The 72,089-nt window shown below is 39.0% G+C and overlaps 1 long non-coding RNA gene across 1 annotated transcript; it reads left to right on the forward strand.

Annotated features, from left to right (window-relative positions):
* The first annotated feature begins 10,647 nt into the window (after positions 1–10,647).
* On the forward strand, positions 10,648–28,111 carry LOC118623358. The gene is made up of 3 exons (XR_004958269.1): positions 10,648–10,713; positions 10,880–11,055; positions 28,039–28,111. It is a non-coding gene; the product is annotated as an uncharacterized LOC118623358 (long non-coding RNA).
* The last annotated feature ends 43,978 nt before the right edge of the window (positions 28,112–72,089 follow it).

The raw sequence follows: 72,089 nt of genomic DNA on the forward strand, positions 1-72,089 counted from the left end.
ATGGACCCAAGGCAATAAACTCAATTAACATTTGACAAAGGTGGCAAGAGCATACAGTGGAGTAAAGACAGCCTCTTTAATAAATGGTGTTGGGAAAATTGGACAGCTACATGGAAAAAAATGAAACTAGACCATCAACTTACACCATACACAAAAATAAACTCAAAATGGATAAAAGACTTAAATGTGACCCGTGAAACCATAAAAATTCTAGAAGAAAATGTAGGCAACAAAATTTCGGACATCATACGGAGCAGAATTTTCACTGATACATCACCTTAGGCAACAGAAACAAAGGAGAAAATGAACACATGGGACTACATCAAACTAAAAAGCTTCTGCACAGCTAAAGAAACAATCATCAAAATGGAAAGGCAACCCACTGTATGGGAGAACATCATTGCCAATGATGTATCAGATAAGGGGTTAATTTCCAATATATATAGAGCGCTCATACAACTCAACAAAAGGAAGACAAAGAACCCAATTAGAAAATGGTCAGAGGAGCTGAATAGACACCTCTCCAAACAAGACATACAAATGGCCAAAAGACATATGAAGAAATGCGCGACATCACTAATCATCAGAGAGATGCAAATTAAAACAACAATGAGGTATCACCTCACACCTGTCAGAATGGCCGCCATCAACAAATCATCAAACAACAAGTGTTGGCGAGGGTGTGGAGAAAAGGGGACTCTAATACACTGCTGGTGGGAATGCAGACTGGTGCAGCCACTATGGAAAACAATATGGTGCTACCTCAAAAAATTAAAAATTGAACTTCCATTTGACCCAGTGATCCCACTTCTAGGAATATACCCTAAGAAGCCTGAAACTCCAATCAGGAAGAATATATGTACCCCTATGTTCATAGCAGCACTATTTACAATAGCTAAGATCTGGAAACAGCCCAAGTGTCCACCAGTAGACGAATGGATAAAAAAGCTGTGGTACATATACACAATGGAGTACGATGCAGCGGTAAGAAAGAAAGATCTCTTATCCTTTGAGACGCCATGGAGGGACCTGGAAAGTATTATCCTAAGTGAAAGAAGCCAAGCAGAAAAAAACAAATACCACATGATCTCACTTATATACGGAATATAATGAACATAACAGTCTGAGGAATACAGTAGAGCCAGAAACATGGAAGTAGGGCACAGACTGACAACCCTCAGAAGAGGGGGTGGGGGCGTGGGGGTGTAGGAAGAGATAAACCACAGAACTTATATGCACGTATGCATGACCAATGGACATGGACAACTAAGCCGGGGACAGGGCAAAGGTGGGGTGGGGTGGGGGGTGCCAATGGGGTAAAAAGATAAAATATCTGTAACAAAAAAATAAATAAATAATTCATAAAAATAATTAAAAAAAAAAAAAACAGAAAAAGATACTACAAAGAAAGAAAACTTAACAAAATACTAGCAAATCTGATCCAGCAATACATCAAAATATTTATTCACCATGACCAAATGGGATTCATCCCAGGGATGCAAGGCTGGTACAATATATTTGCAAATCAATAATTGTGATACACCACATAAACAAAATGAAAGATAAAAATCATATAATCATATCAATAGATGCTGAAAATGCAGTTGACAAAATCCAGCACCCATTTCTGATAAAAATGCTCATAAATTTGGGAATAGGTGGATCATATCTCAACATAATAAAGGCCATATGTGAAAGACCTAGAGCCAACATCATACTGAATGGGCAAAAACTAAGAGCATTTTCCTTAATAACAGGAATAAAATAAGGATGCCCACTTTCACCACTCTTATTTAACATAGTACTGAAAGTGTTAGCCACAGCATTCAGACAGAAAGAAAAAATAAAAGTGATCTAAATTTAAAAGAAGAAAGTGAATCTGTCATTTTTCACAGATGACATGATATTATACATAGAAAACCCTAAAGACTCCATCAAAAATCTACTAGACTTAATAAATAAATTTGGCAAAGTATCAGGACACAAAATTAATGTTAAAAAATTGATGGCATTTTTCTACCCCAATGATGAACTCACAGAAAGAGAAACTAAAAAAAAAAAAATCCCATTTACCATCGTGGCTAAAAAATTAAGATACCTAGGAATAAACTTAACCAAAGAAATAAAGGATCTATTTACAGAAAACTACAGGTCATTCAAAAAAGAAATAGAGGAAGATATAAAAAAGTGGAAGCACATACCTTGTTTATAAATTGGAAGAATTAACATCATTAAAATATCCATACTACCCGAAGCAATCTATAGATTCAATGCAATCCCCATCAAAATACCAATGTCATACTCCACAGAACTAGAACAAATACTTCAAAAGTTCATATGAAACAAAAAACACTTCAAATAGCCACAACAATCTTGAAAAAGAAGAACAAAGTTGGAGGGATCACTTTAACAGATTTCAGGTTATACTACAGAGCCCCTGTAATCAAAACAGCATGGTACTGGCACAAGAATAGACAGACAGATCAATGGAACAGAACAGAGAACCAGAAATCGACCCAAGGCAATATGCTCAATTAATATTTGATAAAGGTGGCAAGAGCATACAGTGGAGTAAAGACAGCCTCTTTAATAAATGGTGTGGGGAAAATTGGACAGCTACATGCAAAAAAATGAAAGTAGATTATCAACTTACACCCTACATGAGAATAAACTCAAAATGGATAAAAGACTTAAATGTGACTCATGAATCCATAAAAATCCTAGAAGAAAATGTAGGAAACAAAATCAGACATCATATGCAGAAGAATTTTCACTGATGCATCACCTAAGGCAACAAAAACAAAGGAGAAAATGAACACATGTGACTACATCAAACTCAAAAGCATCTGCACAGCAAAGATACAATCATCAAAATGGAAAGGCAACTCACTGTATGGGAGAGCATAATTGCCAATGATACATCACAGAAGGGGTTAATTTCCAATATATAGAGAGTGCTCATACAACTCAACAAAAGGAAGACAAAGAACCCAATTAGAAAATGGGCAGAGGAACTAAACAGACACCTCTCCAAACAGGACCTACAAATGGCCAAGAGACATATGAAGAAATGCTCAACATCACTAATCATCAGAGAGATGCAAATTAAAACAACAATGAGGTATTATCTCACACCTGTGAGAAGGGCCACCATCAACAAATCATCAAACAACAAGTGTTGGCAAGGGTGTGGAGAAAAAGGAACTCTGGTACATTGCTGGTGGGAATGCAGACTGGTGCAGCCACTATGGAAAACAATATGGTGTTACCTTAAAAAATTAAAAATAAATAAATTTATCTTGATGTTTGAAAGTATTACAAATGTCCCCCCTTTATCCCACATTGATGCTTTCCACCTAACCCCCACCCCACTCAGGCCTTCACTGCATTATAGTCTGTGCCCATAGAAGTTCTCCAGATACTTTCTTTCTGCCTCCTCTTTGCCCTTCCTTCTGAGGTTCATCCATCTTTTCTATGCTTTCATGTCTGAACTTTTTTGTTCGTCAGTTTATTTTGTTCATTACATTTCATATATAAGTGAGGTCTTGTAATACTTGTTTTTCTCTGACTGCCATATTTTATTTAACATAATACTCTCCAGGTCCCTCTATCCTGTCTCTAAGAGTAAGAGATCCTTATTTTTCACAGCTGCATAGTATTCCATTGCATAAATGCATCCGTTTTTTAATTCACCCATCTACTAATAGAAACTTTTGCTGTTTCTACATCTTAGTGACTGTAAGTAGTGTGGCTATGAACATAGGGGTGCATATATTTCTTCTAATTGGTGGTTTGGACTTCTTAGGATATAGTCCTAGATGTGGGATCACTGGGTCAAATGGCAGTTCCATATTTAATTTCTTGAGGAAACACCATATTGTTTTCCATAGTGTCTGCACCAGTCTGCAATCCTACCAGTAGTGTACTAGAGTCCTCTTTTCTCCACATTCTCGCCAGCACTTGTCATTTGTTGATTTATCTATGGTAGCTGTTCTTGCAGGTGTGAAGTGATACCTCATTGTCATTTAAATTTGCATTTTTCTGATTAGTGGCTTTGAGCATTTTTTCATATGTCTCTTGGCCATCTGTACATCCTCTTTGGAAATGTGTCTATTTAGGTCCCTTGCCATTCTCTAATTGGATTGTTTATCTTTCTTTTCTTAGGTTCAATGAGTTTATTATATATTTTGGAAACTAACCTCTTAATTAGATATATCATTTGCAAATATGTTCTCTCAGATAGTGGGATGGCTTTTTATTTTGTTTATGGATTATTTTGCAGTGCAGGAGATTTTCACTTTGATGTAGTCACATTTGTTTCTTTTCTCCTTTGTTTCTCTTGCCCTAGGTGCTGTTTCAGTGAAAATTGCACTACATATACTGTGAGATTTTTCTGCCCACATTTTCTTTTAGGATTTTTTATGGTTTCACAAGCTACATTTAAGTCTTTTATACATTTTGAGTTTATTCTTATATATGAATAAATTTGTATATGTAAGTTGGTGGTTTAGTTTTTTTTTTCTCCTTTTTTTTTTTTTTTTTGCATGTAGTTTTCCCATTTTTCTAACACCATCTTTAGAAGAGATTTTTCTTCTTCATTGTAAGCTCTTCCCTCCTTTGCTGAACATTAATTGTGCATTCTGTCTTGAGTCAATTTCTGGTTTCTCTGTTCTGTTCCATTGATCTATATGCCTGTTCTTGTGCCAGTACAAGTCTGCTTTGATTACAATGCCTTTGTAGTATAGTTTGATATGTGGTACTGTGATCCTTCCAACTTTGTTTTTTCTTCCTTCAAGATTGCTGTGGCTATTCAGGGTCTCTCTTTTTTTGGTTCCACATAAACTTTTGGAATCTTTGTTCTAATCTTTGAAATATGTTTTTGGCATTTTAACAGGGATTGTGTTGAATCTATAGATTCCTTTGGGTAGTAAGGACATTTTAATGGTGTTAATTTTTCCAATCCATGAACATGGTACATGCTTTAACTTTTTTGTATCTTCTGCCATTTCTTTTATCAGTGTCCTATAGTTTTCTGCGTTCAGGTCTTTTACCTCACTGGTTAAGTTTATTCTTAGGTATGCTTATTTCTTTTTGTTACAATGGTAAATGAAACTTTTTTGTTTAGTTTCTCTTTCTGAGACTTTAATATTGGTATAAAAAAAATGCCATCAATTTCTGGTTCCTAACTTTTTATCCTGATATCTTGCCAAATTCAGTTATTAAATCTAGTTGTTTTTATTTTTTTATATTTTAACTTATCTTTATTGTTGAATGTATTACAGATGTTCTTCCTGGTTTTTCTATTGACCCCCTCCTGCCCACTCCTCCCCCCCCCCTCCTGCCTTTCCCCACACTGCTCTTCTGTGTCCATTGGTTATGCATATAAGTTTTTTGGTTTATTTCTTCCCACCCTCTCCCACTTCCCTTTGAGGTTTGTCAGTCTAACAACCAATTTGAACTCCTTTAGCTTTTTCTTGTCTGGGAAACCCTTTGTATGTCCATCAATTCTAAATGATAGCTTTTCAGGATAAAATAATCTTGATTATAGGTTCTTGCTTTCCATTACTCTGAATATTTCTTGCCACTGCCTTCTGGCCAGCAAGGTTTCTTTTGAGAAATCAGTTGACAGCCTGATGGGCGCTCCCTCATAGGTAACCAACTGCTTTTTTCTTGCTGCTTTTAAGATTCTCTCTTTGTCTTGAACCTTTTGCATTTTGATGATGATGTGTCTTGTTGTGGGCCTCCTGGGGTTCACCTTGGTTGGGACTCTCTGTGTTTCCTGGACTTGTATGTCTGTTTTCTTCACCAAGTTAGGAAAGTTTTCTGTCATTTTTGTTTCAAATAGGTTTTCAATTTCTTGTTATCTCTCTTCTTCTTCTGGCACCCCCAAGATGCAAATGTTGGTATGCTTGAAGTTGTCCCAGAGACTCCTTACACAATTCTCCATTTTGTGAATTTTTTTTTTCTTTTTGCTGTTCTAATTGGGTGTTTTTTGCTTCCTTATATTTCAAACTGATGATTTGCCTTTTCGCTTTACCTACTCTACTGTTGGATCTCTGTAAATTATTCTTTATTTCAGTTAATGCCTCCTTAATTTCTGACTGTGCATCCTTCATTTCTGATTGGTCCTTTTTTGTGCTCTTTAGGCCCTCACTAAGTTCATTGAGCATCCTAATAAGCAGTGTTTTGAACTCTGCATCTTTTAGATTGCTTATCTCTATTTTGTTTAGTATTTTTTCCCCAGAGTTTTGTTCTGTTCTTTCATTTTGGGAGAGGTTTCTTTGTCTCCTCATTTTGGGTGACTCCCTGTGTTTGTTTCCATGTATTAAGTAGAGTTGCTATGACTCCTGGGCTTCCTAGGGTGGCCTATTCTAGTAAGTGTCCTGTAGGGTCCAGTGGCACAACCTCCCTGGTCACCCAGCTGGGTCCTTAAGGTGTACCCCTCATGTGGACTTTACACCCTTCTGCTGTAATTGAGTCTTGATTACTGTTCACATGTAAATGGGAGGGTTTTACTCAGAATTATCAGCTGCAAGGACTGGCAGTGCCCACTAACCACTGACTTCTGACTGCCTTGGATAATCAGCTGTGCAGGGCCCATGACACAGAGCAAGACTTACTTCAGCAGGGCTCTACTACTTACTGGGTCCATTCCTTGAATGTGTCACTTGTGGAGGTGGTTGGGTGGTGGTGCTTTGCTGTGGTCTGACACTGTCCACTAGGTGTGCCAGCTCTGGGGCAAGGTCAGCCACTGCCTGTGTTCTACCTGGGGCTACCAGGCATAAGCTACAAAGCAGTCTTCATATGGCTGCTTCTTGTGCAGGGCTTGGAGGTGCCAAGGCAAAGCCAAGCTGTGAACCAAGGCTGGCTTCTCCGAGTGCAGGGCCTGGGGCCACTTAGTGATAGGTATGGGGCTCACTGTGGCAGATGCTACTTTTTTGAGAGACTTTAGGAAAATCTGAAACAGGAACCAACACAGGCCATTTCTATGGTAAAACCACAGGAAATAGCTGTGGAGGGGGGAGGATAAAAGTTGGGTGGGACAGGGCCTCAGGGAATCACCAGGGCAGAACAAACAGTGTGGCCAGGTTACTCGAGTCCCAGATATGGTGCCCATCTGCTGGCCTCATGGAGGAAGGACTCACCCATGGAACAATGGCCTCCACCAACATTTCATCTAGAAGAAAACTGCCTTTCCAGCTTTTGCCCTAATGCCAAACAACTCAGTTCTGCCCATTATGTGTTTGGTGCCTTTTGTGCTGCCTCTACCATGCTAGGGCTCAAAGGGAGCAAGTCTGAGTAAGTCCATGCACTGTCCCTGTAAGAGGAACTGCCTGGGGCTCCAGTTGCCTCAGCCTCCCTCAGCCTCAGTTCCTGCTGGTTCTTCCAGCCATACGTTATAGGGACTTCTCTTCCTGGCACTGGAAACCTGAGCTGGTGACCTGGTGTGGAATGGGAACCCCTTGCTCCTCAGGGAGGACCTTTGCAGCTAAGGTATCCTCCTGATTTTTATCCACCAGACTTGGGTGTGAGACCAGCCTATCTGTGCCTCTGCCCCTCCTACCAGTTTCAGTGTGGTTTCTTATTTAATTTTGCTGTAAGACTTCCATTCAACTTGTTTTCAGGTGGTTTTGAATTATGGTTGTCCTGTAGTTTAGTTGTAATTTTGATGTGGTTGAGAGAGGAGGTAAGTACCACATTTACCTATGCTGCCTTCTTGACTGGAAGTCTGATAAATCTAGTAGTTTTTTAATTGAGTCTTTAAGGTTTTCTATACACAACACATGTCATTTGTGAAGAATGATCATTTCACGTCTTCCTTTCCAATTTGGATATCTTTTACTTTTTCTTCTTCTCTGATCGCTGTGGCTGAGAATTCCAGTACCATGTTGCATAAGACTGGTGAAATTGGACATCCCTATTTTGTTCCTGTTCTTAAAGAGAAGGTTTTTAATTTTTGCATATTACGTATAATGTTAGCTGTAGGTTTCTCATATATGATCTTTATTGTGTTGAGGTATGATCCCTCTATTTCATTTTGCTCAGGGCTTCTATCAAAAATGGGTTCTGGATTTTGTCAAATGTTTTTTTCTGCATCTATTGACATGATCATATAATTTGTATCTTTTATTTTGTTTAAATGATTTAAAGAAAATTGTTTTTGTATCACATTTATTGATTTGTAAATATTGAATCAGCCCTGCATTCCTGTGATAAATCCCACTTGGTCATGGTGAATATCTATTTAATATGATGGGGGATCTGATTTGCTAGTATTTTATTGCGAATCTTGGCATCTATGTTCATTAGGGATATTGACCTATAATTTTTGTGTTTTTTTGTAGTGTCTCTGTCTAGTTTTGGAATTAGGATATGCTGGCTTCATAAAAAGAGCTTCAAAGTCTTCCTTACTCTTGAATTTTATGGAAAAGTTTAAAAATGGGGTGTTAGTTCTTGTTTGAATATTTAGTAAAACTCCCCAGTGAAGCCATCTTCACCAGGACCTTTGTTTGCTGTGAGTTTTTTTATTACTGCTTCAATTTCACTGTTGTTACTGGCCTTTTCAGATTAACTGATTCTTCCTGATTCAGTTATCAAAGATTGTATATTTCTAGGAATTTGTCCATTTCACCAAGGTTATCCAATTTATAAGGTTACAGTTGTTTGTAACATTATCTTACAGTATTTGTATTTCTGTAGTGTCAGTTGTGAAAATCTTTCACTTCTGATTTTATTTATTTGGGTCTTCTCTGTTTTTTGTTGAGTCTGGCTAGACATTCATTGATCTTGTTTATCTTTGCAAAGAAACAGTTCTTGCTTTCGTTAATCTTTTGTATCATTTTTTTAGTCTGTGCCATTAATTTCCTCTCTGATCTTTATCACTTCCCTCGTTCTACTTACTCTGGGCTTTTCTTGTTGTTCTCTTTCTAATTCTCTTAGCTGTAGGGTTAGTTTATTAGAGATTTTACTTGTTTCTTGAGGTAGGTTTGTAGTGCTATAAACTTGCCTCTCAGGACATTTTTGCTGGGTCTCATAGATTTTGTGTTGTTGTCATATTCCTTTTGATTTGTTTTAAGAAAGTTTTTAATTTCTTCCTTGATCTCCTTAGTAACCCATTCATGGTTTAATAATATATTATTTAGCCTCCATATGTTTGAATTTTTTAGAGTATTTTTATTATAGTTGATTTCTAGTTTCATGCCATTGTTATCCGAGACAATGTTTGATGTAATTTCAATCTTCTTGAACTTGGAGAGACTTAATTTGTATTCTAACATGTGGTCCACTTTTGAGAATTTTCTATTTACACTTGAAATGAATGTATATTCTGCAGAATAGGAATAAAATGTTCAATTAAATCCATCTCATCTAGTGTGTCATTTAGAGTCACTGTTTTTTTGTTGTTGATATTTTGTCTTAAAAATCTATTGAGTGAGGTCAGTGTGGTGTTAAAGTCCCCTACTATGACTGTATTGCTATTGATCTCTCCCTTAAAGTTCTCTTAAAATATATTAATATATTTAGGTCCTCTTATATTGGGTGCATATATGTTTACCAGGGTTCTATCCTCTTGATGAATTAGTCTGTTGAATAGTATATAGTGACATTGTTTGGTTCTTGATATGGCATTTTCTTTGTCTATTTTGTCATCTATAAGTATTGCCAACCCTGATTTTTTGTTTTCATTACCAATAGCATGAAAAAAATTTTTTTCCATTTCTTTACTTGAATCCTGTGTGAATCTTTTGTTCTATGGTAGATCTCTTACACACAGAAAAAAACATGAGTCATGTTTTCTTCTTCATTCTGATATGTCTTTGATTGGGGCACTTATCCATTTACATTTAAGGTTATTATTGATAGGTACTTATTTATCGCCATTTTTATTCTTTATGCCTATGTTTCTCTCTCTTTATTTTTCTTCTTATTATTACAGTAGTCTCTTTAACATTTCTTGCATTGCTAGTTTTAAAAACTACATGTCAGCCTTATGGGAGCTTCTCTGTAAATTCCTCCTGCTGCCTTTAGTATTCTGTTTCTCTTCCATTTTTGGTCTTTTAATTTTAATGTGTCTTGGTATAGGCCTTTTTGCTTTTTCTTGCTTGGGACTCTCTGTGCTTCCTGAACTTGTGTGACTCTTTTCTTCAAAAGATTAGGAAAGTTTTTTGCCATTATATCTTCAAATAGGTCTGTATCACTTTTTCTCCTTTGGGTATTCCTGTGATGCTAATATTGTTACATTCCATATTGCCCAACAGCTCTCTTTAACTGTTCTTCTGTTTTGTTTTTATTGTTTTTTTTTTTTTTGGTGGGGGGGGGGGGTCTGATTGGGTGATTTTTTTTTACCCTGTCTTCTAATTTACTGATTCCATCTTTAGCATCCTTTAATCTACTGTTTATTTCTTCTAGTGTATTATTTATCTCTGCTGTCATTCTTCATTTCTGACTTGTTTTTCATAGTTTCTATGTCTTTTTTCAAGCTGTTGAGCATTCTTATAATCATTACTCTAAATTTTATATCTAATAAATTGTTTAGCACCATTTTATTTAGCTCTTCTTCTGGAGAATTCCCTTGTTCTTTCATCTGGGTCTTCTTTCTTTGTCTCCCCAATTTAGCTGCCTGTTTGGGTTTGTTTCTATGTACTAGGTAAATCTGCTATGGCCTACCCGCACACCAAGTTCTACTTTGACTAGCCCTGGGACCAACAGCAGGTAAGAGAAAGAATCAAAATACCCAGAGATCTGCCTCTACCTGTAGACTGACTGCTAGTCTCAGTCACTTAATGAGCCTTATGTTGTAGTCTTCGTAAAGGCATAAATTTCACAGGGTGGGGCAAGAGGGTTTCCAAAGAGTAGAACTATTTCACCCCCTTCCCAGGCTAAAGCTGAAATTGATGGCAAAACCCTGCCTGAGAAAGATGGCTTTTGCAGCATGGGGAAATGACAGAATAGTGACACTGGCAGCAGTCAGTCCAGCTCTCTTCTCAGATCTACCAATGCCAGACTTCTTATTCAGCTCTAATCCACTCTGCCCTCCTTCTGCCAGAGCCCAAGGTGAGTAATGCAAACAAAATTTAGTGCATTGGCCCTTTAAGAGTGTGCTTGTGTTTCTACCTGTCTTTACCTGTCAAACAGAACCTCCACTGCTTTTCACAGCTAGAGGTTATGTGGGCACTTTTCCTGGTTCTGGGCTGGGGGTGCGGGCTGGGGTTGCTGCCTGGGGTTTAGACCCCAGATTTTTCAGATGAGATATCCTGACAGCCCTTTAGTGGCTGCCTGTGGGATCCCAGCCAGCCCTCTCATGCCTCCACACTCTCTACCAGACTCAACATGGTCTCCTCTTTATATCCTTGGTTAGAAGGGTTCCCTCAAGATAGTCTCTGTTTGTTATTCAAGATGATTTTTTTCTATTTTAGTTGAAATTCCAGTTTGGTCCTGGAAGTCAGTGTAGTTTCCACTTCATCTTCCACCATCTTGGAATCTCCATCTTTCTTTCTTTCTTTCTTTCTTTCTTTCTTTCTTTCTTTCTTTCTTTTTTTGTTTACTATATTTTTTTGTTTACTATATTTTTATACTATATTTTTTCTCTTTTTTGGTTTTTAATTTTCTGTTCTTTTTTGGTTGATTTTGCTGTTGTTATCAGAATATTTTGTATGTTTTTTGTTTGTTTCTTTTGTTTTGTTTTGTTTTGTTTTGTTTTTTGCTATCAGCACCTGTACAAGAGCTTCCATAATGTGATCATGGTTGAGCCTCACAATTAGCCAGCCAGAGAAGAGATCCCACACACAAATAGGAAAACAATGATCAAGACCCAATTACAACAGGAAAGTTCAAATAACCCACAAAAGCATCACACCTAGAGCATCCAGCTCATAAGTTCAAGATCTCACAGAACATTTACTACAAAAGTCCATCCTACATAGACTGTGAGTCATAGCAGGTATATATAATACATAGAAACAAATACAAAGAGACAACTAAAATGGAGAGACAAAACAAACAAACAAATGACTGCCCAATTAAAAGGAAAGAAGAAATCTCAAGGAAAAGACCTAAATGAGATGGAGGTAAGCAAGTTATCAGACACAGAGTTCTGTGTAATGGCTATAAAAATGCCCAAAAAACATAGTGAGAACTACAAGGAACTTAATGGGAACAACAAGGAACATAGTGGAAACTTCATAAACATGAAAAAGGACATAGAAACCATGAATAAGATATAGTCAAAAATTAAGAATACTATATTCAATATCAATAATACATTGGAAGGAATTAATAGAAGGCTTGATGAAGCAGAGGAGTGAATTACTAATTTGGAAGACAAAGTAGAAAAAAACACTCTACTAGAACACACAAAGAAAGAGAAAAAAAAAACACTTAAAAAGCATGAGGAGAGTATAAGGGAACTTTGGGACAATATAAAATGTAACAATATCCACATCATAGGGGTACAAGAGAGATAAGAAAGTGAGCAAGGGATACAGAAATTGTTTGAAGAAATAATGACAGAAAATTTCCCTAAATTGGTGAAGAAAAAGTTACACAAGTTCAGAAAGCACAGAGAGTTTTTGTCAAGAGGAATACAAGGAGACCCACACCAAAACACATCAAAATTAAAATGACAAACATTACAGACAAAGAGATTCTTAAGAGTAGCAAGAGAGAGAAACTCAGTTACCTAAAAAGGAGCTCCCATAATGCTGTCAGCTGACATCTGAACAGAAACACTATAGGCCAGAAGGGAATGATATAAAACATTAAAAGTAACAAAAAGCATGGATCTGAAACCAAGACTACTCTATCAGCAAGTCTATCATTCAGAATTATAAATGAAATAAAGAGCTCCTCAGGCAAAAACAAACAAATATAAAAGGTCAAAGGAGTTTATTACCACCGAACCAGAATTGCAAGAAATGCTAAAGGGACTGTTGAACGGAGTGGAAATAGAGAGAAAGAGGATTATAGACATAAAAAATAAAAATGGCAATAAATGAGTACCTCTCAATAATAGCATAAGGTAAATGGCTTAAATGTTTCCATCAAAATACACAGGATAGCTCAATGGATAAGAAAACATGACCCAATATATGCTGTCTATAAAAGGTTAAAAATGAAGGGATGAAAAAAATTTTCTAAGCAAATGGAAATTTGCATACTTATATTTGACAAAATAGACTTTAAAACAAAGACTATAACAAGAGACAAAGAAAGTCACTAAGTAGTACTAACAGGGTCATATCAAGAGAATATAACCCTGGTAAACATATAAGCATCCAATATAGGAGCACCTAAATATATTTTTACAACTTCTGGAGGACTGTCAAAGAGGGAAAGACAGCAATACAATCATAGTAGAAGACTTTAACACTGCATTGATATCACTGGATAGATATTCCAGTAAAAAAATCAAGAAGAAAATAGCAATCCTAAACAAAACACTAGATCAGATGGATTTAATTGACATTTACAGAACATTTCAATGTAAAGCTGCAGAACGTGCATTATTCTCAAGTGCATATGGAACATTCATAAAGATAGATCACATGTTAGGACGCAAAACAGTCTCCAGACATACAAAAAGTTTAAAATCATATCAACCATCTTCTTGAATTACAATGGCATAAAACTAGAATTAACTACAATAAAAAGCAAAAATTCAAACGGATGTTATTAAGCAATGAATGGGTTAAGAGTGAGATCAAGGAACAAGTCAAAAACTTCCTCCAAACAAATCAAAATGAACACACAACAACACAAAATCTATGGAACACAACAAAAGCAGTGATAAGAGGGAAGTTTTACAGACCTGCCTCAAGAAATAAGAAAAAGTTCTAATGAATAATCAAATCATGCAACTAAAAGAATTAGCAGTAACTACAAGGAAAGCTTAAAACAAGTAGAAGAAAGGATATAATAAAAATTAGAGGAGAAATGAATGACATAGACACAAAAAATACAATACAAAAGATCAATGAAACTAAGAGCCCTTTATTTGACATGATAAACAATATTGATGAACCTTTAGACAGACTCATCAAGAAACAAAAGGAGAGAAACCAAATAAATAAAATCATAAGTAAAAGGGGTGAGGTAACAACTGACACCACAGGGATATAAAGAATTGTAAGAAGAAGACTTCCGGTCAAGATGGCAGCGTAGGTAAATGCGGTATCGTGTTCTCCCACAATCACATCAAATTTACAACTAAACTACAGAAAAACCATCATTCAAAACAACTTGAAATCAAGATGAATGGAAGTCCTACAACTACGAAATTAAAGAAGCAGCCACATCGAGACTGGTAGGAGGGGCGGAGGCTCGACGGGTTGGTCTCACACCCACATGTGGTGGATAAAAATCAGGAGGACACCTCAGCTGGGAAGGTCCTCCCTGAGGACTGAGGGGTTCTCATCCCACAACAGGCACCCCGTTCAGGTTTCCAGTGCCAGGAAGAGAAGTCCCCATAACTTCTGGCTGGAAAAACCAGCGGGAACTGAGGCTCAGGGAGGCTGAGGCAGCTGGAGCCCCAGGCAGCTCCTCTTAAAGGGCCCACGCACAGACGTATCAGACTCGTTCCCTCTAAGCTTGGAGGGGAGGTAGCTCGAGGGGCACCAGAGACATACAGGTAAGAACTGAGCTGTTTGGCACTGGAGCAAGGACTGGAGAGGGGGCTTTCTCTGGGACAAACGTGCTGTCATGGGCCTTTGTTCCTTTGGTGAGCCCTTCCCTGGGGCGACAGACAGTCGCCATATCTGGGACTCCAGCAACCTGGCTCACACTGTTGCCCCACCCTGGTGATTCCATGAGGCCCCGCCCCACCCAACTTTCAGGCCCACCCAAGCTGTTGCCAGTTGCTTAACCATAGGATTGGCCTGTCTTGGATCCTGCTTCAGATTTTCCTAAATTCTTTCAAACAAGCAGAATCTGGTCTCAGATAGCCCCATACCTCTTGTTAAGTAATATACAGAAACACAGGGAAGCAGCCAAAATGAGGAGACAAAGAAACAGGTCCCAAATGCAAGAACAGAACAAAACCCCAAGAAAAGAACTAAGCGAAATGGAGATAAGCAACCTAATAGATACTAAGTTCAAAATACTGCTTATAAGGATGCTCAATAAACTTAGTGAGGGCCTCAAGAGCATAAAAAAGGACCAGTCAGAAATGATAAATACACAATCAGCAATGAAGGAGGCACTAACTGAAATAAAGAATAATTTACACAAATTCAATAGTAGAGTAGGTAAAGCCAAGAAGCAACCCACCGATTAGGAATACAAAGAAGCAAAAAACACCCAATCAGAACACCAAAAAGAAAAAAGAATCCAAAAAACTGAGGAGAGTGTAAGAAGCCTCTGGGACAACTTCAAGCATGCCAACATTCGCATCTTGGGGGTGCCAGAAGGAGAAGAGCGAGAGCAAGAAATCAAAAACCTATTTGAAACAATAATGGCCGAAAACTTTCCTAACTTGGTGAAGGAAACAGACATACAAGTCCAGGAAGCACAGAGAGTCCCAAACAAGATAAACCCCAAGAGGCCTACACCAAGACACATCATCATCAAAATACAAAAGGTTCAAGACAAAGAGAATCTTAAAAGCAGCAAGAGAAAAGCAGTTAGTCACCTACAAGGGAGTTCCCCCCATAATTTCTCAGAAGAAACTTTGCAGGCCAGAAGGGAGTGGCAAGAAATATTCAGAGTGATGGAAAGCAAGGACCTACAGCCAAGATTACTCTATCCTGCAAAGCTGTCATTTAGAATCGATGGCTATATAAAGACTTTTCCAGACAAGAAAAAAGTTAAAGGAGTTCATCACCACCAAACTGTTATTATATGAAATGTTGAAGGGTCTTCTTGAAGAAAAAGATAAAATATATGAACAAACAAAATGGCAATGAATACATATCTATTGGCAATGGAATCTACAAACAAAATGAACAGGCAGAACAGAAACATTCTCATAGATACAGAGAACATTTTCTTGGTTGCCAGATGGGAGTGGGGTTGGGGGAATGGGTGAAAAAGGTGAAGGGATTATGAAGAACAAATTGATTGCTAGACTGACAAACCTCAAAGAGAAGGGGGTTAGATGGTGGGAAGAAATAAACCAAAGAACTTATATGTATGACCAACTTATATGTATGACAACAGTGTGGAAAAAGGCAGGAAGGGTGTGTGTGTGGGGAGGAGGGGGTCAATGGGGGAAAAATGAGGAACATCTGTAATACAATAAAGATAAAAAAATAAAGATAAAAAAATAAAAAAGAAAGATCAAAGGAAAAAATATGAACAATAAAATGGCAATAAATACATATCTATCAACAATTGAATCTGCAAACAAAATGAACAAGCAGAACAGAAACAGAGTTATAGATACAGAGAACTTTTTGTTGGTTTTCAGATCAGCGAGGAGTTGGGTGAAAAAGATGAAGTGATTAAGAAGTACAAATTGGCCCTGGCCGGTTTGGCTCAGCGGTTAGAGCGTCGGCCTGTGGTCCAAAGAGGCCCAGGTTTGGTTCCCGCTGGGGGCACGTACCTTGGTTGCAGTTTGTCCCCGGCCCTGGTTGGGTCGTGCAGGAGGCAGCTACTCGATGTGTCCCTTTCACATCGATGTTTCTCTCTCTCTCTCTTCCTCTCTCTCCCTCCCACTCTGTCCGAACAGAAAATGGAAAAATGTCCTCAAGAGAGGATAAAAAAAAGAGGTACAAATTGGTTGTTAGACTGACAAACCTCAAAGGGAAGCAGGGAGGTGTGGTGGAAAGAAAGAAACTAAAGAACTTCTATGTATATATGCATAACCAATAGACACAGACAATAGTGTGGGAAAGACAGGAGGAGAGTGGGAGGGAGGGGTCAAGAGGGAAAAAAAGAAGAAACATCTGTAATGCATTAAACAATAAAGATTAATTTAAAAAGGGGGAAAGCTGTGGTTCATCTACACAATGGAATATTATGCACCTGCAAGGAAGACAGATCTCTTACCCTTTGAGACAACATGGAGAAACCTGAGAGTATTACACTAAGTGAAATAAGGCAGTCAGAGAAAAACAAGTATCACATGATCTCACAGATATGTGGAATTGAATGAACAAATAAAGTGATGAACAAAATCGATCCAGAGACATGGAAGCTGGGAACAGACTGACAAATCTCAGAGGAATGAGTGATGGGAAGAGATTAACCAAAGAACTTATATGCATATATGCATAACCAGTGGACACAGACAACAGTGTGCTGAAGTTCTTGGGGGGGACAGAAGCAGGGTGGAAGGGGTCAATGAGGATAAAAAGGGTAACATCACTGATACTTTCAACAATAAAAATATTTTAAGTAAATAAATAAAAAGCATAAACAATAAAAATAAGGTAGGGTACACAACCATTTGTATAAAAATCATATGCACCTAAAACGTGAATCTGTGTATGTGTATATATCAGTGTAGATATACACTATATCTGGAAGGACAAAAAAAATGTGTAAAAATAAATGTCAACCAGGGAGAAAAATTGGTTCTTTGGAATAAAAGCAAGAAAAGTAACTTTTTCCATGTACTTTTCTGAATTTTGTTCTGTGAGTATTCTATCTAGTCAAGACCATATAAATTAAGTAATTTTAAAACTTCAAAACCACCTTATCTATCAGTTGACCTTATTATGCAAGTGCCAGTTTATCACGAACTGGGAATAAAAGGTGGTTTGACTCAGAAAATGCCCTGCCTAGAACATCTCTGAGTATCATACTTACTTCTGTGTCCCCTGGAGAAGTAAGGTTTCAATTTGCCTTTGGAGCCCCATACAGCTTGACTTAGAAGGGACTTGAACACAGAGATTACCATCTGACCTCAATAAAAATGGTCCAGATCAGCAGCCTGACATATGCTTCAAGAGAAGGCTGGTAAATGCCCACCATTGTGGCATGCCATCACATACAGGAAAACTAAGTTAGAGAAGGGGAAAATGGTGGTGGAGTAAATAAAAGCTACACAGACCGTGTCCCAGGACCAAACTAGAATTACAACTAAAATAAAGACAAATCATTTTTTAAAAAATCAAACAAAAAGCATCTGGAGAGAACCCATATAAACAAGGACAGGGAAAGGACACCAAATCAAGCCTGGTAGAAACTGCAGATGCATATTAGGGCAGGTTAGAAGCCCATGGACAGCAGCAGAGAGCCGTATTAGCTGTGCACACATCCCACTGAGAAAGCAGGGTTTTTTTTAAAGCACCAAATCAGCTACAGCCACTCACCCTGGGCTCCAGCAGATGGAAGGTGGACTGGTCTGGAACTGTGGAGAGTGTATGGGGCTAGTGGCTCAAGAGAGAGCTGGATGGGAAGACACTGGGTGTTTTGTGCTGAATCACTCCCTCACAGGACATTAGCCGTATTACTCAAAGAGCCTCTTCCCAGAGCCCCAGGTGGAAACAATAGCCCCTCCCACTAGAATTCAACACCACCAAGCCAGGCCAGAGAAATGCAATTTGAGACTTATTAACATCTAGAGTCTGATAGCCAGCAAGTGCCCCACCCACTGAAAATGATCTTACACCAGAGGGATTTTTTACTCAGCGGAGGGCTACAAATTGAGGCTCATCAAGTAACTGAGACTAATAGCCTCCAGGCAAAAAAGCTAGAGGATAACTGAACCTTTCCTTGGTTTTTAAATCTACCCAGGAAAGTAAGACTTGACAGAGGCATTTAACATGGGTCCTCCTACACTCATCCAAACCCAGTAGAGGGAGCCACAGTGAGCAAAATACTGACACCCACAGGAGAAATTTTGCAGGCTCTAAAGCCCACTGAGACAGCCAAAATGGTGAAACAAAGAAACAAATCCCAAATACAAGAACAAGAGAATCATACAGAAGAAGAAATAAATTAAATGAAATTAAGCAAGATATCAGGTAGAGTTCAGAGTAATAATCATGAGGAAGCTTAACAGCATGAGTAAAGATATAGAAGCATTGAAAACTAATGAATTGAAAATGAAAAATGACATAGCAGAAATAAAGAACATATTGCAAGGAGGGACCACCAGACTAGAGGAAGCCAAGGACCAGATCAATGAATTAGAATACAGAGTAGAAAAAAATCACCCAATCAGAGAGCCAAAAAGAAAAAACAATTTAAAAACAGGAAGGCAGCCTAAGAGAACTGTGGGACAATATGAAACATAACTAAATCTGCATCATAGGAGTTCAGAAGAAGAAGAAAGTGAGCAAGGGTTAGAGAATCTATTTGAAAAATACTGACAGAAAATCTCCTTAGCTTGGTGAAGAAAAATGTATATAAGTTCAAGAAGCACAGAGAACCCCAAGTAAGAAAAACCCAAAGAGGCCCACACCAAGATACATAATAATTAAAAGGCCAAAAATTAAAGACAAAGAGAATCCTAAAGGCAACAAGAGGTAAACAACAGATTACCTACAAATGAACCCCCATAAGGCTATCAGCTGACTTCTCAACAGAAACACTACAGACCAGAAGGCATGAAGTAATCAAGGTAGTGAAAAACAAGAATCTGAACCCAAAACTACTCTATCCAGCAAGGCTATTATTAAAAATAGAAGGTGAAATAAAGAGCTTCCAGACCAAAAATAAATTTAAAAAAAAGGCTAAAGGAATATGTTAGCACCAACTCAGCACTGCAAGAAATGTTAAAAGGACTGCTATAATAAGTAGAAGAAATAGGAAGAGAAACATAACCATAATAAACAAAAATGGCAATAAATAAGTACATATCAAAGGGAGGGGCCACCGCCTCTCCCCAGAGCCCTGGGAAGGAGTAAGATGACCACCGTCCTGTGTGGCCACAACTCAGCAAAAGCTCTGAGTGCCCTCCAGATTCCGAGTGTCCCCACACAATTCCAGTCCAGTCTGCCCTCCCTCTGCCAGAGCCCAAGTCATGTGGGCCTAGCGGCTGTATGAGCCCAGCAGCCACACAGTCCCATGCGTGGGCTCCAGGAAGGTCCAAACACGGGCCTGGCTGAGTAGGCCACACAGCACTGGCTGGATTTCAGTTGGGAACAGAGCTAAGCTAGCCTGACGAGGACAAAAACTAAGCTGGACTAAACTGATGGCACAGATGTTTCTGCACCCTTGCTGCTCTTCTGGTGTGATAGAGACAAGGCGGGACTTCTTCCACAGTGAGATGGACAGAGATGGGACACCAGAAACCTGACAGCAGTTTTTTCTTTCTAACCCAATAAATGTTACCACTACACCTCGGAAAAAAAAAAAAAAAAAAAATTACATATCAATAATAACCTAAAACATAAATAGACTATGCTCAGATCAAAAGACACAGAGTAGCTGAATGGATGAGAAAATATAATTCATATATATGTTGTTTACAAGAGATCCACTTAACAATAAAATACTCATATAGGTTGAAAGTGAAGGGATGGAAAAAATTGTCCAAGCAAATTGAAAGGAAAAAAAGAGCTGGGGTAGCCATATTCATATCTGATAAAATAGACTTCAAAATGAAGGCCATAACTAGAGACAAAGAAGGCCACTACATAATATTGAAAGGATCTATCCAACAGGAGGATATAACCATGTGAAACATATAAGCATCCAACATAGGAGTACCTAAATACATTTAAAAATTTCTGGAGAATTTCAAAGGAGAAATCAATAGCAATGAAATCATAGCCAGGGACTTTAACACCCCACTAACAACACTGGGTAGAAGCTCTAGACAAAAAATTAACAAGGAAACAGAGACTCTAAATGATGTATTAGATCAATTAGATTTAACAGATATTTATAAGGATGTACACCCCAAAACAGCAGAATTCAAATTGTCCTCAAGTACACATGGGACATTCTCAATGACAGAGCACATGTTAGGACACAAAGTAAGTCTCTATAAGTTGAATAAGATTAAAATCATATCAAGCATCTTCTCAGATCACAGTGGCATGAAACTAAAAATCAATTACAGCAAAAACATTCAAACACATGGAGGTTAAATAGCATATTATTTAAAAATGAATGAGTTCAGTGGGTTCAAGGGGATCAATAAAGAAATTAAAAACGTTCTGGAAACCGATGAAAATCAACACACAACACAAAACCTATGAGACGTAGTGAAAGACACCCTGAGAGGGAAGTTTATAGCACGAGAGGCCTACCTCAAGAAACACGAAAAACTTCTAATTGACTTTCAAACGATATAACTTAAAGAACTAGACAGTAAACAAAAGGAAAAGCCCAGAGCAAGTAGAGGAAAGAAACAGTAAAGATCAGAGCAGAAATAAACAACATAAAGACTAAAAAAAAAATCATTCAAAGATCAATAAAACCAAGAGCTGGTTCTTTGAAAAGATAAATAAGATTGATAAACCCTTAGCCAGACTCAACAGGAAACAAAAAGAGAGGACCCAAATAAACAAAATCACTAATAAAAGAGAAGTAACAACTGACACCACAGAAATACAAAGGATTGTTAAAAAATAGTATGAACAATTATATGCCAACAAATTGGACAATCTATGCGAAATGGACATATTTCTAGAAACACACAGTCTCCCACAACTGAACCAGGAAAACACAGAAAACTTGAACAGACCAATAACAACAAAAGAAATTGAATATGTAATCAAGAAACTCCCAGAAAACAAAAGCTCAGGCCTGGTGGCTTCATGGGGGTATCTTACTGACACTCAAAGAAGATCTAATACCCATTCTCCTCAAACTATTCCAAAAAAAATCCAAAATGAACAAAGACTTACAAACTTATTTTTTGAGGCGAGCATAATTCTAATTCCAAAACCAGATAAAGACACTACAAAGAAAGAAAACTACAGGCCAATATCCCTGATTATTATAGATGCCAAATTCCTTAACAAAATATTAGCAAAGCGAATCCAGCAATACATTAAAAAAATTATTCACCATGACCAAGTGCCATTCATCCCAAGGATGCAAGGCTGGTACAATATTCACAAATCAATAATTGTGATATACCACATAAACAAAATGAAAAAGAAAAATCCTATGATTATATCAATAGACTCTGAACAGGAAAATATAACAAAATCCAGCACCCATCTGATAAAAACCCTCAGCAGTGTGGGAATACAGGGATCATATCTCCACATAATAAAGGGCATATATGAAAAACCTACAGCCAACATCATACTCAATGGGCAAAAAATAAAAGTATTTTTCTTAAGAACAGAAACAAGACAGGGAAGCTCACTTTTGCTACTCTTATTTAACATAGTTCTAGAAGTCTTAGTCACAGCAATTAGACATGAAGAAAAAATAAAAGAGATCCAAATTGGAAAAGAGGAAGTGAAGCTGTCATGATTTGCAGATGACATGATATGGTACAGAGAAAACCCTAAAGACTCCATCAAAAATCTACTAGATTTAATAAATAAATTTCACGAAATAGCAGGATACAAAATTAACATAAAAAAATTGATGGCATTCTTATACACCAATAATGAACTCACAGAAAGAGAAACTTAAAAAGAATGCCATTTATCATTGTAGCGAAAAACCTAAGATACCTAGGAACAAACTTAACTAAAGAAGTAAAGAACCTGTTCTCATTAAACTATAGGACATTGGAAAAAGAAATAGAGAAAGATAAAAAAAAAAATTAGAAGTATATACCTTGTTCATGAATTGGAAAAGTTATCATAATTAAAATGTCCATACTACCCAAAGCAATCTATAGATTCAATGCAATCCCCATTAAAATACCAACTACATATTTCACGGAACTAGAACAAATACTCGAAAAGAGGTCATAAAGACCCCAAATAGCCACAGCAATCTTGAAAAGAAAAACAAAGTGGGAGGGATCACAGTACTAGATATCAGTTTATCCTACAAAGCCACTATAGTCAAAACAGCCTGGTACTGGTACAAGAACAGGCATATAGATCAATGGAGCAGAACAGAAAACCCAGAAATTAACCCAAAGCAATCTGAGCAATTAATATTTGACAAAGGTGGCAAGAGTATACAGTGGAATCAAGACAGCCTCTTTAATAAATAATGTTGGGAAAATTGGACAGCTACATTAAAAAAAAATGAAGCTAGAACACCTACTTACACCATACACAAGAATAAACTCAAAATGGATAAAAGACTTAAATGTGACTTGTGAATCCATAAAAATCCTAGAAGAAAGTGTAGGCAACAAAATTTTAGACATCATATGCAGCAGAATTTTCACTGATACAATGCCTAAGGCAATAGAAACAAAGGAATAAAATGAATAAATGGAACTACATCAAACTAAAAATCTGCACAGCAAAAGAAATTAGCATTAAAATGGAAAGGGAACCCACTATATGGGAGAACATAATTGCCAACAATACATCAGAAAAGGGGTTAATCTCCAAAATATATAGAGTACTCATACAACTCAACAAAAGGAAGACAAAGAATCCAATTAAGAAATGGGTGGAGGATCTAAATAGACACCACTCCAAACAGGACATACAAATGGCCAAGAGACATATGAAGAAATGCTCAGCCATCACTAAACATCAAAGAGATGCCAATTAAAGTGACAATGAGGTATCACCTCACACCTATCAGAATGGCTGCCTTCAAGAAATCATCACACAAGTGGTGGTGAGGGTGTAGAGAATAGTGGACTCTAATACACTGTTGGTGGGAATGCAGACTAGTGCAGCCACTACGGAAAACAATATTGTACTTCCTCAAAAAATTTAAAATGGAGGTGTCATTTGACCCAGTGATCCCACTTCTAGAAATATATCCTAAGAAGCCTGAAACACCAATCAGAAATAATATATGTACCCCTAGATTCATAGCAGCACTATTTATAATTGCTAAGATCAGGAAACAGCCCAACTGTCCATCAATACATGAGTGGATAAAAAAGCTGTGGTAAGTATACATGATGGAATACTATGCAGCTGTGAGAAAGAGAGATCTCTTGCCCTGGCCAGTTTGGCTCAGCGGTTAGAGCGTCGGCCTGCGGTCCGGAGAGACCCGGGTTCGGTTCCCGCTAAGGGCAAGTACTTTGGTTGCAGTTTGTCCCCGGCCCTGGTTGGTCGTGCGGGTGGTGGCCACTCGATGTGTCCCTTCACGTCGATGTTTCTATCTGTCTCTCCCTTCCTCTCTCTCCCTCCCACTCTATCTGTACAAAAAAATGGAAAAATATCCTCAGGTGAGGATAAAAAAAAAAAAAAGAAAAGGAGAAAGAGAGATCTCTTAATCCTTTGAGACAATATGGAGGGACCTGGAGAGTATTATGCTAAGCAAAATAAGCCAGTCAGAGAAAGACAAGTATCACATGATCTCACGTATTTGTGGAATATAATGATCAAAATAAGCTGATGAACCAAATAGACCCAGAGACATAGAAGTAGGGTACAGACTGACTAACCTCAAATGAGGGGGACAGGAAGGAGGGAAGAGATAAACCAAAGAATTTGTATGCATGTATGCATAACCAATGGACATAGGCAATAATGCTGGGGTGGGGGGAGGAGGAACTGGAGTAAGGTGTCAATGCGGGGGAAAGTAGAAACATCTGTAACAAAAATAAATTTTAAAAACAAGAAAAAACTGAGTTAAATCAGATTGAAGTCACATTGCAGTTAGATGAAGAGGCATGGTGTATTCAGGGGCACAGCAGCCCAGCCGGCAAGCAATTACTAAGTGCTCTTCAATTTTTTAGTTTTCTAACTAAATGTCCACTCCCACTAAGTGCAACCTCCTACAGAGGTCATCAGAAGTGAGAAAACAATTTATTGCTTTGCTTGTATTTTGTGGATTTTTTTCAGCTTTCTACTAATAGATTATAATCTCTAGATCTAGACCTGAGGGACAATTTACACAAGACTACTCACATAGTATGATCTTCCCCAATTTTCTATTTCAAGACATGAAAAAAAGAATCACAACTATCTAAGGGAAAAACTTATAAAGGCAGCCTCCCTCTTGAGAGTTAAATTTGATCCTTTAAAGCTAGCAATTCAATCTTTTCAAAGACACATCTCTATTCTAATCAATCAAGCTCTCACTCCCAATGGCAGTGACCTTCCCTAGGCACTAAAGACTTCAGAAACTAGAGCCTTGAACATGAAAAGTCAATATAGTATTTTCTAATAATTTTACTTGGTTTCACAAACCTACCCAGAACTTTGTCAGCAGGAAATCTAATGTTCCGATATATCGTGAGATACCAATACCATCTATCAGTGCCAATCAGTCACATTACACAAAAAAGATATGGTTTGCGCCCTGGCCGGTTTGACTCAGCGGTTGGAGTGTCGGCCTGCAGACCAGAGAGTCCTGGGTTCGGTTTCCGCTAGGGGCACATACCAAAAACAAAACAAAACAAAAATGTGGTTTGCATTGAATAGTTTCTGATAAATTTGAGAAGAACCAATGTTTCTTCAGCCTCCAGTGTTTTTTCTCAGATTATATTGTTTTTGAAGACTGCGCTCAAGATTGACTAGCTGGATATTCCGTGACATATGGCGTTCTGAGCTTACTTACTTATGATAGCAAGGGGCTTTGCAGATTTTTTCTTAATTAATTTTTATTTATTTTATTTATTTATTTATTTTTGTTACAGATGTTTCTCCTTTTTTCCCCATTGACACCCTCCTCCCCATCCCCCCCACCCCATACTCAGCTTTGTTGTTCGTCCATCGGTTATGCATACATGCATATAAATTCTTATCTCTTCCCAACACCCACCACTCCCTCTTCTGAGGGTTGTCAGTCTGTACCCTACTTCCATGTCTCTGGGTCTATCCTATTCCTCAAACTGTTATGTTCATTATATTCCACAAATAAGTGAGATCATGTGGTATTTGTCTTTTTCTGCTTGGCTTGTTTCGTTAGCATAATACTTTCCATATCATCTCAGAGGATAAGAGATCTTTTTTTCTTACAGCTTTGCAGATGTTTTTGGCCAAAAATAAGAGTCAGAAACTGTGGACATGATATCACTCTTTTGTCTTCTTCATTAGCTAAGCTTTGTGTGAAGTGATAGAAAGAATCATAAAATCTAGGGACTCACACACAATGAAATTTACAGTAAAGACATGTTTTAGGGATTTTTTTCCCAAGGTGCCACATTAGGAATTTGGGTTTTGTTTTGGGTTTTTTGTTTGTTTGTTTGTTTTTGTTTGTTTTTTTTTAGAGAGAGAGGAAGGGAGAGGGAGAGAGAGAGATAAAAACATCAATAAGAGAGAACATCAATTGGCTGCCTCCCTCATGCCCTCCACTGGGGGTTTGGCCCACAACCTGGGCATGTGCCCTAACGGGGAATTGAACCAGCGACCTCTTGGTGCATGGGTCAATGCTCAACCACTGAGCCACACTAGCCGGGCCACGTTAGGAATTTGATCAGGGAACATAAAAATTTCCCTAAGTCTAGAAAACATATATTTATTCAAACTTATTTCAATGGTTAAGTAGTCAATACTATTTCACGATGGAGTTTGTATCTCAACACACTGGTGTATAGACAGTTAATGGATATGAAGTCAGAGGTCTGGGTTCAGGGCTCAGCCTCTGCTCCTCCACTACCACCACCACAGTATGAGGCATGGAAGAGTTGGAAGCTATTTGATTTTGAAGTCAAGGAAAACAGAGATCAGAATAGCTGGTCTATCTTTTCTGGACCTGTTGAAAGAATAGAGGGAAATGAAGTTGTGATTATGCTTTGCATATTGTAAAAGTGATGTCATTACTCTTTGAACAATGATAAGGGGGCTTAACATAAGATTTAACTTCTTAGCAAATTTTAAGTATACAATATAGTACTGTTAACTCCAGGGTCTATGTTATACAGTGGATCTCTAGGACTTAACTCACCTTGCATGGCAAAGTTTTAGATCTAATTCTTAGTTTAAAATTTTCTGCCATTCTTATTAAACTTTTTGTGGCTTGGTTGGAAACTAATCTTCTTTACATGTATTTAAAAAAAAAGGTCATGATATTGTATTTCATGACACTTCTTCAGTTCTGATAATTTCATTAGATGTGCAATTATAAGTCACTTGTTAGAACTGCATACTTATATTTCCTTTAAACAATCCAAGCCTCTCTCTACTGCTTTTGTACAGTTAATATACATAATTATTCTAAATTGGTAGAATTGCTTAACAATCTTGTTAGCATTTATGTTCCAGGAAGTTAACAGGACAGTTTTCAGGACTGTCATCCCTCTGACTGCCTGACTTCATGTAGATGTGATGGTTTCATGTTGTTCCTCCGTTCCCTTGGCAAGCGAGCCAAAGCCTCGAGGCCTGAGCAAGGCCCAAGAGAACCAGGGCATCAGTAGAGGGTTCCACAGCATAAGTCTGTGTGAATGAATGAGGCCAAAGTCACCCTGCTGCTGGTGCTGGAGTCAACCAAGACACACACAGGATGGGAAGTGAATCCATCCTGTGGCCAGAGTTGGAACTACCTAGAAATCTTCCCAGACTCCCTAACAACTCTGGTGAAGACAGTCTGGAAGTAGTTGTTTTTAATTGCTCAACACAGGGTGTGAGCTTGGAAGCCCCAAGACACCTTTCAGCAGGTAGGAAAGGGCAGGGGACAGTCTCATTCACAGGTGTTTAAAGGTTTAAATGAGCCAGATAGTAATTTAATCAGAGGCTGTGCTGAAGAATGTTCTATCTGCCAGAGAACTAGTTTGTGGTTTTGAAACAGGAAAAATGGGTGTGAGCTGAAAATGTGGCATAACCACCCAGAAAGAACTGAAATTGCCAAGTAAGAGGCATAACAACATGCCCTGATTATGATCTGTTGCCTGGCTGCTCCCTACAATGTGAGGCCACGTCAGTTATCTAAGGAAATAGAGCTATCTATCTGAAAGTAAAGAAGGGCTAGTGCATGGCTGCAGCCATCAGTGCCATCCCATGGCAGCAGGTGTGCATGGAGGAGCTCCAGACAAGGAGGAGAGCCCAGAGCTCCTGTCCTGGCATTGTTGTTGACAAGAGTAAATCGTGCAAATGCTGTGAGACTTAACATTCTCACTAATCAAAAGAGAATAATGCCAACCATGTCTTCTTGCAGAATTGTGCTGCAGATAAAGAAATACAAGCGACATGTATCAATGAGCTCCTAGTGCTTCCAAAGATGTAGACCCAAAGGTAGGCTTGAACAGGGTAAGAAATGTTTCCAATACAAATGGCCAATCGACATATGAAAAGATTCTCAATGTCACTAATCATCAGAGAAATGCAGATTAAAACCACAATAAGATATCTCACACCTTTCAGAATGACTATCACCAATAAATCAACAAACAAGTGTTGGCAAGGATGTGGAGAAAAGGGAACCCATGAGCACTATTGGGAATGCAGATAGGTGCAGCCACTGTGGGAAGTAGTATGGAGTTACCTCAAAAAATTAAAAATGAAACTGCCTTTTATGACCCAGTGATTCCACTTCTGGGAATTTATCTGAAGAAACCTGAAACACTAATTTGAAAGAATATTTGTATCCCTATGTTCATTGCAGCATTATTTACAATAGCCAAAATTTGGAAGCAGCCCAAGTGCCCATTCATAAATGACTGTGGTACATTTACACAATGGAATACTGCTCTGCCATAAAAAGGAAGAAAATTTTACCCTTTATGACAGCATGAATGAACCTGGAGAACATCATGCTAAATTAAATAAGCCAGTCAGATAAAGACAAGTACCATATGATTTCACTCATATGTGGAATTTAATGAACAAACTGAACTACCAAGCAAATTAGAGACAGACTCATAGATAGTGGGCAGACAACTTTAGTGGGAGTGGAGGGTGTTAGGGGGAGGAATTGAGCAAAAAAAAAACAAAAGACAGAACTCATGGACATGGCCCTGGCCGGTTTGGCTCAGCGGTTAGAGCGTCTGCCTGCGGTCCGGAAAGGCCCGGGTTCGGTTCCCGCTAAGGGCATGTACCTCGGTTGCAGTTTGTCCCCGGCCCTGGTTGGTCGTGCGGGTGGCAGCCACTCGATGTGTCCCTTTCACATCGATGTTTCCCTCTCTCTCTCTCTTCCTCTCTCTCACTCTCACTCTGTCTGTACAAAAAATGGAAAAATGTCCTCGGATGAGGATTAAAAAAAAAAAAAAAAAAAAAAGAACTCATGGACATGGACAGCAATGTGGTGATTGCAGGGGGTAGGAAGAGGGTATAGAGGGGATAAATGGTGATGAAAAAATTAAATTTAAATTTTAATAAAATAAAACAAAATAAGAAATAGATTCTGGCCTGAAGTACTTCACAATAGATTTTGGAGGAGATGGGACTAAAATCTCTGAAATAATAGTAAACCACTGGACAGTATTTGTGCAAGTACTCAGTTATAGAGTATAACCTATAATTCCTCTAAGACTTCACAGGCAAGGGAGGGTGTCTATGCTGGACCAGCAGCTGGGCTGGATCCTGGACGCTGAAGACAATTCAGTGTGCCAAAGAAGGGAAGGACAGGCATTCCTGTGAGAGGAACTACATTAATGAAGGCTTCAAGGGAACAATGACAGGGTTACTCAAGGAGCCATGAAGTGACTGGCAACGAGTTGAAGGGAATAAAATAGTATAGGTAGAGTGAGACCAGATTACAGCAACAATGAAGCCAGATAAAGATAATTTGGGAGAAAGAGAGAGAAATAGTGTTCAGATATTTTGAATCAACAGTGATCCCGTGTTTAAGGAAGATTAGTTTGATAACCAGTATGTAGACTGATCAGAGATAAGAAGAAGGAAAGTATTATGGAAAAGCAGTGATTAAAAAATGGAGAAATAACGAAGGAAAAACAAACATTACAAAGGAAAAAACTAAAGAGGAAATAGAGATATGTTGAAAGTTCTTTCAAAGTATTGAGCCTGGGTGACTGCCAGAATGTCTGCTCTGTCAGAAAGACAACGCACACTGATATATGTTTTTTTTTTCTTGCTTTGCTTTAGCGGAGGTCTTTTTAAGTACTGCTCCACAGAGTATTCTGAATGCAATAAATTCATTAATTATGGACATATTTCCTCATCACACACTTCTATTCATTACAAGGTTCTGTAAGTATCATTTCTTGATTCTTCACATCTTGACTTATGATCAACTCCTGATCTTCAATTTTGCAATAAATGATCAGCGTTGTGTTCTTTTCATTGTTTTTGTAGAACTCTGAAGCTTAAAGTAGAATTGTTGATTGAACCCATCAATCCTTATTTAAACCAGCACACTGTTTTTATGAATTTTAGCTTCTGTATCTTTGTGGCAAGACGCAATTCCAATTCAATACACTAGGTGGCAGACAATAACTACTTTCTCTCCATCCCATTCAAAAGGAAAGAAAGCCACAGTATGGAAAAACTGAATACTCTGTATTGTGGCTCACAAGTTTCTGTTTGTCCTCTAACTTCATATTAAAAAACAACAACAACAACAAAAAAAACCCAGCAGCCCAGCTGGTGTGGCTCAGTTGGTTGAGCATTGTCCCATGCACCAAGAGGTGGTAGGTGCAATTCTCAGTCAGGGCACAAGCCCCTGTTGATGGTTCCATTCCCAGGAGGGGGAGCACAGGAAGCAGCCCAATGGTATGTCTCTCTCATTGATGTTTCGACCTCTCCCTCTCCTTCTTCTCTCTTAAATCAATAAAAATATATAAATTAAAAAAAAAAAAAAAACTTTTATCCCTATCTGCTTTCACTTAAAAAAAATGGAGGGAAGGATTTCCACTCTATTGAGACCTGAGCACAAGTACTTTGCTTCTTTTGTTTTGTTTTCAAGTTTTTTGTTTGATTGACTTTGGTTTTTGGTTTGTTTTTAGTTTTGTTGTTGTTGTTTGTTTTGTTTTGGTTTTTTGCCCAGAAAGGAAATGGTGGTGGGAACAAATAATAATGAATGTGTTCATGATGACATTATGAAGTGAAACTGTATTGATTATAACACGTTATTTATTTATGTATTCATTCATTCATTTATTCATTTATTCATTGATTTTGCAAGGCATGGTTGAGGGAGTTGAGGCTGGGAGTGCACAGTGGGAATATATAGACAGAAGATATGATCAGGATGAGTAGCAATGAGCTTGTTCCTCAAAGCCATACAGTATCATTACACTCTTTTTCACTCTTTCAAATTACCCTGGCTGAGAAATGTTACCAAAAGTTACTTTAAGAAGATATCTAGTTTATCCTTCTGTTTCTGGATAGCACTGTACTTAAAATAACTCAATGGAAAAAAGCTGATAGTGGACTTCAAACATAACTCTAATATTGAATTATTTTGAAAAATGCAGTAAAAATGGTTTTACTCAACATCCTTTGTGTATTTATTTTGCGCGACACACTCTACCATGAATAGTTCCCTTACAATGTGTAATGGCTCTCACATCTACACCAGAGAGAAGGTAAAGCTTATTTCTTCAATATTCTAACAACATTCAATGTTCTTCTACATGTTTTCTAATTATAACTAGAAAGTAAAATAAATATTTTATTTAAATATGAAATATAGGTGAAAATTCTATTTATAATTCCCTTGATGAAGTCTAATATTTCTAGATATCTAGTTTAAAGATATGTTTTGTTCAACAACAAAAGGGAAAGACAGCAATTTAAAGCTAATGAGATTCTATTAAAAATACCTTATTTCTGCACATTTCCTTTAAATCTCTGGTCATTCTGAATAACCTGGGCTTTTCCATGACCCACTTTGCTAGGAAACTACTTATAGTTTATTTAGAGTTATGCCTCACACAAGAGGACTTACATATGGTTACTGTTCTCCCTTGAGCTTCCTCTTTGCTGAACATATTTATATACTTAAAGTGGACAGACTTTATTACATAAAGGCAGACGGTGTGTGACCCTATTAAAGGAACCCTAACAGGCCGCATGGAGTAATCTAAAGCACATTGCATTGACTTCCCATGGGAACCAGGTGCTGGGTGCAAGGGCAGCAAGTGATAGCCATGCAGGGGTGGGGGGAGGAGGCTGCGGAACTGCTATGTGAAACACACTGCTTCAAGTGGGCAGTGATGAGTAAGACCATTCTATGAAGACAAAACTGATTTCATAATTGGCTCACTCTAACTAGCCCAGAAACTACCATGGCCAACAGTATTCTAAAGTTTTGTTCATGTGATTTCACTTTCCAGTTTTCCTAGGGAAGCAAGAGGCTGATGTGTGTGAGCATTATGACCATATATAGAGAGAAAACCGCCTGGTGAAAAACAGAACAGGAGAGAAGCCTGAGTCAGTGGCCCTAGGTAGAAGCGACTATTGGGAGTGTCAGGACGAAATCTGCCCTTCAGCAGACGTTATTACTAACTGTGTTAAGTCTGCAGATGATTCAAAAGACAGATCAGAAAAGGGAGGTGCTGCAGATGCCATCACACTCACAGAAATCTGACTGTCATAAGAGGTTGGTTGCAAACAGCTACTAAAATCCTGCAGGACTAATGTAAGGCAGACTTTCTCAGCCTTGATTTTTAAATGATCATTGTTACTACCTTTATTTCTATATTTGCTTATTTTTTCATTTTAAAATATATATATTCTAAATAGAAACGGTTCAGCTTATCATCTAGGACAAAAATCTCTGTGACTTTGAAGTATTGTGTAAGTTTTAAAATAGTGTAAATATAGAAATAAGGCAACATTGTTGACAAGTCAAAATAATTATGTATGTGCATAGTAATTGTTTTTGCTGTTTGTGACTTAATAGTTACTGTAGATCAAAAGGTAGAACTATCAGGAATTTTGACCAGAATGGTTTCAAGAGGAGGGAAAGGACTTTTTGATGATTGTTTGGGAAAAAATAGAAAATTTTACATCTGTTCCTGACTCTTTGATTTTGCCAGTGTGTGTGCATAGCTCCTACCACCTCACTTTTCCACTTGTATAATGGTTGTAGCATCTGTCTCTACTTAGTTTTTAGTACTCTATTAAATTTTTCCGTAATTATGCTCATAAAGCTTTTCATACCTCTTAGAAGCAATAAATTCTCATTTTTAAACATATATATAGTTTATAAATATATATGGCTATACTGATTATCAGATAACAATAAATAAGTTTGTAACATGGAAAATTTAAACATTACTAAATAAGTGGAATGAGCCTATGGGCTTATTATTCTTGGAGTTCATTAAATGGGGGAAAGAAAAAAAGAAGTACAAATCAACTAGGAAAATGCCTCTATAACGCTGCTAAGACCAAATGATTACTCAGTGAGTATTTCCTTGCATAAAATAGAAAAAATAATTTTCTTCCAAAAAATATTTTTCCACTAAATATACTGTCTTCAATTTTTTTTATCAGAAGTTAACATTGTCATCGTGGAAAAGTCAACAATACAGAAATGTAAAAATAAAAAAGTGATATCAGAGATATAATATCCTACCAGACATCCTTCTAAGGATAAATACACATATGCACACACACACGCATGTGTGTATGCATAGGCATCCATATGATAATATAATATTCTGAAATTAATTTTATATAACTTTATAGATTAATATGTATAGATTAACTTTCATTCTTTTCATTGGATATGGCCACTGACTGAGTATAACACAATTTACTTAACCTATCTACTTTTGGTGTTTTTCTATTGCAGAAAATGCTGCAGTGAACAACTCTGAATGTTTGCATGCCCAGGACCAAGTGTTCCCCCACAAATGAATTACAAAAGAAAAATTTGTGGGTCAGACTCTTCAAATTTGGTGACAGTTTCAATTGCTCCCCTTCCCCTCAAAAGCACTTAATGCACTACCTACTATGTTGTACATGTTAAGGTCTGACCATTTTCTGTTAATGTTGATTCTGCGGCTAAAACCATTCTTGTTAAGGCATGTTTAAAATTGTAACAGTTTAACCATTATATTTTTATGCTCAAAGAATCCCAAATGTATCATCTGGTCCAGCCAATCAGTTCCTTTTTTCATGGGCTTTGCCCTGCAGGCAAATGGAAAATAAGGTCCACTTTACTATTAGCTACACATGGACCTAAATGCAGAGCTCTGGAATAGCTCTAAGCAGAATGCAGTTTAGACATGGAGTGTAGGAGGTGCACCCACTCCTCTCATGCCCAAATCTGAATGGTGAGATTCTTGTTTGCTTTCAACTATCCTGAAGCAGTGATGAGCGTGCTCTGTAGTATATGCAGAGAGTGTTGGCGGGGCCTTCTGCCCAGTCAGCTTTCCTACAAGAGGCAGGGGGAGGAAAAAGGATGGATGAGATGAAGTTAATCGTGAGTCCACCTTTTTTTAACACCCAGTGTTTCTGTCCACAAGTACATTTGGAGAAGCTGATTCTTCTGGAGGGGAAGCTCAGAAGGGTGTGGTTGAAGGCAGTTGGTGTGAGGAAATTAGCAGAAATTCTCCTTCCCCTACTGTTGTTTCCTTCTATCTTTATTTATCCTCCCTTAGACCAATTTTCATGTGCTCTTTTCTTTCCTTTATTGACTAGGCAAGTCTACATATTATTTTAACTCTACTAGTGGTCATTATTGTATTTTAACAAAAGAATCTGACCCTGTATTTATCCATCAGAATCTATCATCAAATGGGAGCTATGGTCACTCCTTGCTGTCCCAGTCGGAATCTTTTGCAAGCTTTTACTTTTCCCTTCCATTCTTTTCCTTTTCTCAGATTTTATTGAATAATCTGCCCAATTTTCCAGATGCTTTAATCATTATTTTTATACAATATAACTGCTTTTTCTAGATTACTTTTAATTGCATCACACTTCATTTATCAAAATTCATTTTAACTCTGAATTTTATTCAATTTTTACTAATTACTGCCCTTTCTTGTATGTTGTGTCTTTTCCTTTCTAATGATTTTACTCTAATCAATTTTTTTAACTAAATATTTTTTAAAACAATTATCGTAAAAGTATACATGGTTGTTACACTATTATATTCTGAATCTCTGAATATCTAGGATTCTGAGTTACAATGCTTTTCCTTGTGCTTCTGGTAAAACCTGACACCCATCACAGCTCTTGATATTAGAAATGGGCTTTTGAAGAATAATTCTGGCCCTGGCCGGTTTGGCTCAGCAGTTAGAGCGTCGGCCTGCGGTCCAGAGAGACCCGGTTTGGTTCCCGCTAAGGGCATGTACCTCAGTTGCAGTTTGTCCCCGGCCCTGGTTGGTTGTGCGGGTGGCAGCCACTCGATGTGTCCCTTTCACATCGATGTTTCTCTCTCTCTCTCTCTTCCTCTCTCTCTCCCTCCTGCTCTGTCTGAACAAAAAAACGAAAAAAATGTCTCAGGTGAGGATTTAAAAAAAAGAAACTAAAAAAATGAAAATATATATCTTTATAAAAAATAATAATAATTCTGTCTTAATGTGGTGAAAATTTTCAATGTACCACACAATTTTTTCTCCAGCTTTGAAGAGTTATCTTTTACTATTTCATTGATTGTTCATTATTTATTGTTTCCTTTTCTTGCATTTAGAACTCTGATTATTTTTAGATTAGACTTCCAAAGCTTTCCTCCAAGATGCTCATCTTTTCTCATAATCTTTCTTTCTTTCTCTCTCTCTCTCTATATATATATATTTTTTTTCGTAAATTGTCAATTATTCACTGTCATTATTTAGATCTTTATTTTGTCAATTATGGTTTAAAATTTTTCCAAAGAATTATTTTTTGTTTTCAGTGTTGTTGTTTTTCCCCCACGAAAGCCTGGGTTTTCTTTTCTTTTTTTAAATTGACACAATATCCTCTCAAGTCTCACTATGAATATGAATCAGAATGTTTCCTCCAAACTCTTTCCTGGTTCCTGTTTTATAGAGGTTCCTTTGTCCTAAATGATCAACTTGGTGCCCTCTTTTTGACCAGATGATTCTACTTTTGTGGTTAGTGATTTGTTGCTGTTGTCTGGCTTATTTAGTATGGTTACCCAAACTGAGTCTCTACAGTACTTGTATATCTCTGGCTCTGGGATTTCCCATGAGGAAATGGTCTCTGAGTTGACAACTAGGAGTGACTGAGCCTTTTGTTAGATTACTTGATGAGTGCCCTTCTAGGTGCACAGGAGTAAACAGTCTGGCATGCCAGTACCTCCCAGTCAAGGCAGGAAGCAGTAGGGCTAAGGGAAAAACTGGGATTGGATCAACTTTTCTGGCTGACTGGAGAGATTTACGTGAATGAAAGGACTCCTCAAACAACTCTTGTGACCATGGAGTCCAAGGGCTTCCCATTGGAGAGGTGAGCTAGACCAGATGATCTTCCTTGTACCCTGACTTTCCCCTATATATCTCTGTACTGGTTTTCTATTGTTGCATATCAAATTACCACAAATTTAATAGCTTGAAATAACATATATTTATTAGATTTTCCATGGTCAGGTGTCTAAGCAAGACTTATAGTCAGATCCTTTGCTCAGGTCTCACAAGATCACTATCATGATGTCTGCCCCAGCTTCAGTTCTCATACGGTATTCTGGGTCTTCTCCCAAGCTCACTCAATGTTTTGACAGAATTCTGTTCTTTGCAGCCTATGACTGAGGTCCCTGTTTTCTTCCTAGGAACCACTCTCAGTTCCTAAGGCCACCTGCAGTCTCTTGTCACGTGGCTCCCAAAAGCAGTTCACAATACAGCTATTTGATTCTTTCCAGGCCAGGGGAAGCACATTTCTCTGACTTCCGATCTCCTTCTGGTCTGCTGCAAGAGTGTCTTATAAAACATAATGCAATCAGGGAAGTAACTAACTATCCCAATATCTCCACATCCTCACCTGCACTTATTTTTCAACATTTTTTCTTTTTCAATAAGCACTCCCTTGGGCTTTAATGTCCCTCAAAAAATTATTCTAAAGGTTCACCCATTCTAAATGGATGTAGCCTGACTAGTTTTCAACTGAGTGAGAAGCTAAAGAAAAACAGGAGCAAACCTTTGTGCATTGCTGGTAGAGATATAAAATGGTACTGTGCTATAAAAACAGTGTAGCGGTTCCTCACATTCCTTCTGGATTCATACCCAAATGAATTGAAAACAAGCCTAAACAGATGTTTATACAAACAGGCTTATAGAAATATTCACAGTAGACAAAAGGTAGAAGTAACCCAGTGTGCAGTAATGAATGAATGGATAAATAAAATATGGTCTATACATATAAATAATATACAGTGAAATATTATTCAACCATAAAAAGGAATGAAACTCTAACACATACTACAATATAGATGAACCTTGAGGAGAATATGCTATCAGTGGTTCTCAACCTATAGGTCGCAACCCCTTTGGGGGTCGAACGACCCTTTCACAGGGGTCGCCTAAGAACATCAGAAAACATATTTCCAATGGTCTTAGGAACTGAGACATTGCTCCTCTATCTGTCTCCAGGCAGGTCCGCCCACATGCAGATACGCCCACATACAACATGAGGAACTATTAAAGGGTTGCTGCATTAGGAAAGTTGAGAACCACTATAAGTGAAATAAAGCAGACATAAAATGGCAAATATTGTATCATCCCACTTGTATGAAGTATATCACAGAAACAGAAAATAGAATAGTGGTTTCCAGGGTCAAGGGGAGGGGATATGGGGAATTATTGTTTGATCATAATGCTCAATGCTTCTAGTTTCCAAGGTTACCATGTTCATATAAATTAAGCTTATATTTTTTAGAATGTTTTTGCCATGGTATAAAAAAGAAGAAAATGGCCCTGGCCAGTTTGGCTCAGTGGTTAGAGCGTCGGCCTGCGGTCTGGAGAGACCCGGGTTCGGTTCCCGCTAAGGGCACGTACTTCGGTTGCAGTTTGTCCCCGGCCCTGGTTGGTCGTGCGGGTGGCAGCCACTCGATGTGTCCCTTCACGTCGATGTTTCTCTCTCTCTCTCCCTTCCTCTCTCTCCCTCCCACTCTATCTGTACAAAAAATGGAAAAATATCCTCGGGTGAGGATAAAAAAAAAAGAAGAAAATGTTCTGGTGGTGGATAGTGGTGATGGTTGCACAAACATGTATGTACTTAATGCCACTGAACTGTACACTTACAAATAGTTAAAATGGTTATTTTACGTTATGCATATTTTGCCACAATAAAAAAATATTCATTAAAGGAAAGAACATTGGTCGGGAATGGAAGCCTGGTTCCAGAGCCAGGTCCGGCTATGTTGTTGCATGACACTTATCTCTAGGGTCTTTGAATCCTCCTGTCCAGAGCCTTTAAGTCTATAGTCATAGAGACATTCATTCATTCAACTAATTTTCAATGTTCATTAAGCACATACAAGTGTTTAAGTTACTCTAACACTATGGAATAGCATGAAAACTATTGATTTTGGGACAGATGCAAGGTAAATTATATTAAAATTATCAATAAATGGAATTAATCAAAATTATTTTTCTTTTGAAAAAATATAATTTCTTGCTATTCTCTTTACAGATTTTTCACATTTAGATATTGATTTGATTCTTAAATCAGAGTGTCACAAAGTATAAAAGCTGAAATAAAAATGATCTTGCCTAGTAAATTATTTAGCCTAGTAATTCTTTTCCAGCTAAGTTCTACAGGAATCACTACTATAACAAAATAAAATATTAAAACTGGTGCATAATCTTCCTAAACAGTCTAAATTTTCATGTTGGGTCAAAACCATGACATTCATTGTGGGAAACTTAAGCCTATTCAAGGACCTCTGATTTCTGAAATTCACCTGAGCTTTTAGGAATCCTTAGAGCACAGCTTAAAAACCCAGATCCATTTCTACCCCTTCATTATATAGATAAAATGATCTGCCCAAAACACATAATTTTTTCATTGTGATTTTCAAAAAGTAGTCCTAAGTTGCAACTGTAAATGAAATAGTTTGTTCTTTTAGTTGCAGTGTTTTAAATTTGTAAAGCAATTGAGAGAATTGGAAAAGTTTACATATCTAAGAGGGCAGTTGGATAAATATGGTACAGTTCAAGAGTATGGACTCAGAGTCTAAAAATCTAGATTCTGGTTGTAGCTCTGCTGGACTTGGAAAGACAATCTCCCAGATCTCTCTCTGTGTTATGCTACATCTGAAAGTAAGGATCATAATACCCAATACAGCTGCTTTCCTAGATTACATGTACATATAAGTTAAACATATTTTTTAGGATGTTTTTGCCATGGTATAAAAAAGTGATAATAGCTATCATCAAAACTGAGTTTTTTTAAGTATAAGTAAGATGATGTGTACATTTAACGCTCTATATTTTAAAAAGTCAACAGTTTATGTTAGTCCAGATATTTTTAATTTTTAAAAATAAAACGTCAACCCTTCCCCCAAAACAAACTATTCATACATCTGTCAATGGATAGAAATTCCAAAACTTAAAATAGGAACTACTCTATTATTTCATCAGTTTCCCCTCCACAGTAAGGAAAATAGAATTTTCTAATTCCTCAAATTTATGATCTTTCCATCTAGTCATGGTTCAGATCGCATAACTCTTTTTTAATCAAATTTACATTCGAAATACAAGATTTAAGAACATTAAATTTACTTTTCTATTTAAATAGTAAGCTACATGCCTTGATAAGGTTATTCCTCTACTGGAATGAAGAGAAGCACAAAACAGGTAACAATAATTCTCTTTCAGACTGATTCCTTTTGAAACCATCAAAACCACTAAATCCATCAAAAGCATACCCATATAAAAAGATCTGAAATTTTCTTGCTCTATCATGGGTTTTTATTTATTTTTATTTTCTTTATTGATTTTAAAGATAGAGGAAGGGAGAGGGAGAGAGAGACAGAAACATTGATGAGAGAGAACATCGATTGGCCGCCCCGTGTATGCCCCTCACTGGGGATTGGGCCCACAACCTGGGCATGTGCCCTGACCAGGAATCAAACCAGCGACCTCTTGGTGCATGAGTCGGTGCTCAACCACTGAGCCATACCGTCTGGGCTGTCATGAGTTTTTAAAAAATGGTGATTTTAATCAGCAGTTTAAAAAATTCAGTAATCTGAAAATGGTGGCATAGGTAAACCCGGTATGCGTCCTCCCACAACCACATCAAAATTACAACTAAACTACAGAACAACCATCATTCAAAACCACCAGAAATCAAGCTGAATGGAAGTCCTACAACTACAAAATTAAAGAAGCAGCCATATGGAGACTGGTAGGAGGGGAGGAGGCAGACGGGCTGGTCCCACACCCACGTGTGGTGGAAAAAAATTGGAAAGATACCCCGGCTGGGAAGGTCCTCCCTGAGGACTAAGGGGCCCTCATCCCACACCAGGCATCCAGCTCAGGGTTCCAGTACCAGGAAGAGAAGTCCCCATAAGTTCTGGCTGGAAAAAACAGCAGGAACAGAGGCTCAGGGAGGCTGAGGCAGCTGGAGCCCCAGGCAGCTCCCCTTTAAGGGCCAATGCACTGACTTACTTGGACTCGCACCCTCCAGGCTTAAGCGTGGGGGAGGCAGCTTGAAAGGCACCAGAGACATATGGGGAAGAACTGAGTTGTTTGGTATTGGAGAGAGGGCTGGAGAGGCAGCTTTCTCCTGGATAGATGTGTTATCAGAGGCCTTTGTTCTTTTGGGAGCCCTTCCCTGGGGTGGCAGACAGCCGCCATATCTGGGACTCCAGCAACCTGGCTCACACTGGTAGCCCTGCCCTGGTGACTCCCTGAGGCCCCGCCCCACCCAACTTTCAGGCCCACCTAAGCTGTTGCCAGTTGCTTTACGAAAGGATTGGCCAGTCTTGGATCCTGCTTCAGATTTTCTTAAATTATTTCAAACAAGCAGCATCTGGTCTCAGCTAGCCCCATACCTCTTGTTAAGTAATACACAGAAACAAACACGTGATAGCTCTTAACTTCCATATTACTGCCCTAAGCCTCTCATTCCAAGAAACCAAAACCCATCACTCCAGTCAGGCAGAATGGAATGGTGGAACCACCCTAACCCACCCAAAACTATAAACAGTCACTCGACAAGAAAAACAAGTTTCAGGAGACCCCAGCCCCCAACCAATCAAGAACTCGGGAGACCCCAGGCCTGACCAACCCAAGACGACCATGTCTCCTCAGCTGAATGACCCCCCCCCCCCAGCCCTAAATTTAAAAATCCTTTATCTATACAAGCCGGTTGCTACTCTCTCCTTAGAGGTAGTCCGGCAGGCTAATTCCCAATAAACCTGCACTTCTGGAGACCCTGCACCGCCTCGTTCCACCTCCTTCTTACACACAGGGAGGCAGCCAAAATGAGGAGACAAAGAAACAGGTTCCAAGTGAAAGAACAGAACAAAACTCCAGGAAAAGAACTGAGCAAAATGGAGATAAGCAACCTAACAAATGTTGAGTTCAAACCACTGTTTATAAGGATGCTCAATGAACTTACTAAGAACCTCAGTGAACTTAGTGAGGACCTCAAGAGCATAAAAAAGGAGGAGTCAGAAGTGAAGGATGCACAGTTAGAAATGAAGGAGGTACTAACTGAAATAAAGAATAATTTAGCCCTGGCCAGTTTGGCTCAGCAGTTGAGCATCGGCCTGCGGACCAGAGAGTCCCAGGTTCGGTTCCCGCTAAGGGCACATACCACAAAAAAAAAAAAAAAAAAAAAAGAATAATTTACACAGATTCAATAGTAGAGTAGGTAAAGCCAAGAAGCAAACCATCGATTTGAAATACAAGGAAGTAAAAAATACCAATCAGAACAGTAAAAAGAAAAAAGAATTTAAAAAAATGAGGATAGCGTAAGGAACATCTGAGACAACTTCAAGCGTACCAAAATTCGCATCTTGGGGGTGCCAGAAGGAGAAGAGAGAGAACAAGAAATCAAAAACCTATTTGAAACAATAATGGCCGAAAACTTTCCTAACTTGGTGAAGGAAACAGACATACAAGTCCAGGAAGCACAGAGAGTCCCAAACAAGATAAACCCCAAGAGGCCCACACCAAGACACATCATCATCAAAATGCAAAAGGTTCAAGACAAAGAGAGAATCTTAAAAGCAGCAAGAGAAAAACAGTTAGTTACCTACAAGGAAGTTCCCATAAGACTGCCAGCTGATTTCTCAAAAGAAACTTTGCAGGCCAGAAGGGAGTAGCAAGAAATATTCGAGTGATGGAAAGCAAGAACCTACAACCAAGATTACTCTATCCTGCAAAGCTGTCATTTAGAATCGATGGCCATATAAAGACTTTCCCAGTCAAAAAAAAAAGCTAAAGTAGTTCACCACCAAACCATTATTATATGAAATGTTGAAGGGTCTTCTTGAAGAAAAAGATAAAATATATGAACAAACAAAATGGCAATTGATACATATTTATCGACAACTGAATCTACAAACAAAATGAACAGGCAGAACAGAAGCATTCTTATAGATACAGAGAACATTTTGTTGGTTGCCAGATGGGTGGGGGTTGGGGGAATAGGTAAAGGGATTGAGAAGTACAAATTGGTTGTTAGACTGACAAACCTCAAAAGGAAGGGGGTGGGGGATGGGAAGAGATAAACCAAAGAGCATATATGTATATATACATAACCAATGGACACAGACAAGTGTGGGAAATGGCAGGAGGGGGGTGTGAGTGGGGAAGAGGGGGTAAATAGGGGAAAAATGAGGAACATCTATAATACATTCAACAATAATTTTTTAAAAAAATTCAGTGATCTGGGGCAGAAACTGGCAAACCAACCCCTGCACACTAAATCTGGCTTGTTTCCTGTTTTTGAAAATAAAATTTTATTGGAACTCAGCCATGCTCATCTGTTTACATATTGTCCACAGCTGCTTTTGCACTATGAGAAAAACAGCAATTGAATAGTTGCTTCAGAGACTGTATGGTTTGCAAAGCCAAGATTATTTCCCATATGATCCTTTGTAGAAAAAATTTACCCACTCACCTCTTCCAACTCATCCTACACATATTCTTCTAGAATTAATTCGACTGTTTCTCCTTTGGGAAGTTTTCTCTGCCCAAAGGTACTAAATAAAGAAAAATTAAAATAGATGCTCCCCTTTCTTGAAGTCATTGTATGATGAGTATGTTCTAAAATATTACTATTCTGCCCTGAGTTGGAAAGCAGGTGTTCAGCCTAATGCTAATTAAAGCCTTACACTGAAAGGTCAGCCTCTGGCCAGGGCTCTTTACTCTGAAGGACAACTAGCTGTGTCCAGATTGCTTAGGCAATATGATATTTTAAGGAAAAACAATAATATGCAAATAATAATTAAATATAAACAAGAAATAACAAAATGGTGCAAAACCTTTTCACAAAATTTTGGATGGGTTTTTGGACCAAGTATACCTTATTTACACTTTTACTTTGAGAAGTTGCGCCTTTGGGACCCAAGTTTGGAGACTACAGAAGTGTGCAGTGGTATCATAAAGGCACATTACCCGAGCTCCCCTCTGCAGGCTAGGGACACTTTTTTTTTTTTTTTTTGCCAAAGAATGTTTTAATACCTCCTGTATAGGCTGCCAAGCCTGATGCTAGTTCTACTCTATTATGTCCCGTCCCAGCTACTTAAAGCAATAAATTCCTGTTTTCACTTAAGTACTTTAGGTTTGGTTTTGATCACTTACAATCAGGATATTTCTTTGTCTGATCCCCTCAGCAATAACATTCCATGATTTTTCACTCCCAGGAAGCTCACCAGTGGGGCCTGCTGCACACACTGTTTAAACATCAGACCTGTGTTAGAATCACAATTCCAATTATTTGTTGATCGTGTGAGTTTTTGAGCTTCTATTCCTAATTCTATAATAATACGTGCTTTCAATATTGTTGCAGTGATGAAAGATTACAAATTTGAAAAGCATAAGGCAGATCAGAAACAATATATATATTCCATGAAAGTGTTCCTCCGGTCCTCCACAACCCAAACATGAACAGTGGATTGAGAAGTCTTGACCCTCACCTCTTCCAACTCATCCTATACTTATTCACTCTTCTGGAATTAATTCAACTGTTTCTCCTTTGGGAAGTTTTCTCTGCCCACTCAGCACTTCACTAAGCTTAACTAGATGCTAATTTGCTGTGATTTTACAATTCCTTAAGGTTAGCACTGACAACATTTATTGAATTTAACCCAGTTTTTAAGAATAACTTTCTACTTTATTCATATTAACATTCATGTTTATTATTTTTTAAACTTTAAAATATAGGAAAGTACAAAGATAAATGTAATAAATATAAAAATCAGCCATGTTCCTATCCCTACAACCCAGAAATAATAAATTACAGATCTTTTTTTTTTCCCTCTCTCTCCCCGCTCTACAGACATGTATTAGTATGCTTTTAGTTGCCAGTCAGGAAAAATCTGGACTCAATGTTAATTTAGCTTAAACAATAAGAAATAATTGGCTCACATAAATCCAGAAATAAGGTGAGTTCTTAAGCAGAACAACTTATCAAAATACAGTCTCAAGTTATAGCAACAAGGAATAGGGATTGGAAAAAATTTAATATTTCTTAAAGAGTGCTATTATGAAAGAAAATGGAAATCAATCAACTATATCTAAATAGTTAAAATAAAGGAGTACATGCAGCAAACTGGCCATATGGTAAATTGATTACAGTGGTGGTGGTTTGGTGAATTGACTTTTGGCCACTGACCTACTACCATTGACTACAAGGTTGACTTTTATTGGAACTCAGCCATGCTCATCTGTTTACATATTGTCCACAGCTGCTTTTGCACTATGATCAGCAGACCAGCAGTGCCAGCCATCGATGGTCTTTCCATCTTTCTGCATTCTCCTGCATGTAAACTCAGCTCCAGCTCTGGTGGCATGATGGCTGTCACAGTGCAGACATCACCTCAGACTCACTGACAGGACCTTGGTTTCCTGTGTCTCATTTCAAAATGGAGGAGAATTTTTCCAGAAGCCTTACTACCCCCAAATGATGTCACTGGTCTAAAATAAACCACATACCCACCCATGCCTCAAACTAACATTGGTAAGGGGAACTCATGGCAACCACAGATTCCTTTCTTAGGACAGAGCTGGCCCCTGCCTCCCCTAAGCACACAGCTATGCAGAAGACAGAAATCTCAACAAATTGTGTTGTTAGGAAGGGAATGGGTGGGAAGAATGTAGGAAGTGGTATGGGTAGGAAACCAATAGTTTCTGCTACCATAGCTTTTTTATTTAACATACATAAATTTCCCAATGACAATAAATATTTTTAAAAACGTGATTTTAACTGAAAACATAATTGCATGGCTGCATTATAATTTAACAAATTCTCTATTATTTTTACATCTAGGGCAATTTGATTTTTTACAATTATGAGTGACTCAGTGTTTGTCCTAAAACTGTCAAATTAATGTCCATAGCCCTGGCCAGTTTGGCTCAGCAGTTGAGAGTCAGCCTGCAGACCAGAGAGTCCTGGGTTCGGTTCCCGCTAGGGGCATGTACTACCAAAAAAAAAATTAATGTCCATAAACCCATTGCCTTGACTGATATTGTTTCTCTCATTGAAATAAGTATTATCATTGCCAGTTAAATATATTATTATGTTTGTTCTCACGTCATCAAGGGCAGCTAGAAGAGCTCTTGGCCAACTCATTGCAACAAACATTTACTGGTAATTTTGTTAAGCACCATACAATGAGTAAGATCCAATCTCTGTCTTCTTTTGTGTTTTTTGGTAACGCGCCCTTAGCGGGAACCGAACCCAGGACTCTCCGGTCCGCAGGCCGACGCTCCAACCGCTGAGCCAAACAGGCCGGGGCCCAATCTCTGTCTTTTTGAGTTTATAATTTGGTAGAGGTTTTTTTTGGAGTTAACTCTTTTTTTATTTTTTTTTATTTTTTTTTATCCTCACCAAAGGACATTTTTCCATTTTTTGTTCAGATAGAGTGGGAGGGAGAGAGAGGAACAGACAGAGAGAGAGAAACATCGATGTGAAAGGAACACATCGAGTGGCTGCCACCCGCACAACCGACCAGAGCCGGGGACAAACTGCAACCGAGGTACGCGCCCTTAGCGGGAACCGAACCCGGGTCTCTCAGGACCGCAGGCCGACGCTCTAACCGCTGAGCCAAACCGGCCAGGGCTTTTGGAGTTAACTCTTAGCAGATAAAGATCTTGAGATTTTCAGAACTGTCTGATTCACATATTTGTTTAATATATATTGAATATCTGTTATATGCCATGCCCTGCTATAGGATTCAGGGTGCAATGCCCTCATTTACTTAGTAATCTTCTTTAGGTACTGAGAAAGCAGTCCAAGAGGAACTTTCAAAATTGTTCCTCCTACTTTTTGTTCCCAGGCTGCCGTTTGTCACTTAAAGAGGAAACATCTGGCCTTCATGCCTTTTTCTGAATACTTTTGAGGGAATAAATTCATGTATATTTTCTTGCCTTTGGCCTGGTCACTGATGTCACAGATAATGTGGCTATTTCAATAAAGGGCTCAGTCAGAAAATAAAATTTGACAAACTTTATTTCCTGATGCAGGTTCAAAACAAGTCAGGAAGTGCTGCTCACAGTGAACTTTGTTGGCTGTGGCTGTGAATGAAATGATACACTCAGCTGACCTAGCAGGCCAGTTCTCTCCAGGGACCCTGAACCTACCCAGTGGGGAGAGGCCACAAAACAGTTAGCTCAGACATGGGACTTCTATTCGGTCTGGAATTTTTCAGGATAGAATTTCATCTTTATAAATGGGGATTTAAATATAAACAGTTTTGCAGTTGTCCAGGTAAACTTGGTTTTAAAAAAAAGATATAAACATTTTATTTTTACTAAAATAAAATGATATGAATCTTTGTACCTTTTTGTAGTTTATCTAAGTCTAGACAATTAATAAATTTCTTTTTTGGCTCAGGTGGACTTGATTGGAAAATATATCATGATTCATAGAATTTTAAATTTAGAAGGGCCCTTGGAAATCATGTGGTTTGATGATGGGCAAACCTAGCTGCCCATTCAAATGATGTGGGGAGTTTTTAAAAATATACATTCCCGCCCTGGCCAGTTTGGCTCAAGGTTAGAACGTCAGCCTGCGGCCCAGAGAGACCGGGGTTCGGTTCCCACTAAGGGCACATGTACCTCAGTTGCAGTTTGTCCCCGGCCCTGGTAGGGTTGCGCAGGTGGCAGCTGCTCAATATGGTCCCTTTTAAGTCGAGGTTTCTCTCTCTCTCTCTCCTTCCCACTCTATCTGAACCAAAAATGGAAAAATGTTCTCAGGTGAGGATAAAAAAAAAAAGAATATACATTCCCAGGCCCACCTGGACCACCTGGACCAACTGATCAGCTTCTCAGGGTATAAGTTCCCAGTGCTAGAAACAATGGTCCAAAACTTATCATTTCACACATGATAAGTCTAGGGGCCACAGACCTGTCTAGAGTCACAGAGTCAGATTATTTCTAAGAGAATAAGACATTTTGTTTCCTCAGACATCAACTTTTCTCTTTAGTCTATTACTCAGAAAAGGTCAGTGAAGCGGAAGGAAAGGCACTGCTGAAATACCTGAACCCTGTAAGGAAATAAGGAGCCCAGGGTTGTCTGAAGAGCGACACTGTGAATGAACCCTGCTCCAGAGCAACCTTGCGCAGCGGCACGCCCTCCCGCACAGCCCTGCGGCACTGCAGGCGGCGCTGCGGCAGCCGCCACATCCCGGAGCCGTGATGCAGCGGAAGGGTCTGAGTGTCTGACTAATCAGTCCGGGGCCAAGACAGTGACTCACCGCGAAACAGCAGTGACTCAGGAGGAACACTGACCCACACGGAACTCACAGCCCAGTCCTCCCCCAAGATGGTAATAGAGATGCAGGTTCAAGTAAGCCCCCAGGCCTGGTGGATCAGCTTCGCACCCGGAGACACACCTAGAGCTGAGCTCAGGCCAGTAGCCTGGAGCCACATTTTCTTCTCTATGCAGATAAATATAGAAAATAGTTAAATCTTCCTTCCCCACCCCCCAGCCTCCACGATGATACAGCTTTTTTAGAAAGAGAGCAAAGGTTAACTATTTTAATGATACAGTTTTAAAAAGGCAGACTTACATACTATTCAAAGGAGAATAAATTGCCATTACTGAGTGTTCCAATAACACGCATTGATTTAACAGGTATTTACTGAATACTCATTATACTCTAGGTACTGCATTCCACGGTTGGTTTCTACAACTTATCTTAGAATAGGAATCACAAATATCTTGGTAATTAATGAATGCTGCATAAATGATGATTTCCTTTTCCTAGAGTAAAAGCGTTCTGACGTCTATTGAGGTCTACTTATTTCAAAATTTAAAAGAGCAGCAATTTAATCAAGTGAGAATACCTGAACTAAAGATTGTGGCATGCTAGCAAATAGGAAGAACATAAGTTAATTTCACTCTGGCTAGCATGTTAGATGAATTCCTTAAAGTCACACATTATTGTGTAAAGCAAAATTTAGTGAACTTTGAGAGTCAAAATCCACAAACTATAGTACCCCATGGTTTTTTTTGCTCTTTTGTTAACCTAAAAGTTATTGATATATAATTGTAATAATAGTACCAATAGCTACAATGCACTAAACACTATGTGCCAAGCATTGTGCTAATGTGCATTTTAAAAAATTTAATCCTTACCATAAGCTCTTGGGGCAGGTCTTATTTTTCCTATTCTATAGACATGATAATAATTGAAGTACACAGAAGTTAAAAAATATATCTAAGATTACACAGCTCTAGAACCAAATTCAAACCAAATTAATCTGATTCCCTAGTCCCCAGTATCAATATATGCCTTCAAAGACATTTTTGGTTTCAAGCATATCTGCTTTGCATCCTGGCTTTGATGCTGCAAAGCCAAATAGTGCTTGCCTCACTGAACCATCCTGGGAATAACAGGACAATTCACATTAAGCGTGTGGTGTAAAGACAGAAAACAAGCTTTTCTTTTTGTTATGATTTTTCTACAATTTATAAAAGGCACCTGGTAATTAAACCCTGAGATTGTTGGCTCCTGTGATGTAAACAGAATAGTAGGACCAGATAAGGCACCAATGCTGCCCTCTTCCATCCCCTCCCCCTGTTGTTACAACAACTTCAGGCTGGTGAACAAGAATTCCTCATCATCATCTCCTTCTCCCCTTCAGACAGACCTCTCCCTTTTGAATTCTTTATAACTTTTTCTAAACTTGTTTTACAGACATGGGGAAAATGCTAATAAAGATACCTCCTTAATGCATCTGCCGATTGTCCCCTGAAGAACAAACTGCATCTCCTCAAGGCAACCTTCCACCCAGCATCTGTTCAACTTCAACACAATCCCCTACCTGCCCCAAATTGTCCTTTAATCCCTAAAGTCCCTAACAAAAGAGAACTCTCTCTTTCTTCCCACCTTTGTCTTGTCAGTCAAAGTATGGGTCCTTTCTCTGACCATGGGAAAGTAATAAACTTCTTCCCTTTCTCTCTCTTCTCTCTGTTGGGAATCTTTCACAAGCCCATATCACTGGCCAAACCCTAACACATGGAATAGTTCTTGGTTCTTAGCTCTCAATTAATTTTAACCATGATAACTATGGTCAAAAAGGTGATGGTGGAGTGACTATACAGGAGTTAGAACCTTGGTATAGTATAAAATCTGCTCTTCTTTTTTTTTTTTTTTTTATATGAATTTTTATTTATTTTTTTGTTACAGATATTTTAACTTTTTACCCCATTGGCACCCCCCACCCTACCCCCCCTCCACCCTGTCCCCGGCTTAGTTGTCCATGTCCATTGGTTATGCATACATGCATATAATTTCTGTGGTTTATCTCTTCCCACCCCCCCACTCCCCATCCCCTCTTCTGAGGGATGTCAGTTTGTGCCCTACTTCCATGTGTCTGGGTCTACTGTATTCCTCAGACTGTTATGTTCATTATATTCCATATATAAGTGAGATCATGTGGTATTGTCTTTTTCTGCTTGGCTTCTTTCACTTAGGATAATACTTTCCAGGTCCCTCCATGTCGTCTCAAAGGATAGGAGATCTTTCTTTCTTACCGCTGCATAGTAATCCATTGTGTATATGTACCACAGCTTTTTTATCCATTCGTCTACTGGTGGACATTTGGGCTGTTTCCAGATCTTAGCTATTGTAAATAGTGCTGCTATGAACATGGGGGTACATATATTCTTCCTGATTGGTGTTTCAGGCTTCTTAGGGTATATTCCCAGCAGTGGGATCACTGGGTCAAATGGAAGTTCAATTTTTAATTTTTTGAGGTAGCACCATATTGTTTTCCATAGCGGCTGCACCAGTCTGCATTCCCACCAGCAGTGTATTAGAGTCCCCTTTTCTCCACACCCTCGCCAACACTTGTTGTTTGATGATTTGTTGATGGCGGCCATTCTGACAGGTATGAGGTGATACCTCATTGTTGTTTTAATTTGCATCTCTCTGATGATTAGTGATGTTGAGCATTTCTTCATATGTCTTTTGGCCATTTGTATGTCCTGTTTGGAGAGGTGTCTATTCAGCTCCTCTGCCCATTTTTAATTGGGTTCTTTGTCTTCCTTTTGTGGAGTTGTATGAACACTCTGTATATATTGGAAATTAACCCCTTATCTGATACATCATTGGCAATGATGTTCTCCCATACAGTAGGTTGCCTTTCCATTTTGATGATTGTTTCTTTTGCTGTGCAGAAGCTTTTTAGTTTGATGTAGTCCCATGTGTTCATTTTCTCCTTTATTTCTGTTGCCTTAGGTGATGTATCAGTAAAAATTCTGCTCCTTATGATGTCCGAAAATTTTTTTGCCTACATTTTCTTCTAGAATTTTTATGGATTCACGGGTCACATTTAAGTCTTTTATCCATTTTGAGTTTATTTTTGTGTATGGTGTAAGTTGATGGTCTAGTTTCATTTTTTTGCATGTAGCTGTCCAATTTTCCCAACACCATTTATTAAAGAGGCTGTCTTTACTCCACTGTATGCTCTTGCCACCTTTGTCAAATATTAATTGAGCGTATTGCCTTGGGTCCATTTCTGGGTTTTCAGTTCTGTTCCACTGGTCTATATGCCTGTTCTTGTGCCAGTACCAGGCTGTTTTGGTTACAGTCGCTTTGTAGTATAACCTGATATCTGGTATTGTGATCCCACCTACTTTTTTCTTCTTTTTCAAGATTGCTGTGGCTATTCGGGGTCTTTTGGTTCCATATGAACTTTTGAAGTATTTGTTCTAGTTCTATGAAATATGCCGTTGGTATTTTGATGGGGATTGCATTGAATCTATAGATTGCTTTGGGTAGTATGGACATTTTAATGATGTTAATTCTTCCAATCCATGAACAGGGTAGGTGCTTCCACTTTTTTATATCTTCCTCTATTTCTTTTTTCAATGACCTGTAGTTTTCTGCAAATAGGTCCTTTACTTTTTTGATTAAGTTTATTCCTAGGTATCGTAAATTTTTTGGCACGATGGTAAATGGGATTGTTTTTTCAGTTTCTCTTTCTGTGAGTTCATCATTGATGTACAAGAATGCCGTCGATTTCTTGACGTTAATTTTGTATCCTGCTACTTTGCCAAATTCATTCATTAAGTCTAATAGATGTTTGATGGAGTGTTTAGGGTTTTCTATGTACAATATCATGTCATCTGCAAATAATGACAGTTTCACTTCCTCCTTTCCAATCTGGATCCCGTTTATTTTTTCTTCATGTCTGATTGCTGTGGCTAAGACTTCCAGTACAATGTTAAATAAGAGAGCCGAAAGTGGACATCCCTGTCTTGTTCTTGTTCTTAATGGAAATGTTTTTAGTTTCTCTCCATTGAGTATGATGTTGGCTGTAGGTCTTTCATATATGGCCTTTATTATGTCGAGATATGATCCCTCTATTCCTACATTGCTGAGCGTTTTTATCAGAAATGGATGCTGGATTTTGTCGAATGCTTTTTCAGCATCTATTGATATGATCATGTGGTTTTTATTCTTCATTTTGTTGATGTGGTGTATCACGTTTATTGATTTGCGAATATTGTACCAGCCTTGCATCCCTGGAATGAATCCCACTTGGTCATGGTGAATAAATTTTTTGATGTATTTCTGGATCCGATTTGCTAATATTTTGTTCAGGATTTTGGCGTCTATGTTCATCAGGGATATTGGCGTGTAGTTTTCTTTCTTCGTAGTGTCTTTTTCTGGTTTTGGAATTAGAATTATGCTGGCCTCATAGAACGTGTTTGGAAGTCTTCCTTCTTCTTGAATTTTTTGAAATAGTTTGAGGAGAATGGGTGTTAGTTCTTTTTTGAATGTTTGGTAAAACTCCCTTGTGAAACCATTTGGGCCTGGGCTTTTGTTTGCTGGGAGAGTCTTGATTACTTCTTCAATTTCCTTAGTTGTTATTGGTCTGTTCAAGTTTTCTATCTCTTCCGGGAATAGTTTTGGGAGACTGTGTGTTTCTAGAAATTTGTCCATTTCGCTTAGGTTGTCGAATTTGTTGTCATATAGTTGTTCATAGTAGTTGTTAATGATCTATTGTATTTCCATGGTGTTGGTTGTTACTTCTCCTCTTTCATTTCTGATTTTGTGTATTTGGGTTCTCTCTGTTTCTTGGTGAGTCTAGTTAAGGGTCCATCAATCTTGTTTATCTTTTCGAAAAACCAGCTCTTTGTTTCATTGATCCTTTGAATTGTTTTTTTGGTCTCTATGTCATTTATTTCTGCTCTGATCTTTACTATTTCCTTCCTTCTACTTGCTCTGGGGTTTTCTTTTTATTTGCTTTCTAATTCTTTAAGTTGTGAGGTTAGACAGTCAATTAGAAATTTTTCTTGTTTTTTGAGGTAGGCCTGTAGTGCTATGAACTTCCCTCTAAGAACTGCTTTCGCTGCATCCCATAGATTTTGTGTTGTTGTGTCTTCATTTTCATTGGTTTCCAGGAAGTTTTTAATTTCTTCCTTGATCTCCTCGGTGACCCATTCATTGTTTAATAACATGCTATTTAGCCTCCATGTGTTGAAATGTCTTTGCATGTTCTTGTTGCAATTGATTTCTACTTTCATGCCATTGTGATCTGAGAAGATGCTTGATATGATTTCAATCTTCTTGAACTTGTAGAGATTTAGTTTGTGTCCTATCATGTGGTCTATCTTTGAGAATGTCCCATGTGCACTTGAGAAGAATGTGTATTCTGTAGTTTTGGGGTGTAATTCTCTGTAGATATCTATTAAATCCATTTGGTCTAGTGCTTCATTTAGAGTCTCTGTTTCCTTGCTAATTTTTTGCCTAGAGGATCTATCCAGTGCTGTCAACGGGGTGTTGAAGTCCCCTGCTATGATTGTATTGTTGTCGATTTCTCCTTGGAAGTCCTCCAGAAGATTTTTAATATATTTTGGTGCTCCTATACAGGGTGCATATATGTTTATCAAGGTTATATCTTCCTGTTGGATAGATCCTTTCAATATTATGTAGTGGCCGTCTTTGTCTCTAGTTATGGTCTTCATTTTGAAATCTATTTTATCAGATATGAGAATTGCTACCCCAGCTTTTTTTTGCCTTCCATTTGCTTGGAAAAGTTTTTTCCATCCCTTCACTTTCAACCTATGGGAGTCTTTTGTTGAGAGGTGGGTCTCTTGTAAACAACATATAGATGAGTCGTGCTTTCTTATCCAATCAGCTACTCTGTGTCTCTTTATGGGAGCATTCAATCCATTAATGTTTAAGGTGATTATTGATATGTACTTATTTATTGCCATTTTTGTTTAGTGTGGTTCTATTTTTCTTTCCATTTCTACTGCTAATTACAGCAGTCCTTTTAACATTTCTTGCAGTGCTGGCTTGGTGCTAATGTATTCCCTTAGCCTTTTTTTTGTCTGGAATGCTCTTTATTTGATCTTCTATTTTGAATGATAGCCTTGCTGGGTAGAGTAGTCTTGGATTCAGATTCTTGTTTTTCATGACTTTGATTACTTCCTGCCATTCCCTTCTGGCCTGTAGTGTTTCTTGTGAGAAGTCAGCTGAGAGCCTTATGGGGTTCCCTTTGTAGGTAACCTGTTGCTTCTCTCTTGCTGCTTCTAGGATTCTCTCTTTGTCTTTAATTTGTGGCATTTTAATTACTGTGTGTTTTGGTGTGGGCCTGTTTGGGTTCTTCTTACTTGGGACTCTCTGTGCTTCTTGAACTTGAATGCCTTCTTCCTTCACCAAATTAGGGACGTTTTCTGTCACTATTTTTTTGAATATATTCTCTATCCCTTGCTCCTTTTCTTCTTCTTCGGGGACTCCTATGATGCGAATATTATTACGTTTCCAGTTGTCCCATAGTTCTCTTAAGCTGTCTTCCTGTTTTTTAATAGTTTTTTCCTTTTGTTTTTCTGATTGGTTGATTTTTTCTACCCTGTCTTCTAATTCACTGATCCGGTCCTCAGCTTCCCCTACTCTGCTTTTTAAACCTTCCAAAGTGTTTTTCATTTCTGATATGTCATTTTTTTATCTCTTCTTGGTGGTTTTTAATTTCCAATTGGCTTATTTTCAGTGTCTCTATGTCCTTACTCATGCTGTTCAACTTCCTCAAGATCATGGCTCTGAATTCTAGCTCTGTTAACATGCCTAATTGCTCCACATTGATCTCATCTTCGGTGGAGCTGTCTTGCTCTTTCATTTGGCTTCTGTTTCTGTGTTTCACCATTTTGGCTATCACTGTGGGCTTTGGAGCCTGTCAAGTTCTCCCTGTGGGTGTTGGTGTTCTGCTGTTTGTGGCTCCCTCTCCTGTGTTTAGATGAGCTAGGGAGGACCCACGTTGAACACCACTGTCAAGTCTTACTTTCCTGGTTAAAGTTGCCAGCCCAGGAAACGTACTGTTATCCTCTAGCTTTTTGCCTGGAAGCTAGCAGTCTAGGTTAATTGATGAGTTTTGGATTGTCAGTTGATTGAAAAACTCCCTCTGGTGCTCAGCCAAGGGGCTTTCAGGAGGGTGGGGCAGATGCTGGTCCTTAGTGAGCCTCAATTAGCACTTCAATGGCCCACAGGGTGGGGTTGGATCTCCGAGGGAGGGGCTGATGCCTCTCCTCAGAGCCCTGGGAAGGAGCAATGTGGCCACCGTCCTGAGTGGCTCCACTCAGCCAAAGCTCTGAGCACCCTCCAAACCCCGAGTGTCCCGACTCAGTTCTAGTCCAGTCTGCCCTCCCTCTGCGGGAGTCCAAGGTGAGTGGCTGTGGCTGTTTCAGCCTCTGTCCCGGCTGCGCTGTGGGGCCGCCTCGGAGTGTGACCCGAGGGCGCTGCTCCCAGCTGAGGCCACTGCCGAGCTGCCGACCGTGGGCTCCCAGCCCCGTCTCGCGCCTTCGCAAGCCTACGGGGATGGAGTCAGTGTCCCTCGTTCTATGGTCCTCGCAAGCTGCTTTTCTGTTGGTTTTTCCCGTCGATTTGTCTGTGTTATAGTTGTAATTCCAGTTTGGTTCTGGGAGACGGTCTGTGTAGCTCCGTTCACTCCGCCGCCATTTTTCGGTTCCTGCTCTTCTAATTTTAACCTCCCAAAATCTGAAGTTTGAGTTCCTGAGTTTCTTAGAATGACAAATTGTCATCCGATTGCTCATTTGTTTCTTTCTTTACTCATTATCACCATTATCAAATTGGGAGGAGATTATCATGCTAAAGAGTAAAGACTTTGAAGCCTGGATAGGGTATGAATATTGGTTCTGACTGATATGTATTCTTGAACTAATTATTAAATGTCCTAAGCCCATATTTCTCATCTGTTTATGGTGAAGAATAATTTTTTTCTTTTTCTTCCTCCCTCCCTCCCTTTCTTCCATTCTTGTCATTTCCAATCTACTGTAGACAAATACTTTTGCAAAATACAATAGAAAAGTCTTATGTCAAAATATCAAATTGCTACAGATGTCCTGGCCAAATGGTTCAGTTGCTTGGAGCATCATCCCATACACCAATAGGTTCCAGGTTTGATTCCTGGTCAGGGCACATACTTAGGTTGCAGGTCCAATCCCTGCATACAGGAGGCAACCCATCAATGTTTCTCTTTCACATTTATGTTTCTTTCTCTCTCTCTCTCTCTCTCTCTCTCTCTCTCTCTCTCTCTCTCTCTCTCTCTCCTTTCTTCTCTAAAATCACTGAAAACATATCCTCTGGTGAGGATTTTTGTAAAAATTGCTACAGACATTCCTGAATGCTAGTTCTCAATTTTTGTTCTAACTTCATGGAGAATAGTTAACAATTTGTGGATTTCACTTTAAGTAGTCCTATCTAAGTTTTTGTTTCATAATCTATAAATGTGGGACCCTCATACTTATTTCATATAGTGATTGTGAAAAATCAAGTTAAATAATGTAGATAAAGTACTTAGCATATTATGTGCCTAGTACATTGTGAGCACTGAAGAACTTGGAGTACCTTAGGAGCTTTTCCCCGCCTGTGCCAGATACAGGGCTAAAGAGATAGAATAAAGAGCTATAAAAAGTAGAGATCTCAAGTATTCATAGTTGAGTTCCATATGAGTTCACTTCTCCCCGTCTCTTTGGGCAGCTGAATTACTCCTTGGAAGATACATCCCAGAACTCTAGTGTTTTCGGTGATGTTTTAAAAGGGGTAAGTGACTAGCCTGTGCTGAGCTTTGAATCATGCCAAAGTACATTCTGAACTCAATATGCCATTCTGTTTTGCTCGATATAAGCATAAACCTAGAACATCACTAAAAATAAGCTGTAAGGACATCATTTTGCCTGTCTAAAAGAAGTGAGTACATGCCCTGGCCAGTTTGGCTCAGCGGTTGAGCATCGGCCTGCGCACCAAAGAGTCCCAGGCTCAGTTCCCACTAGGGTCATGTACCACAAAAAAAAAAAAAAAAAAAAAAGAGTGAGTACATTATCATCAGTGTTTCCATTGTGGCTCAGAAGTCAAAGAGCTCTCCCTATAGTGCTTAATTAAATTAATTTGAGAAAACACTGTTAAAGTATCACGTTTAATAACTATGTGTTTACTCTGTTGGTGATTTCATCCATTTGGCTCTAGGAGCAGAATGAAGAGTCCCAAAGGGGGCTGGTGCTGGCCTGTAATGCTACCCACCAGGACAATTAACATACTACATAATGCAAAGAAGATCAGAACATGCAGCTGAATCACAATGACTGTTGTCAGCAACCTCCAGGCAACATTCAGAGGTTCTGTGAGTATCCAAATGTTTAAATTGTGATGCTAGCATGAAACAGGATGTGTCTCCTTGCTCAGGATATTAACTGGACCTGGCACAAGCTGAAATTAAAGCACCAAAGGACACAAATAAGGAAGATGACAAATACCTCCAAGATCTGCGTGATGACTCTATCCCTGAGTAATATACTCAAAATAATGAAGAAAGGTGGACTCATGAAAACAGAAGTTAAGGCATGCCTAAATATTAGAGTAAAATTAAGCTCTCAGAGTCCACATTTATCAAATTTAAGTTTATATTAAACTATATCCCAATAAAAATATTAAATATTATTGAATATAATTATTTTAACAAATATTTAAAACACTTCCCATAGATTACTTAAATCAGATAAAACATTCTATTGTAAAAAGTATTGTATTGTGACATGGAAAGGTACAATACTGAAAAGCATCTGAAAGATAATATCTGTGTCAAATAAGACACGCCATAAAAATCTTCCGTATGTGTTTGTTTGCCAAGGGAGGAACACACGAGGCCAAAGTGATGCAGGAACAGAATTTTATTCAGGACATCTGTAAAGCAGATGAGCTGAGTCCAAAATGGCGTCAGCCCCAAGATGGCCAGGGCTTGCTGCTTATAAAGAGCTTTCAGTGGGCTTTCTTTTGGTGGACACTTTGGGTATGTACAGGGACAAAGACTAGGCAAACAAGATAGTGGTTGCTGTACTGAAATTGCCAAGAGTCAGGTTCCCATGCCAGGAGGGATGGGTGGTGGACAATGAAAGGCTGTATCTACAGCGGCACTCCTATGGCAGGTGCTCTCTGCCTAACAATATGAAGTCTCAAATGAAAATAAACTGGTGGAGAAAAATGCTGTGGAAGTCAAATAAAAAGTCAAAACTCTTCAATTCAGTATGGAGAAATATCAGTACACTGACATGTTGTGTGGTCTAAAACAATGAAAATATAAAGTTGATTACTTTTCACTAGTTGAGCTGACATTGTCTAAAGGGTCTCAATGTCAACTTCCTTATCAGAGAGGAATGAAGTAGTGGTATAGAAATGTAAAGAAGAAAAGTTCTGGCTTCTCAAACAGTTGGGACAGGAAAAAAAAAGGAACATTAATGGACAACACATAAAGTAGTACAAGAAACAGATAATAAAACAGCATGCAGGTAGACAACTTGAAGTAATTACGAGTATGAGCTTTTTTTTTTTTTTTTTTTTTTTTTTTGTATGTGCCCCTAGCGGGAAGTGAACCCGGAACTCTCTGGTCCACAGGCCGACACTCCAACCACTGAGCCAAACTGGCCAGGGTGCGAGTGAGCTTTTAATCACACAAATCTGGGTTGAAACCTTTCTATCAAATGGGGCTGACAATGTCTTCCTTGAAGATTTAATGAGGTGATGTATAAAAAGTGTTTAGCAACTTCCTAACATATACTATGGGTTAAAGAAATGAGAACTATTAAAAGTAATAATAATGATAAAATAACCACAATAGGTAGGGACTAGTTCACCCACTGTTTAATCTGCTAGTCCACCAAATTATGAACATTTTCTAAAACCTAATGATAATAATAAAGTATCATTTATATCTTATTTATAAATCTGTATAGCTCTCTTAAAAGAAAAAAATCTCATTATAAAGAGAAAGTAGAAATAAAATTTGGCAAATTTATAAGAAGCCTATTTTATTTGTATAACTGGGGTAAAATAAATACTCAAAGGGTTAATTTCATGAGAGGTAGCAAAATCTTTTAGGGGTTCAATTATTTATTTAGTAAGATACCAAGTAGTTTATATGACACCACATTACTATTTAGGCTTTGAACTACATACTTTAAATATATCTACAGGGTAATTGATAGATATTTTAGCAAGTTGATAGCTAGAAGGTAAAATATAGAGTTATTGCTATAGCGTATAAAATACTTTCATTACATGGTATTTACAGGTTGTATGGGAGATCTGGGAGCTCTAATTTTAGCAAACCAATTGTAAGAATACACATTTTTAAGATTACCAGAGAAATTTGGGAGTGAATATGAAATAATAATAATTTTTAAAAAGTTACCTTTATTAAGTGTGATGATGGCATTGCAACTGTGCAACGAAAAAAAATGCCCATAGTTTTAAAAAATTGTACTGAAGAATATTGTGAAATAGGTTCCAGATGGCTGGATTTTGCTTCCAAATACTTCCAACAAAGGAAAACCTAGATGGATGAAGCAGAAGCAGTAAAAGTCTGGTAACTCTGGTGATGAGATTATGAAATTTTACTGTACTCCTTTTCTTTAAACATGCTTGAAATTTTATTTATTTATTTATTTATTTATTTATTTATTTATTTATTTTGCATTTATCTTCTGACAGAGTGGGGGGATAGAGAGAGGAAGAGAGAGAGAGAAACATCGATGTGAGAGAGACACGTCGAGTGGTTGCCACCTCTAAGGTATCTCACCGAGGAAGAATAACGGAGTCGCAAAGGTGGGCAAAAGTTTTATTGAAGCGTTCCCGGGCAAGGTTCACTGGTCCATGTGGAGGGGGCCAGGGAAGTTGCGCTGCTACTTTTACCTGGGGAAGATTTATAGGGACGTTAGGGACCTGGGTGGGGTGATTAGGTGCAGCATCAGGCGACTGGCTAGCTGCTGGGGAGATTCGAATGTGGTGAATGTTGATTGTCTGGGAAGGGTGGTGGGACGTGACCAGGAGTGTCACCTCAGCCACATCCGGGTAAGGCAGAGCCTCCCGAGTTAGTTTTCAATTTTTTCTCTGACCATTCATTTCCTGGTCAGGCGACTTCCCAGTCATGTGACTCCCTGGAGCTTGCTGGCTTTACACCACCCACACAACCCCAACCGAACCCAGGTCTCTCTGGACCACAGGCCAATATTCTAATTGCTGAGCCAAACTGGCCAGGGCTAAACATGCTTGAAATTTTAAATGATAGCTAAATCGAAAGCACTTTAACATCAGGTAGTTGATGTCCTCACTATTTTAAAAAGGGATTCTTGAAAGTGAAAATTCAATTTATTAATGTTTACTTCTAGTTTTTTTCCAAGAAGATAAATTAGACTATTTCTTTATATTATGTCAGGAGGAATATGATGTGATGGTTTGAAATTTACAGTACTTACAATATCAGAACTTCTACCTTTTAAAATTCACTTTATAGAAGCTCTAAGATTATCAGGAAATTTGGCTAATTACTAAGCAAGTTGATGTACTCTGATAAGTGTTGGGAGCCGACTACATGTCTGACAGTCCAAGAGCCTGGAGGTCTTGAGTCAGACTCCACCTCCCCCACAATCTCAAGGAATTAGGTTTGCATTGTGTTTGTGCAGCTCTGGGCTAAGTGTGACCCAAATATACCTTGAAACACCTGAGATAACAGACTGGGTGTTACTGGGTGGGCCTCGGTGTTCCTGTTATCTGCAAGGCAAACTAATTCTATACAGCATTGTTGTAGCCCTGGGCATTATATAAGAAAATAGGATCTTCTTGATATCACTAAACTTTTGCTATAAGGTATAAAAGGCATATAATAAAGCATATTGAGGCTGATCCTGCCGAGGACAGTCCTCCTGATCCCATATCCCTGTCATTGTCTTCATTACTACCGCTCAAACTCAGGGACTTTGTTCTCCAGGCTGGTTCCTGGCAGATAAGTTCTAAAATTTTAAAGGTATTTACTTCATGATGACATTGATGACTGGTAAAAGGTACTTTTTGTTTCAAGTAAAATAGATTAGACTGTCCGATCAGTTCTTTTAGATTAAATTTACTTTATGCATTCATGTATAAAAAGATGCAAATAAGAACTTAGGAGCTGGGACCATAAAAGTTCTTTCTGATTTTAGAATTCAGGGATAGTTCTTTCCTGAAACTAGGAACAAACTCCTCAACCCTCTAATTTAATCCCAGTGTTCTCTCATAGAAAGAAATTGTCAACAACTTCTTAAAAATGTGCTAGATTCTGCCTGTTAGTACAGGGGTGTGTGTGTGGGGTGTGTGTGTGTGTGTGTGTGTGTGTGTGTGTGTGTGTTCGTTCTTCTAACCTGAATCTGGCCCAGCTCTGTCTTTCAGCCCCTCCATTTTGATGAGGCTTGGGGGTAATTCTAAAGTCATATCCACAGATCTCATGTCTAAGTGACTCTTTTAAAAGTTCTGCCTTGCCTTGACCGGTTTGGCTCAGCGGTTAGAGCATCAGCCGGCAGACCAAAGAATCCCAGTTTGATTCTGGCCAAGGGCACATACCTTGGTTGCAGTTCGTTTTGGCAACCAATCAATGTGTCTCTCTCACACTGATGTTTAAAAAAAATTTTTAAATAAAAAATAAATAAATAAATAAATAAAAGCTCTGCCTTTTCCATGGTCCTTTCACATAGAAACATTGACTTTCACCTTCCAGTCATTTCTTTTTTGAATCATCTTGTCTTTTCTGCCTTCTATTTTGCCTGTCATTTTCATTTCCTTTCTTTAGATGGTTCACATTTTCATTTCCCCTCTCTCCAGCCTCACTTTAAGGACAGTTTCTCTGACCCTCATATTTAGCATTCAAATCTTCCAAGTGTCATAAACTGAAAAAGAGAAGTGTCGTCAGTACATATTTTTTTTTAATTAAATTTATTTATTTATTTATTTTGTTACAGATGTTTCTCCTTTTTTTACCCCATTGGCACCCCCCCTCCCCACGCCACCCCCATCCTGTCCCCGGCTTTGTTATCCATGTCCATTGGTCATGCATTGTCAGTACATATTTCTAATCATGAAAGGAAACATTATTAGAAATTCCCTAAAGAGCAGAACACTAGAATATACTGAAGGTCATGCTTTCCAAGTGAATAAATGCTAATATTACCTGCACAATAACCTGGTTATTATTTAACAGGAAAGGAACTAAGGGAAAATTAGCTAATTTAATACTCCAGGTCTATTCTCTGTAGATCAGTGGGTAAAGGGTCTGGACAAAGGCAATTTAGACAATTGTCCAGTAGGGTCTGAGTGACATGGCAGGTGCCTACCTGTCACACCTGGAAGCAAGTCAGTGGCCATTTCCTAGACAAAGGAAAGCTGCCCTTCCACTCTCTCTCTCTTGCCTCTTGAGCCAGACTCCTGGCTTGTGGGGCTCCCATGCCCTGCGCATGCCATGTGGCCCACAGCCATGTGGGACCCATGCAATAGATCAATGGACTGAATTTGGATTAATCCTAATCTGGACACAGCGGCACCATAGAACAAAAACTCTGGACTCTGACTTTGTGGCCTTGCTGAATCCACAACTGCCTCTCTCCCAGGACTGAACTAATGGACATGGGACTTGACAAGCCCAGAAGTGTAATTCCATGCCAAGAAAAACCATCCATTCTCAATAAAGCTCCTGTCAAGGACCAGAACCCAATAGGACTCTTCTGAGCCCCTTGTTTCTGACAAAGGCCCCAGCCAAATCCCGAGTTGTCCACCTGTATGTCAGGAGGAATGGCAAAGCCGGATCCACAACTCACAGCATCTGCATCTGCACCTGGGCCACTGCCCACTTTGTGGCCAGAAACACTTGCTCCACCGCAGGAGACCAGTCCCAAGCCCCCACTTCTGGACCATGCAGTGGAGGGGTTTCATCAGCATGGCTAAATGGGATATAAAGTTTTTCCAGAACCCTAGCAGTCCTAAACATGTCTGCCACTGTTTCACTGTTTCTGGTCGGGGATAGGACTGTGTCTTATCTATATTTGTCTCAGTCATGATGGACCAAACAACACCTAAGTGTCCTAGTTGATGGCCCACTCCCAGCCCACCAGGGCTTCCTGAAGGCTGCATGCTCCAGCTGCTAGCTCTGCAAGAGAATCAGAGGTCAACATTATATCATCAATATAAAATGGAACAAGTGCATATGCAGAAGTTTGTTCCAAGATGCTAAGTCCTGGGCTACCAAAGCATGACAAATGAAATTGCCCCAATTCCTGTGACAAGCAGACCATTAAGTCAGTGATACTCTGTACTGCCACAAGTAAGGTCACAGTGACCTTGTTCTGTTTCTGACAGTCCACAGTTCACAGTCATCCTTCATGAGCTGTCAGGCTTTCCTACTGGCCATACCAAGGGTTCCTGTGTGTCGCTGTCTTCAGCCACACCACTCATCTGTAGCCATGCTGCCTGCCCGGTCAGACTTGGCTTCCACCACCATGTCCCAGACCTGCTCCCCTGGGGCCTCATTTGCAGCCAGGGCCTCATTTTCAGCTGGGGCAGGGGGCGGGGGTCACCTCAGATGGCAGTTGGAATGGACCCAAAGTCAAGCCAGCCACCTCCTCCCATCGGCCTCAGGCTCAGCAGCACTTTAGGCCTTGGCCCTGTCCCCGCCTCCACCTCCTCATCCTGGAAGTCCACTGCTTCCTGAGCATCCAGGCCCACCAGGCCACAGTGGCTGCTTCTCTGGTGGCGGGTCGGTGGCTGGATGCTGCTGTCCAGGCTCAGCCCACTGCTCAGCAGCCTCAAGCGCTGCTACATTCTCCACATCCTGCAATTGCCCAAAACTTCTGTCACACCAAGGGCCAGGCTTGTCATACAGACCCAGCAGGGCTGCTAATGTGGGAAGTCACAGCTGACTTGGCAGGACCCAGAACATGTGGCATGCAGCCACCTCCTGACACTGTTCCAAGTCCATCTCCTTCTGGCACAGCTGCTGCACTTGGTTCCTAAGATCCTGGATGTCTTGGCTGGCAGGTCGCAAGACAGCCAACAACACCCAAGCGACCCGACCCACAGCTTCTGGATGGACCATGGGAATAGTCGGCTCCATTGTTTCCAAAGCCTTCCGTACTTCATCAGGTTGGGGACATACAGCATCCCAATCTTCCAGCGGCGTCCAGGATATCAGGTACACAGCCACCAGGTACCAGGGGTATCCTGTCCTAGGGGCTGCTTCTCACTGAGGGTCATCTGGGTACTCACTTTATCCTGTTGGCTATATCAAGTGTCAGAGATAGGGGTTTCAAGGTGGGTTTCAGAGGTGAGATAACCAAGGTAAATAAAGCATGCAGAGCCCTGGCCAATTTTGCTCAGCGGTTAGAGTGTCGGCCTGCGGTCCAGAGCAACCCGGGTTCGATTCCCGCTAAGGGCATGTACCTCGGTTGTAGTTTGTCCTCGGCCCTGGTTGGGTTGTGTGGGTGGCAACCACTCGATGTGTCCCTTTCACATCGATGTTTCTCTCTTTCTCTTTCTCCCTCCCACTCTATCTGAACAAAAAATGAAAAAAATGTCCTCGGATGAGGATAAAAAAAAGAAAGAAAGAAAGCACGCAGAGCCAACCTCAGGAAGAATCAATAGACGCGGCAACAGCATCTTTATACCCGGCATCAGCAGCAGCTTTATTCAATACAGCTAATGGCTTTAATAGACTCATGCAGCGGGATACTCTGCACGGGGCAGTGCATGGCGCATGCGTCCTAAGCTTTTGCAGTGTCCTGCTTCTATAAGAGTAATGTGGTCTGTGCCTGTGCAGCCAGTTTCAGGTCATGTCCCGAACCGCGGCCTCTATCAACAAAGGCCACTTTCCCAGGCCCCAACACACCTGGATAATTGTATTACAGTTTCTGGAAGAGTCTCTGTCAGGCATGGGAAGCAATTTCAGACTTCGAACTATGGGCAAATGGCCATTCTCCCAGTCAGCTCAGGTTGGAAGCATCAACGGATGTCATGTCTCCCTCAACTTTTTGGTTTTTCTCCTTGAAATGAACAATGCAATATCCACTCAATAGTGCCCACTCTGGTGTGAAGTTCTATTCTGGGTTTGTCTAAAGAAACCCTCTGCCTTTATCCTACTGGTCTTTATAAACCTGGTCTCCAGTATGCTTATCTGTCATATATTAGAATTCAGTTTCTGAGAAATTAATGTCATCTGAGCCTAAACCAGTTAAGCCAATCAATTTAACTCAGTTCACCTGAGATTACTAAAGCACGGCGTTAAAGTTGATCTCATCTGAGCCTCAGCTGAGTCAATCATTTTGATTCAATTCACCCGTGCTTTGCTGAATCCATGCGTTCTACTATGTACCTGCCTCCATGGAAGCATGCCTCTTTTTTTTTTTTTTTTTTATCCTCACCTGAGGACATTTTTCCATTTTTTGTTCAGATAGAGTGGAAGGAAGAGAGAAGGAGAGAGAGAGAGAAACATCGATGTGAAAGGGACAAATCGAGTGGCTGCCACCCGCACGACCCAACCAGGGCCGGGGACAAACTGCAACCAAGGTACATACCCTTAGTGGGAACCGAACCTGGGTTTGTCTGGACCGCAGGCCAACGCTCTAACCGCTGAGCCAAACCGGCCAGGGCGAAGCATGCCTCTTAAAGTGTCAATATGTTTGCCAATAAGAAAGCCTGTATTTCTAAAATCTATAAAATATGTTTGCCAATCTAGGGAATTCTAATTGGTCATTTTAGTTTTTTCCTTTCTACCTGATACCTCCAGAATTTGGCAATTCTTAGTGAATAAGTCATGACAATACATTTCTTTGCATAAATTCAGTAAGTCCAGGTCCAAACTATGTGGTCTCGTTGGCGGACATTGACTAGAATGCCATGTCTAAGAGAGACATGCCTGGACTCTGGTTGCCACCAGAAAGCTTGAGGAATTAAAATTGACTCTCAAGACTAATTGAAGCCAATCAGAAGCCACCTGCAATGAGGCCTGATACCCTGCTTGTTTATGGTTCATGGCAATCTTTCCAGAAAAGAAAGGAAGGTTGCTTTCCTGAAAGATGGCAGTAAGGAACCTCAAGGCATCTTTGGAGATCTCAAGTACTTGAGGACATGACTCAAATCTGCAGGTATTCCAGACACTGCCTGACATCAACTATGGCTTTGGCATCTCTGCCCTGAGGGGCTGACAATTGACTGCTCCATAGAGCTCAATCTAAAGATTCCTTATAAATGAATGATATTCCAGTCAAGCAAATTTGAGAATGTCTGCATAATCAATTTGGTCCATCACTAACTCTTATTGCATTTTTGCAAACAGCCGAGCCAAACTATAACTGAATTTAACAGTCTTATTAATAGGAGGGTAGTCTTAGGGAGAGAAAAAAATTGTGCTACAATAAAACCCACAATGCCCAATTGTGGATGTTGAACTCCAGTGCAGTTAACTGTCTTTAAAATTCTGTTTTTAAGGCTATGTCTGTGTGTGCCATACAGATCTCAGCATATAATGACATCACCAGAAATGTTCTAACTGCAGACAATATGTCAAACTGTCACTGGTTGCTTTCTTTCCAGCAAAAGCCTTGCATTCAGTCTTCTCAACTGATTTTTATGATTTGCTATGTGCATTAACCTTTATATTTTATTTGCTTCTATTTTCATAGAATGTATGCCTATATCCTTGTGTACCTAATTGCTTGTGCATACTTCACTTTGGAAACCATCTATATCACCATCTCCTGAAATAAGACTCTATAACTTGGACAGTTGGGTCAATGAATCATGGACAGTCTATCAGTTTCACTGGAAAACTGCTTTTCCTTTTCTGCTCAAACAGGTGAGACAAAAAAGACCCACAGTTTTACTCTTAGCTTAATTTGGGTTAAATGTCAAGATGCTTCAGACATGTGCGACACACCTGCCTCCATGAGAGACACTCCTCCAACCTAACTAGGGGCACTGTAAGTTAATCTTTCCCCTTTGTCACATGGGTTTTTACCTCTCACTAAGCCTTTAGTTGTTCAGTCGGCTCACTTTTGAGTTTTGCCTTTCAAACTTCTTGTCAAATTTATCATTTCCAGACCACAGCATGGATGACAGCTTGTCCATTGTGTCATCCTCCTAGACATTGTGTATACTATCTCCCAGGGACACCAGACACTGACCTGAACTTTGCAGAATCTCCTTCCCTGCATAAAGACTCTTTTCCCTTTTTACTTCCTCTTTCCTCTGTCAAACAGGGAGAACCTCTCAGCCTTGGGATAGGAAGGTCTATGTCATTTCACAGCAGGAAACAATTACAGGAGACAGAGACTTGCTCATTTCTCCTTTATATGATTATAAAGAGGTTTCATTTCTCTCAGGGGGTGGGAGTGGAGGTGGGTGTTACTGGTGCAATGACCTGATTATTATTTAACAGGAAAGAAGCAAAGGGAAAATTATCTAATTTAATTTAATTCCAGGGTGGGAAGAGATAAACCACAGCACCTATATGCATGAACACATAACCAGTGGACATGGACAACAAAGCCGGGGACAGGGTGGAGGGAAATGGGGAGGAGGGTGTCAATGGGGTAAAAAAGGAGAAATATCTGTAACAAAAATAAAGTTAAAAAAGAAAAAAAAAAGTTGATCGAGACAGTGAAAATGATACAATGTGCAAAAAAAAAAAAAAAAAAAAAAAAAAAATTCCAGGTCTCGTCCCCACTGATCAGTGGGTAAAGGGTCTGGACAAAGGTAGTTTAGACAAATGCCCAGTAGGGTCTGGGTGACATGGCAGATACCTTCCTGTCTTGGGAGATGTCTACCTATCTGTCACACCTGGAAGAGGGTCAGTGGCCAGAATAGGTGTGGCCACTGCAAGCATGCAAAACCTGAATATTTAATCTCCTGCACAAAGGAAAGCTGCCCTTCCACTCTCTCTCTCTTGCTGCTTAAGCCAGACTCCTGGCTTGTGGGGCTCCCATGCCCTGCACTTGCCATGTGGCCCACAGCCATGTGGGACCCATGCAATAGATTAATGGACTGAATCTGGATTACTCTTAATCTGGACATAGCTGTACCATGGAATAGAAACTCTGGACTTTGGCTTTATTTCTGGCCTTGCTGAATCCACAGCTGCCCCTCTTCCAGGACGAAACTGAGGGACATGGGACTTTACAACCCCAGAAGTGTAATTTCATGCCGATTAAAACCATCTATTCCCCCACAGGAGTCTTAGAAAGTTCATTTTCTAAAGATGAACCTCCTGCCCGCAAGTGTTGAAGGCATCTGGCCCCCTCTTTCCTCTGGCAACAATATCTAGAAAAAGTTTTTAATAATGTTATAAATAACTAGAATTGCTATGTAATGATAAGCATTAAAAGTTTGTAATTGTAATTGTATCAGTATTTCCTAGAAAAACACAACCAAAGATTTTATAATGAAATTTGGAGTTGAATATTCTTTTAATTCTACACTGGCAATGTAGCAAGCTCAAAAGCAAACTGAAAATATACTTGTAAATGGAAGTAAGCTTGTCTTATTTTATAAATGACATTGTGATTATTAAAAAAAAAATTATTTTCAAAGAGTTACAGAAAGTTCAAATTTTTCAAAATATAACTACAGATATTCAACTCGACACTAGAAACATCAAAGTTTAATCAAAATGGAATGGGAACAAAAGCTATTTCCTTCCCAACTATTTTTTCATAATATCCTGACTGACCAGCTGCCAGACTTTTAACATACTTGATATGGTGGTTCTCCTTTCCATTGAGGCCTGTCATTCTCTTGAAAAGCAGTGGCCTTAAATATATGTAATTGTTTACAGTAATAATACCAGTAAGTATTTCTGAAAAGAAAATGCCTTCTGCTTTGTCAGCCTAGCACTAGCCAAAATATTTTTCTTTTTTTTATCCTCATTCGAGGACATTTTTTCGATATTTTGTTCAGATAGAGTGGGAGGGAGAGAGAGAGAAAGAGAGAAACATCGACGTAAAAGAGACACATTGAGTGGTTGCCACCCACATGACTCAACCAGGGCCAGGGACAAACTGCAACCGAGGTAGGTGCCCTTAGCGGGAACCGAACCCAGGTCTCTCTGGACTGCAGGCCAATGCTCTAACCACTGAGCAAAACCGGCCAGGGCATATTTTTCTTTAATAGCACAGAAAAACAACACCCATAGTTCTGAAAATCAAAGTCTAGGGAGGAATGAGAAGTTATGTATCATGTTTCTTATGTTTAAAGTGTAAGTGAATGCCTTAGCCAGTTTGGCTCAGCGGTTAGAGCATCAGCCTGCAGACTAAAGAGTCCTCGGTTGCAGTTCATCCCTGGCCCCGGTTGGGGTTATGCGGATGGCTGCCAATCGACGTGTCTCTTTCACATCGATGTTTCTCTCTCCTTCTCTTCCTCCCACTCTGTCTGAAGATAAATGTAAAAATATCCTCAGGTGAGGATAAATAAATAAATAAATATTAACTAAACTACTAAGTGACATATTAAAATATAGGTCTTTGTAAAAAATCTCCCAATTATTCCACAGCTTCAGTGACTAATTCTTATTCAAAAATTTCTTTTCTTTAACCAGAATCCAAGGGCTGCGTGTATAGCACTAAGTTTGCCCCACTGTGAAGCAGAAGAACTGACATCACCATCAACATCACTGTAGCAGACTTGATATTCACAAGGTGTATGTCTGTGATGGTCTGGATATTCCAGTGGTGCTGAAGTGACACACAAAATCACAAACTGTTCAACCACCCCTGAAGCTTCATTGCTCAGTTGAGTAGTTCTACACTGGCTGGAGCTCTCACTTTTATTTGCTTCTCTACAGAAAAACCCCCTCCCTGCTCCCCACAGCACCAACACCACCACCACCACACACACAACCAATTTTACATTTAGATATTTAATTTATTGTAAATTTCAATTTTCTTGCTTTTGAGACCTCTTCATTTTCATCACAGGCACCAAAAGTTGACATTTTTTTCCCCTTTAAAAGTAGAAGATTTCTCACATAAAAATAATGTAGGTATTTTTTTGTGTGTTTTTTTTTTTACCTTTTATTGAAGTTACTGCTTTCAGTGACAAAGACAGAACATTCAGGCTGTGAGGAGCTATGGCCAGTGACTCAGTCTTGAGCACTGGCCCAAAAGGATTCTAATCATGCAACAAAGGTGCCAATTACTTCAGTTTCTAGTCTAGTTACTTAAAACTAAGAACAACTATACTTTAAATTGCAAACACCAATCAGTGATGTATGATACCTCTGGAATCAAATTTTCTCACACAGTGTAGGGTGGCTTTAAATGGCAAAAATGATTAGACCCCAGTTTAATGCATTCCCCTCTTCTTTTCTTCTCTCTCCTATTTTTTGCCTCTTCATTATATTCAAGTATGATCTCTTTAAAGACCTGCTCCTCCCATGCCAATTTTGGTCAGTAAGGTGTGGATTTCAGGTACATCATGGGGTAGTGAACATTTGTCAGAGTGCCAAAGTAAAAATTCGAGGGGCCCTACTTTACATAGCAGCCCAATGGCCCTTAAAGACTATTAACAGTAACCAACCTTCACTCCTTCTCATTCAGTAATCCCAATCACTCTGTTTTTTTTCTCTTAATTTTTAGTCTTCTGTCCTTTAATGTTCTCTGCAACCCCTTTCCAAACACCAAGTTAAACAGCTCCCGTTGCTTTGAAGTAATCAGTGCTGTACATAGAATTCTTAGAAAGCTCTACTAGCCTGTTCATGTAATTACATGACCAAGAAAATAAAGACCTCTTGAATTTTGAGAGTAAATGCCCAGGGTAGTTACCACTGCCGAATCAGGCCAGTGAGACTGAAAAAGTTTATTATCACTTAAAAGGATGGCAAAGAAGATGGAAATAGGGGAAAAAAGGCAAAGAGAAAACTGATATATACCAAAGATATATATTTGCGCACACACACACACACACACACACACACACACACATTTTCAAATCCTCACTCGAGAATATGTGTTTACTGATTTTTGAGAATGAAGAAAGAGAGAGAGAGAGAAACATCAATGTGAAAGAGAAACATCGACCGATTGCCTCTGTTTTGCGCCCTAAACCAGGGAATCCAATTCATAACCTAGGTATGTGCCCTGACCAATAATCAAATCCACAACCTTTTGGTGTATGGGATGATGTTTCAACCAAGTGAGCCACCCTGCCAAAGCCAAAGATATATTTTTGAAAATAAATTCTGTGATTCATTAATGGGATTTCTAGGAAGCTAGACTAAAATAAATGATAACTTGTCTATGCATTTTTAAAACAAATCTTCTTTAGTATGGAGAGCTTTGGCTGCAACTTCAATATTCATGTTGTCTTTATTTTTTATTTATTTTTTTTATTTTGTCACATGCTCACAACATCTCTGTCTCTCTCTTTCTCTCTCTCTCTCTCTCTCTCTCTCTCTTTCTCCCCCCCTCTCCCTGGCAGGTCACAGATAAATTAAAAATAAAATCTACAAGGAAAATAATTTATAAAAGCATTTCCCAGGTTCATGCTCATGTCTTTAGTCAGACTGACATTTGTCAATTGTTCTACATTGTGATTGTTTACCCATCTCTGTCAAATCTATAAACAAATGGTCTCCATCTTGACTTTATGTAAATTATATTATTTTAATTTATTCTTTCTGAACTTTTCATTATTTTTTTTTCCTGACTCACTTTTCAACACACCAGGATGATTTTGGTGCTATTCCTGCTTTCTACAATGTTAGCTATCCACCCTGATTACCTATAAATTAGCAAGTGTCCTCAGAACTGCCTAGGACTGACTCATAACAAAATCTACATCTCGCCCTGGCCAGTTTGGCTCAGCGGTTAGAGCGTCAGCCCGCGGACCAGAGTCCGGTTCGGTTCCCGCTAAGGGCACGTGCCTCGGGTGCGGTTTGTCCCCCGCCCTGGTTGGGATCATGTGGGGGGTGGCCACTTGATGTGGCTCTCTCACACTGATGTTTCTCTCTCTCTCTTCTCCCTCTCTCCTTCCCACGCTATCTGAAGATACATGCAAAATTGTCCTGGGTGAGGATTAAAAAACAAAACAAAACAAAACTACATGTCTCCACTCAAAACCAATTTTTAAGGAAGAAAATTGAACATTTTTTTTTGGAGACAATTTTTTAGTTAATTAGTGAGGACACCTCATAGTCTATATACCACATAATCTCTTTTTTCCCCCAAAAAAGTGTATTTTATAAGTATGTAATAATAATCACCAAATATCATTTAATGTCCATAAGAATACAACTGGTGCTGCACTAGATTTGTTTTATACTAAAAGCCATGATATTTGAGAAAATAAATCTTTTCCCTGAAACATGATTTTATTTGTTTGAAAAGAGATTTATTTTCAAGTAGGTACTTATTTTCAGAAATGGTTTCCAA

The sequence above is a fragment of the Molossus molossus genome, unplaced genomic scaffold (genome assembly GCF_014108415.1).
Source record: "Molossus molossus isolate mMolMol1 unplaced genomic scaffold, mMolMol1.p scaffold_m16_p_1, whole genome shotgun sequence".
NCBI lineage: Eukaryota > Metazoa > Chordata > Mammalia > Chiroptera > Molossidae > Molossus > Molossus molossus.